General features: G+C 43.5%; 1 protein-coding gene across 3 annotated transcripts; it reads right to left on the minus strand.

Moving 5' to 3' along the window:
* Positions 1-17,845: 17,845 nt before the first annotated feature.
* LOC147903843 (uncharacterized) lies at positions 17,846-60,188 on the minus strand. 3 transcript variants are annotated; one of them, XR_015543943.1, is made up of 9 exons: positions 59,234-60,188; positions 57,285-59,046; positions 56,854-56,989; positions 56,407-56,507; positions 19,846-19,911; positions 19,576-19,665; positions 19,010-19,186; positions 18,212-18,916; positions 17,846-18,119 (listed from the first exon to the last, which is right to left on the minus strand). XR_015543943.1 is itself a non-coding variant. In XM_087401561.1 (9 exons), exons 1-8 carry the CDS (start codon positions 59,983-59,985, stop codon positions 18,878-18,880), a joined length of 3,123 nt encoding a protein of 1,040 aa, XP_087257687.1. In that variant the 5' UTR covers positions 59,986-60,188; the 3' UTR covers positions 17,846-18,720; positions 18,842-18,877. The 3 variants fall into 3 exon arrangements, 2 of the variants coding, with proteins under 2 accessions (XP_087257687.1, XP_087257677.1); XM_087401561.1 differs by having other exon boundaries at positions 17,846-18,720; positions 18,842-18,916; XM_087401551.1 differs by having other exon boundaries at positions 17,846-18,916.
* Between the last annotated feature and the right edge of the window lie 11,901 nt (positions 60,189-72,089).

A 72,089-nucleotide genomic window follows, 5' to 3' on the forward strand; every position in this document is an offset into this window, starting at 1 on the left:
CCAATCATGAATACTTGTAACATTGTTATTTTTGTATATCATCCAAGTCTGGATCCACTCCATCATTCAAGTTTGTATATTTACAATGAGATGATAAATGATGTGATAAGTAATGTTTAAATATTATTTGTATAAGTGAATGATGCGATAAAAATGATGACCCAATTTTTAAATATGATAAATGATGCAATAATTAATGTTTAAATATTATTTGTATAAGTGAATGATGCGATAAAAATGATGGTCCAATTTTAAAATATGATAAATTATGCGACAATAAATGTTTAAATATTGTTTGTATAAGTGAATGATGCAATAAGTATCCATTTGAATTTAATTGTTTAATATTGTTTATGGTTATAAATTTAGTCTATCTTGTTGTCATTTTTTAGGTTAAGTATGAGCATGGAGGAAGAGAACTTAGAGAACGTTCTTCCAGAGGATCTTCCCCAACCAAAGCAATCTCCACTTCAAGAGGGTCCACAAGCCTCTTTTGTGCCTCAAGAGGCTGATTTAGTAGACCAACTAAATCACGCCGAGGCTCAAGCTATCTTACAAGTGTAAAGAGAGATGCTGGGCAGAGAGGGGCTAGGTATTTTTGTTGCTGGTCTAGTGGATGACGACACCATGCAAGGCGACCCTGAGTGCATAATTATGTACATTGTGAACTTCATATAGAACTTTGTAATACTCTTTTTCGAATATAATGATCTGGGTTAAGTGCATTTGTTTCATTGTACAATTTTTATCAATCTCCAACTTCTTGTGCAATGATGGTTCAAATTTGTTTTTTAGTATCTCCTCCAATGGCATCAATGGTGTGATATTAGACTAAATATTAATAAGTTTTCATTTGACAATCCAATACTCAATGACTACCAAATCTAAGATAAACTTATCCCTCCATCCATATTGAGTAGTACCTTGCAATCCTATAAGGTCTTCAGAATCAATGCATTTGTATTCTTTTGCAAAGCTATACTCAATGAAAGAGAGGGGTTGATAGAAATGGTCATTTCCATGAACCCATGGAAACCACCATTTTTACCTACCTCTATGTTTTTATACAGTAGATTTTTGCAAAAAACTACAAAAGCATTAATTTTGAAAAGCTCCATTGGTTAGGAGACACTACTAAAAAAGAATGAAAGATGAAGCTTAGAATGGATCTGATAGTTATTAGAGGAGATACTATGAATGAAAAGTTATTAATATTTGGTCAAAATATCCCACCATTAATGTTCCTAGAGGAGATACTAGAAAACAATTTTGAACTTTAATATTAATGCCGACACTGTCAACACACCTTGAGTTAATGTGAATGAAGTGGAATAAGTGGTATAAGTAATTTAAGTGGACTATGTGGTAAGTAATTTAAGTGGTTTCAGTGGATTAGGTGGACTTGGAAAGTTAATACATAAATATTGAAATATATTAACGTGAATTAGTGCACATGATAGCTAGGTCAACCCTTGCGATTTGAAAATATAAACTTCGACTGCGTATATTTGATTATTCTTTCCAACTTTCCAATGTTGCCTTGAAAGTATTTGCAAGTCACAAGGTTGGCTCTAGCTATTACATATAACAAATCATCCACAATCTCAATAATTACAACACAACATCGCTTGTAGCCCACAAGGTTCTAGCTTTCAAGTACAAAACGAGATGAGATGGATACGAGAATATGCGCTCTTTCATCACTTTACATATTCTCCCATCCATCCCCTTGCATACGACATACCATCCCATATAATTAGAGCTTCATCCACCACTTCCATCACCTGTCATATTCTCCTATACATCCCCTCATGTGTAACATACAACACTCTATATTACATTCAACACAGGTACAATATCATCTATCTCTTTGACTTCATTGTTGTCACTAAGTAGCTCAAGCTTGTCTTCCTATTCGCTGAATGCACACCTAGCAAACTAATTTTGTAGTTATCCAACTTTGCTTGCTGCCTTAGCCGCCACAACATTAAATCCTTTCAATAATCGTAGATTTCCAAAGCAAAATACTAAATCTGTAGCTCCTGATGGCTTTAAGCAATTGCATCTCTTAGAATGAATAAAATTGTATGGCGCACTCCAATTTCTCTCACATGCACCCGATGATGCAGCAACAAAGAGCACACGAGTTGCAACATGTTGCAACTCCAATGTCTCTTCACCATATTCCTTCCACCAAGTAGGTGCAATAGTCATCTGAATAGCATCAAGATTCCAAGGATTTCCAAAAGAGCCTTTGCTATTTGTATACCTCACTCGTTGTTGGTAGGACAATTTGCTTTGATCTTCAGGAAGCAAGTTTTTACAAACCTCTCGAAAGTTACTTATGACTTCAATATTATGTGACTGAGCATGCATTTGATATTATCGATGTATTACAAACACAGCTCCATGCAAAGGAGTGTGCATTTGCTTCCATCTCTTATCGACCAAATATACCACCTGTTACTTTTCCCTAGGTGCAAAGCGCACAAATTCTTCAACCTATCATATTGCTTGTGACATCTTCCAATACACTTTATCCATAACAAAGGCATCAGTGTCGACCATCCTCAATACTATCACAAATGGCTCCACACCTTCTTTTATTCTTTCTACACTACTTTAGAATAGAGATTGTTGTAAAGATGCACACACTTATTGCATGATATTGTGTACTACGTCTTTTTCTCAAGCCAATTCGCCCATCGTCTATCAGCAATAGTCTCAGCTAAATCTTGTCACACTTCCAACAATCTAGCAAGAACTGGAAAAGAAGTGGCAAATCTAGTTTGATAAAATTGCCTTAGTTTCTTCCTCGAGGGAGTCACTCATCATATGTAACCCTATCACATGAGTTCAACAGAAGGATATTTTTTATTTCTAAAATTTACAAAAAAAAGGTATCGTGGCAAGCCACCTATACCTCGATCGAGGTATCATGGCAAGTCCACATACCTCAATCGAGGTATCGTGGATAGATGGCATCGGTCGTGTCAAATACCACAATCGAGGTATGTGGCATCCGAAATGGCAGATGACATACCTCGATCGAGGTATTGTGGCAAGTCCACATACCTCGATCTTGGTATACTAGACCGATGACTTGGCCGCATGTCAAATACCACGATCGAGGTATGTGGCATCTGACATGTACTGTGCTGGCAGCTGACAAACCTCAATCGAGGTATCGTGGTAGGTCTATACCTCGATCGAGGTATGTTGAACAGATGTGTATGTGGCATGTCAAATACCACGATCGAGGTATGTGGCATCCGACATCTACTATGCTGGCAGCTGAGATACCTCGATCGAGGTATCATGGCATGTCTATACCTCGATCGAGGTATGATGGAGCGATGTGTATGTGGCATGTGAAATACCATTCTTCAAACCTCGATCGAGCTCCTGCTCATTGAAATCGATGGAATTGCGAGAGCAACGGACAAGGGCTGATGGACGACGACGGAGCGACGGAGATGGACAGAGCGGGAGATTCCGTGTAAGGTTTTTTTTATATAGAATTTTTTTTTGCAAAAATTTATTTAAATTTTAGTTTATAGGAATATCTAATTTAATTATAAATTATTTCAAATTTTTAAATGCATTTTAAAGTTTTTCAAATAATTTTTTTAATTACGTAAGTTTTTATTTAAAATGTGAAAATGTATATATTTTGTTTTTTAAAATCATCTATTAAAAAAAAAGAGATTAAAGTAGTTTTTATGTTATTTTTCAAATTAGTGCTCTTTTTATTTAAATAAAAAAGCGTTTAAATTTTATTTTTAAAAATCATCTTTAAGAAAAAAAGAAAATAAGAGTTTAAGGAAGCTTTTATATAATTTAATTTAGTGAAGTTTTTATTTAAATGTAAAAAACGTATATATTTTGTTTTTTAAAATCATCTATTTAAAAAAAAGAGATTAAAGTAGTTTTTATGTTATTTTTTAAATTAGTAAAGTTTTGAATTAAATATAGAAACGTTTAAATTTTGTTTTTAGAGATCATCTATAAAAGAAAAGAAAATAAGAGTTAAAAGTAGCTTTTATATTATTTTTCAAGTTAGTGAAGTTTTTATTTAAATATCAAAACGTATATATTTTGTTTTTTAAAATCATCTATTTCGTTTATTTTAAAAAAGAGATTAAAGTAGTTTTTATATTATTTTTCAAATTAGGAAAGTGTAGCATCTTTAACACAAAGTTTGAAATTTTTTTGAAAATGAAATAAGACCAAGGATGTATATCTAAATCCCTTTTTCAATAACACTGTTAAATAACTATTGTGTGTGCATCTTCCATTGAAGAGTGGAGCAACTTAGAGCATGTAGGGAGTGCATGTGTTGCATTTGCAACATCGCACTGTTGTAGGCATAGCCACACATTTGGCCCATCTACCATTAGGTGCATAGGATGATCCCAACGACATCCTACCTCATCAAGGAGTACGTGACTAAGTGTAATCAATCAAACAAATAGGATGATTTGAACAACACATTCACCTACACATCATTTTCAAATCATATGGTGCGAGAGATTGATGCAAGGATAGGGTAGATCATGTGGCTAGCAATCCCTTTAGGTAGCACGTGCAACTATAGAAATAGGGAACTAGGGAAGGTTGTAGATCTATGTATGGATATAGTTACATAGACAAATACAAAGACTTATGTGATTCCATGAAACCTTGTCATAAGCTTTTGCAAAAATTCAATCAAAATTGGCTAGCTAAAAGTTTTCATTACACAAATAGATTATTAAGTTCCATTGAATAGAATATTAATTTTCATTACCCAAATAGAATATTAATTTCCATGTGTTTTTTTGCGCATGTGCCAACCAGCGCGCAAGTTTTGGCACCACTATTCATATACAGATAGCGATTTTGAGAGCTGAGATGAGGACATTGCAGGATGCTAGGGCACCCCCTCACTTGGTTGGGAGTCTAGATTCAGTCATTGATGCTCTATGTCGATTAGACATAGTTGAGGATGTCTTGGATACCTTTCAGGCACAGGCTGAGGCAGAGATCGGTGGTCATGGCTTGGATTGGAGAGCCATTCGAGAGTTGTTTGAGCATGAGTCACCTCACAGGTAGGCCTTAGAGGATATGTTTTGGGATAATCACATTGAGGCAATGCGACCACGGTCAGGGCAGCCCTTTTATATTTTACGTTGTAGGCACCCCGTCATAGCAGCACACATTTATCTGAGATATCTCGCTGCAAATGGTGGTCGATTGCCTCACAACCGTCAAATAGCCAGGTCATTTCCCATGCAGCTATATGCCAAGTTTGTGCTTGGTCATCAGGTAGACTACCTTTTTACCCGTCCAAGATCAGGAGCAGGACATGGTAGGATGGGGCGTCAGGAGCGTCAAACTGTAGGTGTTCAGCATCGACGCAAGGCACTAGAGCTGCACACTATCCTTACACCGGCATTGCGAGCTATTGGAGGATGGATAAGGGGGGATGTTCATTCAGTGGCCTCATCCTTGCATGACATGGTCTCTGCCCTATCGAGATCACTTTCGATTCCACCTCCCACATCTATGGAGCCTGTTCATTTGCAAAATGACTGTGACTAGAATATCCACCATGATGCTTTCCTCTGCCTCAGGAATTCCTTCGATTATTGTTGGATTGACTGCCTTAGTCGTAGTGCTTCTTGTGGCAATCTCTTTCATAGTGTCCAAACTTGTGATAGTAGTTGCACTGAATGTTTGACACATTGGTGGATGCATTCCCTCGTCCTTGGAATCTTCCTCGATTGGAATGATTTCCTCTTTGCTGATTTTGATGTTGCTGAGGATGATGCTGATGCTGATGTTGATGTTGACTTTGATTTTGTTGCTGATGATGATGACCACTTTTCTGATATGATTTACCTCTGCCATTGCCTTGGCCTCTGCTTCTGTCTAAAGCTCTAAATGCTTGATCATTAGAATGACCTTTTTGAGCTTGAATAGCTTGAGTTCTGAGTTCTTCACCAAGTAGAACTGACTGAAGTTCTTCCAGTGTTGGAATTTGCCGTTGGATGGCAATACTCTGGACTAGATTCTCGTATCCCTCTCCTAGTCTATTCAGAATGACTTGAATGCGGGGTTTATAGTCTCTCCTGCTGCTGCAAGTTGATTGTTGTAGTCTTTTATGCGAAGTACATAAGCATGACCGGTTTCACTGCTGTTGTGGAAACTCTGGTTGATCTGGTTTCTCAAGGTGAGAATCTTGGATGTGTTCTTGGACTCGTAGAGAGCTATGAACATATCCCATGCTTCTTTTGATGCCTTGACTGTTTGAGCTATCCTAGCATGACATCTTGTAGATTCTTCTTGATCAGATGATAGGCGTACTTATCTTTCTTATCCCATTCTGCTTGAGCTCGGGCAATGGTAGGATCTGCTACTAGTGCAGAAACTATTTGTGTAGCTGTAGATCTCGATGTAGATCCTGTTGCTGATGTTGTGACAGCATGTGGAGTAGAGCTACTAGTGGCTGGATTGTCCAATGGTCTAGGTGTAGACCCATTGACACACTCCCATTTGTCCTGAAGTACAAGAATGGTCTCCATTTGGTATTTTCATGTATAGTAATTGGAGTTGTCTAACTTAGCAAATGCCTCTAGATTGAGGTTGCTAGTTGACATGGTGCAAGAAATATACTCAAAAGTGTCGTGAAAGTCTCTATATGAATCAATTACAAATACATTGACTATGCCAAGTCAAATCTCTGTACTGTCAGTGAAGATAGAACTGTAGTATATAAAATCTGATCTGTATTACAAGGCTTGTGGCAATGATGCCAGGAATAGGCAAGAGGCTTTACAAGGCTGAAATGATGTGCACGATGCCGTGAGATAGCCAAATAGGCTTTACAATGGCAGCATGTGTGTGTGAAATCAAATGCTATCTACCCACTGAAACAATCTGCAATGCATCTGAACTCTAAAGTCTGCTCACTGAACTGATGAACGTAAGGTTTTAGGTAATGTAATGATATGAAACCATATGTGAGCGTATGGGCTACTGACTCTGAGTAGGTACTAGTCGAGAATTTCGAGCATGGCTTAGATTGGCAACTTGGGGAAATTCAAAGCGTCCCCTCTATGGTGATCTAGTCTACTCTGCTCTAGATCTATACCAACCGTCGATCAATGAAAGAACAACAAATAATTCCTTTTCTTTTGTTCTTTTTAAGTGTTGGGTCAGATGCGTCGATGTAGAGGCAAATGTGCATGAAGGAAGTGGTTTTGTCGACGAGGCTCAAATGTGAGTGTAACTTGCATCTAAATGTGTGCGTGATGTGATGAGTGCATAGAGCACAAAAAAACGAGCGACTTTCCTTTTTGGAGCGCCCTCAAATTCTTCCTAAATCAAGAGATATGACTTGATCTAGGTGGAGGGGCAAAAGGATTGCAAATGTGCGAGAAATGTGCTCAATGATGATGTGTCACTCTAGGTCACATGCAGTGATGATGTGGCACTGTGCCTAGTAAGAGGTGTGCTAGTGAAGCCTGTGCTGAGTGGCAGAAGTGGCCACATGAAGTGACCACTTCTACCACCTCTATGGTGATCTAGTCTACTCTGATCTAGATCTATACCAACCGTTAATCGATGAAAGAACATTAAATAATTCCTTTTCTTATGTTCTTTTTAAGTGCTGGGTTAGATGCATCAATGTAGAGGCAAATGTGCATGAAGGAAGTGGTTTTGTCAGCGAGGCTCAAATGTGAGTGTAACTTGTACCTAAATGTGTGCATGATGTGACGAGTGCATAGAGCACAAAAAAATGAGCGACTTTCCTTTTTGGAGCGCCCTCAAATTCTTATTGTATCAAGAGATATGACTTGATCTAGGTGGAGGGGCAAAAGGAGTGCAAATGTGCTCAATGATGATGTGTCACTGTGGGTCACATGCACTGATGATGTGGCACTATGCCTAGCAAGAGGTGTGCTAGTGAAGCTTGTGCTGAGGTGGCAAAAGTGGTCACATGAAGCGATGTGAAGCACTGTGTGTGCTTGCAGAGGTCATTGCTGACTAGACAGTTGAGGTGGCACAAATGATGATGTTAGCAGATGAGGTGGCAATGATGACATGGCTGATGATGTGGTAGGATGATGTGGCCTACCTATGTAGCACTGATGATGTGGCAACTGAGCTGGCAGGGTGATGTGGCAACTGAGTTGGCAGGGGTGACATAGCAGATGATGTGGTCAGGCGAATCCTTATAGCCTTCGACACCCTTCAATGATGGACTAACACAAAGGCAACACAAGCTATAGCAGCACAAGCTACAATAAGGCCTTAAGCATTTGGCACTTAGCAGATAGCAAAGGCTATGCTACAGCAAAGCAAGCATGACATGCTTGACAACATCTTCTTTAAGAAAAAACAAAATGTCAACAAAGACACGAGGAAACAACAGCATACCACCCCAAAGTGATTGACAGTTGACCCACGATTGGCAACACAACAATGCAGATGCTACATGCAAGCAGTGTTCATGCAACAACAATGCAACGTCAAATGACCGCAACAACATGATGGATTGAAAATATCCAACCAAGTAGAGGAACAAATTAGCATAGCAAGAGCCCAACTCAAATGGCCACACTCAAGGCAAGGCAAGTCAAGAACAATGTTGACACATTCTTGTTTGTAGTCACCAACTCCTGAATTGCTTTGCCTTCACAATTGGTAGATGAAGGATTAGAGGAGCGTGGAGGATGCATATCAAGAGGGAAGTTAGTCCTAGCACTCATGAAGACACCGACGATAATAGATGCCTCAAACAAACTCGGCCAATGGACAGATTGATAGCATGACCTGAGCAACCCACCAAACACTATGCTTCTAAGTAAGATCATCTTCTACAAGTGGCTTCTACAAAGAGCACAAAAGTTGCTGATAGTAGTGAATGTACAACAAGTAGCACATGGGCAATCAAAACACTAACGACTTGCAACAAGCAAGAGGCTGCTCCAACATCTATTCCAAATCTTCAACACAAGCAGTAGTGGCTCCTCAAAGGCTTGACTTCAATTGTGGCACATAGAATGCTAACAAGACAACTAGCAATAGCAGCACAGATAGCCATGAGAAATAAGGATGACTAGACCCAGAGAGACACACACTACAAAGGAAAAATAACACAAATTGTAGAATGCCATTAAAGGCTAGAAACAGGAGCACTAGACTCTTTAGCTAGCCACAACAAATTCAAAGCAAAGGTGCCCTCAAGTGCATAGGTAGACACAAATAACAGGAGCACTCCATCACCCACCAATCAAAGGCGTCAAGTAGCAACAACCAACAAAGCCCAACAAGCTCATCCTAAGCTCATATAGAAGACACAACATTCCACAATCAACAAGCAAAAGCAACTATTTCATGAGATTCGTCTTCGTAACCAAATAAGAAGTCACAGAGCATGAGCCATGCATATAATTTGAGTCACACCATAGAGAAGCCGTTGCATGATCCCCATGAGTGACCTCAACAAGTAGCAACATCAACACAAAAGCTCAACAACAAGCTTAGTGGTAGATGACACCTACTAGAATTGATAGTAGTAGCTTCAACTAGGGACTCCAAGAACTCCAAGGACTCTAGACCTAGCAAACAATATGCATTGAATCGGCAATGGTCATCACTTGAAGCAGTGACAAAAATGGAGAGACACATTCCATCGTCATCATGCCTTTGCTAGCCACAGCATCACCATCGCCAATTCCTCACCATGGATGCGTCCCACAGAGAAGAGTCTTTCTCCACCTTTCTCTCTCTTGCTCCTTCTCTACCACATGGCAGGGAAGACCACACCTTGGTTAAGTCAAGCTGACCTTGCCTATGGATAAGGTTAGGGTAGGTGAAGCACAGAACCATAGATGGGACGTAAGCCAAGTCAGCCAAAATGAATACCTAGACCCAACCATTGAAAATCAACACCTGGCCGAGGCACGATGGCTAGTCCAACATTGTCAAGAGAGATTTGAGCAACAACTCAAGACTCTTAATAATATGGACACCATCCATCCCAATCATGAACTACCAAGGGGAGCTGCAAAGCCCCTTCCCACCCTGGATAAAGTGGATGAGATCATTGCAAACAACACTTCATCGGTGAAGTCCCTACTATGACACAAGATGTTTGAAGAAGACCCGACTTTGTCTCAAGCTGTGGATGAGAACCTCGTGTCCTTTCATGGTTTTGAAGAACCGCAGTTTGAGGGCCAATAACTAATTGGTTAACCACAAGATGTGGCTGGGCTCACTGCATTGGCCATGGCATGGTGGGGTTTACGGCTGACTGTGCAGGACCCAATGAGGTTGAGGTGGAAACCGTTGTGGTCTCTTCGTCCAAACCACTTGGGATAATGACTTGATCTAAACCTTCTCCTGCCTTAACTACCCTAGCTCCACCTTTGCCCTTAGACTAACATGCAGCTATCCTTTCCCTATCAAGAGATTGACTAAGTCGCTACGCTAATTTTGTAGCAACAACTCCTGGTCTAGCATAGTCATCAACTGGTTTTTGGTGCTCTATCGAGACTTTAAGGTTTTTGTTCAGCACAAATGGAAGCTACACTACCTATTCTACCTAATCAAGTCAAAAAAGCACAAAGAACAATGACTTAAAAGCATCAAAATGAGAATTTTTTAAGGTGGTGGCTGAGAACACACTCCACTATCAATTAGAGCTGATTCAAACTCATTTTTGTGTGTTTACAAGTGAAATTTGATACCATATACACCTTAGCAATCCTCTCTACTAGCTATTCCTACAAGGTGGCAACAAAAAGCATCAAAAACAAGAAAGGAAATGGGAGCTTCTACTTTTCCTACTTGAAAATCACACCTTTCTCCTCCCAAACCAACCTATACTCCCCTAACAACACAAAGCTAGAAGCATTGTGTAATGGGTGGATAATGATAGAAGGCTTGAGCATTATGAAAGCATACCTCAAACTCCCCGGCAATGGCACCAAAAATGTAAAGTCTCCGGCGATGGCTCACATGTCGTGGGGATCTTTGGGGAATTCCGTCGAAGCCTCTACTCTCTCAAAAACTCCTTGTGGGAGCCTTGTATACTCAAACCATTTGCTTGTGTCACCCAAGCATCTACCAAATCATGTGCAGGTGATTCCACAGGCAAAGGGGAAGAGAGGGGAAAGAGCAAGAGGAAGGGAATGAGAGCATGAAGGAAAGAAGATGGAACTAAGGGAGGAGTGGCAATCACAAGACAACTCACAAGGAAGATCAAGAGAACTCAATGCAAGAGAATAAGAGAAAAGAGAGCTTCTATTCCATTCCTTGAAAGTACACAATCAAGACTAAAGTCAAACTTTTGGCCTTTTATATATATCCACCTTTTGAAGGGAGGGCTAACCCTTGCACTCTTTTGTACCTCTTTTCTCTCATTTCACAACCGCTTGGGCCCATTCAGCTCTAAGGGAATTATCACCCACTGTTCCTCACTCTCTCTCTTACATTTCTACTCACTTCTTATAATACAAGAACTATTAGCCATGTGGCAATTAACAAGTGCATGCATGCTTGTGTGTGTGCGCGCTTAGATTTCTATATCCCAACCATACAATCAATTGTAAAATGGAATTGCAAAGCTAAAACTAGAATTAGTTCAATTGAAAGAATTTAAGAATGGCTCACATTAAGAAATCAATATTCAAAATAAATCACTAGTAATACAACTAGAAAAAAAATAATTACTAACTAGATTAGCCACACTTTTGACCACCATTATCCCAAGAATGAGGAATTATACATATCATCCAACCAGACAACAAGCATAGTTAGAACTTTGAAATTGTTGTGTGGGTGACACGTATCCAAATGCCCCCCATTGACTTGTTATTTCTATCATCACAAATAATTGTAATTAATGAGATAGCAACCCTAGGCTAGAAAGAAATAATATCTATGCAAATTGATTAAGATGTTAAAAGCTAGTGTTGCACATTTATGGGACAACCAAAATGTCAGAGGATGAATTCAACATCAAGAACCAAACTAAACCAACATGTAGCTAAAAAGATCTACACAAGTAAGGAAAATAAGAGCGCCAAGCAAACACTAGAAACAGTCTATATGAAGAGAAAATGTTTCACTTACACTCAGCAAAATTCAAAGCTTCCTCATCTGTACTTGTAAAAGATATGCACAGGCAAGACAAATAAAAGCTAAGAGATTCAAGGATACTTGAGCCTTCACCATCTTGTGTGACCATTGCATATTGAAAGGGAGTAGAGTAGTTGCAATATAGATCCCTCCAATGTTCAAAGCAATTTCGAATGAAAGAATACACCAATAGGAATACAATGCTCAAGGAAAATAGTTTGCAAGGCTCATCATAGGTAGCATAACTAAGAGCTTGCCATTGTGTGGCTATACTAATGCTAGGAAGACTTAGCAAAAAGGCAATTGAGAGGTTGTGTCCCCTTCACGTCCCATATTTCAATGATTAGAGCTCTTTAAAGTTTGTTGAGGCCGCATGTAGTCTAACTTAAATGAGCCTTATCCCTTCCAGTGGATAGAGGTTTGTAGGATGCTTCTAAGGTAATAATTAATTATTTGACCATTCTTTTTATTACAATACAATAACTTTTTCCAATTTCCATCATTAACATGGGCTTAAGGAATGAGAGGCATATAATGATACTACCCAATTAATCGTGGCTTAACACATATAGAAATAAGCCCATATTACATAACTAACCCATAGTTGGCAATACCAATTAAATACCATATAGCCACGGTACCTAAATACTTTTAGCTTAAGACGCACTCATCAGAATGTCATCTCACACCAATTGTGTGTTCCAAGAAGCATAAGGTATTGTCATTATATATAGCTCATCGTCGCATTTCTTTTTAATATCCTCCGAATGTACCACCAACTGGCTTCTGGCTAGTTGGAATTGCATGAGGTACTAAGTAAAACACCAACTACTTGCATAGTACCATCCTTACCTTAAGGAGTGAGTATACTCCCTTTTTCTACCACATTCACATATAGGACATGGGCATAACTCTTTTGCACCATTGCTATTTCATAATTCTAATTTTCTTTGCTAAACAAATTTTTCTAAATCATAAACTCAAGGTTATCATTAAATTAAAATAAAAGAGATGCCTTTAGTGTTGCATGTATAACTATTTGTGCGTGCAAATCTATAGGTTAGAGCAAATTGTATACGTATGTGTGTGAGTTTGTGTGTGCACCATCCATACATAAAAGAGTATGTGTAAGTGTGTGTAAGTGTGTGTATATGTGTGTGTGTGTGTGTGTGTGTGTGTGTGTGTGTGTGTGTGTGTGAGACAGAGAGAGAGAGAGAGAGAGAGAGAGAGAGAGAGAGAGAGAGAAGACATGACAAAACCCCGTTTCATAGTGCGATGAAAACAATTTTGGTAATAGAAACAAAAGAGAAAACTGCTATGAGACATTACAAAAACCAAGAGCGTCACAATTTGTAAAAGACTTATAGAATGCATGACTGTACAGACAAGTTCTGCTTTGATAAGTCGTCACAAGCATCACTTTTATTAAAGAAGAGAGTCTGCATACCTACCACCATCCAACAAGAAAAATGATAAGAACCATATTTTAACTTAGTTAGGAAGACAGGTGTCATGAACACCCTTCCCTTGTTATCGAGGTCACAATAAAAATAGTTGCTCACGCTATAGACTTACAATTTGAAAGAATTAGAAAAAATATGAAGCAATATGGAGAAATAAGGAACAATTAGGTGGAAATAGGAAATTAGGATAAGAACTAAATTTTAAAAAGGAGGAAAATTGGAAGAATAGTAAAAAATTTAGGAAAAATCTAGAAGAAATTAGAGAAAAAAAGAAAAAAATAGGAAGAAATCGGAAGAAATAGAGAACAATTAGGAAAATTTATAAAATTAGGATAAAATAAAAGAAATTAGGAAAAGGGGGGGAGGGGAGAGGAAAAGCAAACTTAGGAAAAAAAAGAGAGAGAGAGAAAAAATAGGGAGAGGGGAAGTTTGACAGAGTTGAACTTACGGAATTTGGGAACAAGAGAGAGGATGATTAGTGAGAGGAGAAATTAGGAAAATTGAAAGAACTAAGGGAAGTTTAGAAAGAGAGAGAGATAGAGAGAGAGAGAGAGAGAGAGAGAGAGAGGAAACATAGAACTATCAAAAATAAAAAATTAGACAAAATAGGGAGAATAAATAATAGGAAAACTTCAAAAAAAAGAGAGATTTTTAAAAATTTTAGAAATATAAAAAAATATTAAGAGAAAAATATTTGTATTTAAAAACAGGCTTTAGATTAGGAAAACAAATGGGGGAAAAAGTTGAGAAAGGGTGTGAGAGAAATTAGAAGAAAGAGAGGGAAAGGGTAGAAAGTGTGGGAGGAAGTTTCATTTGAAGAGAGAGAGTGAGAGTTAGAGAGAGGGAAGAGATAGTTAAAAAAGTTTTACCAAAGAGGTAACAAGGGAAAGATTGTAAGTTGCATGGAAAAAAGGAAGAAAAGGATTGTGCACATGTGTGTGTGTGTGTGTGTGTACACATCTTTTCCCCAGTAGGGTACACCACGTGAGGCGAGACAGTAGGTCAACTCCTAGTGTGATGACCTCTTATCTACCCGAAAGAGAGAAGTATCTGTAAGTCAAATTTAAGGATTGAGAGAGAGAGAGATAGAGAAGTGAAGGGGAAGGGAGAGGTTTGCGTGAGGGTTTCAAGAGTAAAAGCAAAGGACACTGAGGGTTTTAAATGACAGTAATGCCAGAGAAGGAAAAGGAAAGAAGTAAGGGATGGAAAAAGAGGGGAAGTGGTCTATTTTGAGAAGTTTTTGGGATACAAGTGTAATTCAAGATGTGAAACTCAAATGGTTACTAAGGAACTGTTGCTCGAGTGAGCAATGAAGTGAGTCAAGAGACAAAGAGCCATAATGACTTAAATGTACTATGTGCAATCGTCCATAACTGCTAGGGAAACATGACTATGTGTATAAAGACTTAACAAAACCCCGTTTCACAGTGAAATAAAAATAATTTTGATAATAGAAACAAAAGAGAAAATTGCTACGTTACAAAAAGTCGAGCGAAGCACAATCTGTAAAAGACTTATAGAATGCATGATTGTACATACAAGTTCTGCTTTCGTCACAAGCATCACTTTTATTAAAGAGGGGAGTCTGTATACGTGCCACTATCCAACAAGAGAAATGATAAGAACCATATTTTCACTGAGTTGGAAAAACAATTGTCATAAACACCCCTTCCTTGTTATCGAGATCTCAATAAAAATAGTTGATCACACTATAGACTTATAAAGCTTATTTTTGGTATTATGCTTTAAGTGTAAAAATAATTAGAGTGAGTTTAAGAAAAAGTAAATAAGTGAATATGTAAGGCAAAAAAACTAGGTGTATTTAGGTGTGATGAACATAAAGGACAGAGAGGAGGGACAAAAATAAAGATTAGAGCAATAAATGAGAAAGAGAAGCTTAAAGAAATTTCAAAGATATTTAAAGAAAGATTTTTAAGAATTTTAAAAAATAAATTAAAGATAAAAATTTAAAAAATAAATTTCAACGAATGAAAAATGAGAATTTAGAAAGAATTAAGAAAAATAGAAAGGATTTACAAGAATTAAGAAAAATACAAAGCAATATGGAGAAATAGAGAACAATTAGGTGGAAATAAGAGATTAAGATAAGAATTAAATCAAAAATGAGAATTTGAGAGAATAGCAAAAAAGTAAGAAAAATCTAAAAGAAATTAGAGAAAAAAAGCAAAATAGAGAATTAAGAAAAAATAAAAAATAAGATGAAGTAAAAGAATTTAAGAAAAAATTTTGAGAGAACAACAAAAAGTTAGAAAAATCTAAAAGAAAGTAATGAAAAAAATTTATAAAAAAAAGATAAAGTAAAAGAAATTAGAAAAAAAAAAAGAAAAAAGGAAAAGAAAAACTTCAAGTAAAAATAAGGAGAGGGAAAGTTTGAGAGAGTTGAGCTTAGGAAATTTAGGAAAAAGAGAGACGAGTGATTAGTAAGAGGAGAAAATAGAAAAATGGAAATTACTAAGGGGATGTTTAGAGAGAGAGATATATATATTAATAAAAGAAAATTAAACAAAAATAGGAATAAAAAGTTATAGAAATTTTTTTTTTAAGATTTTAAAAAAAAAACTAAAAAATATTACGATGAATATTTTAAATATAAAAACAAGATTTAGATTTTTTAAAAAAATGGGGGAGGGAGGAGTTGAGAAAGGGGGTGAGGGAAATTAGAAGAGAGGGAAAGGGTAGAGAGTATGGGAGGAAGTTTCATTTGAAGAGAGAGAGGAGAGGAGTTTTAAAAAATTTACCAAAGGAATAACAAAGAAAAGAATGTAAGTTGGATGGAAAAAAGGAAGAAAAGGATTGTGTGTGTGTGTGTGTGTGTGTGTGTGTGTGTGAGAGAGAGAGAGAGAGAGAAAGAGAGAGAGAGAGAGAGAGCACGTGCGCATGAACGCGTAAGGTTTTGCATTTGGTATCCCAAGTAGACAAGAAGTAGATTATTTAGGACTAGGAATCTACTCTTGCAAACTGATAGTAGTTTTGCAATTGGCATCCCAAGTAGACAAAGAAGGAATCATTTACTTTACTTTTCAATATTAAATCGGAACTTTTCAATATTGAATTGGAACGGAAGAGGAAATAAACAATTGTTACAGTTCTTTAATGGATTTAAAAAAAAGTTTGAAATGACAAAACATCCATCTCTTTTGTGGGACGCATACCTACATCCATCCAAGTAGAAGGTAATCTTAGAAATAACAGATGCAAAAGATGTACCAAGCCTGCTTACCCAAGTAGAAGCCGCACATGCTCATGAGATGCCTGGGTAACAAAATCGGCCTGTTTTTGAAGCTAGCAGTTTCAATTGGAAATAGAAGGGTAGAAACACTCACACCTCCCGACCCTTTGGCATTCTTTAGCATAGACCCCACTTGCTTGTTATCACAATGGGCAATATGCATTAGCAGCATGCCAAGAGACCTAGGACAACACGTGCTTGAAAAGAGAAGGAAAGAAGAAAGATAAATGTGAAGACCTACAAACCAACAAGAGACATGTTACACTTCGTACATCACGGCCTCGTGATCGCTCACGAGAAGAAGCCACTGCTTATCCCAGTCTTAAGCGTCCAGAAAGTAATATCCCACCCCAGCCTGAGACTTATCTGCTCCCGACGACTGGAGACCCCACAAAAAATACTGCCTATTGGGTAAGTCTATAAAAAGAGCATATGTAATCAAACACAAGAGGAGGCTTAAGCAAATTACATGCAGATTGCGATGTTAACCATTGAGAAAATAGCAGCCAAGGGGCTTTTAAAGGAGAAAGGGGAGTTTGGGAGCCACTTGTTTCAAAACCTTCAAGAGAACACAAATAAAATGCAAACCAAATCATTCGAGGGGCCAATGAATCTCTGGTTTACATTAATGTAATTAACCAAATCCAAATCAGAGCAAAAAGCTGAGATATTAAAGCTTGAGCGTTCACATGATACCATGTCACACACACACACACACACACATGCATGCATGCATGCACGCACACACGCACATGTAAATCTAACCTGCATAATGGTGTGGTTCTTTTAAGACGCTTGACACACACGTGCACACACACACACACACACACACACATCAGATAAATGCAGTCGATGGGACCCAAGACAGCATTACAGCAGGTCTATCGACTGCTACACCGGTGGTGTGTGCTTCATGCGTGCGCTTGAGAGAGAGAGAGAGAGAGAGAGAGAGAGAGAGAGAGAGATTCTGCATCTCTTGTAAACGGACCATCGCACAATCTAATCAAACTGCTGTGTAAATAGGCACATTGGCAGTTCAACAAACTGCCCATTAAAGTTCTTATCAACTACTGCCATAACAGGATCGGGATGCCTTAGTTCTGGCAGTTTTACATGAGATTCAATTGATCAGTCCCTCTAACCGACATCTTACATTTGCAAACAAGCCATCAAACTGATTGCTGCTAGACTCAGCAACTTATCTAAACAAATAAACAGGTATGGTGGGACAGAGATGGTGGGGCTTTTCCATGCTCCAGTAAGTCCAGTGTTTCCTGGGCAACAATGCCAATTCCTCCCGTCAGGCGTGCATATAGACATAAGCATTGCCACAAGTACACCAATTGTACAAAACCAGTGTACTCACAACTTCATATAGACACCCAAAGACGTATCTTGACACTAATTTCGGGCACTGCTCGTCAGAACACCTCCAAAGTAATTTGCATTCTTTGTGAGAAAATACAACTTTATGGCAAGACCTGTAGAGATGCTCCACCAAAAGATAACTGTAGCAACCCAAAGCATTGAAGGCCAATTCTGGAATTTTCACCACTAACATGTGGCATGCAAAAGCCACTGTACCTGACGAGTGATGCCAAATGTGATCCTTGGTTACCCACCCAATACTAGCGTTGTAAGAATTTAATCCAACCTTTCCTGTAGTTGAACCCTGAATACTGTGGCTTTCAAAATTAATTAGCTTGAATATATTGAAATGAAACTTTCTCATATTTGCACGAAATCAATAAACACTGTGACACCAGGATATCACCAAAATAAACTCTTTTGGCAGCATCACAGGTCTGTTGATAGGTGCTGGTGTATTTATCACAGATCCTTGATGTGAATAGATGCACCATAGCAGCTCTGGACCTGATGACAACCTGAAATCCTCAGGCATAATCGGCATACTGTACTACATCCTTTGCAGCATGTAGTAGACACCGGTTGTGTAGTGCTGCACTAACTGAGATATGAGAGTAATTAAGTTCACCTTCAAGCACCACATCCTCACATTTACATCTTGACGTCAGAAGAGTTCTTCTGAATTGAACTTGTTCCACGCCTCCTGTAGATTCTCAATCATTCAGAATTCCGCATTCATAGCTTTGTCACCTTAGATGTCTAAAACCTGGACCTCATCAGTTCCAACTTAACATACCTTTAGAAGATCAAAGACCTTTTCAGCGATATACTTCTGCTGGATTGTAGCACCCTTCTGCTGCACCTTATCTGGATGGACACATAAGGTGGCCTTCCTGTATACCTTTTTCACAGCCGCAGCAGTAATGAGATCCGTCAATGATACTGCTTGCCAACCACTCTCTGGCCAAAGTACCTACAAAATACAAGGGGAAATCCTGTGGTCTCAGAAAACTTCATCCAACTGCCAAATGTACTTGTTTAGCAATTTCACTTCGGCATACAGTAAGTTTCCAACAACAATGTTTTATTAATATAAGCAGTGCAAGCCCAGCTATATCACGTCGTATTTACATCAATGTATGAAACCATCCATGCACAGCATGCACAACTACAGCACACATCCATATATGCGGTCTCACAACATCTAATTTCTTCTATTGTTATATGTGAATATCCAAGCGCACATTCCCAGCACAGAAAAAATAGATAAAAATCAGCATTAAACTGAATAATCGAAACCATAAGTTCTGCTCCTCGAGTGTGCCTACCATGACCTAGATATTCTGATTGCCAGATACATACATATTGAAGTGTCGAGAGCAAGGCACGCAAATTCCCTTCCTTGCCAGACGCCCAACGCTTTATTTCAGCATCCAGAATTTCACCTACCCTCTGTAAGGTTCATTGCCACGAATTCTAATATCAGGTCCCTGTATTAATCAAATAGGGATGTAGCAATATATTCTTTTAAAAAGCCTAGACAGTTTTTGAAATGTTTCACAAAAGGGGAGCCATGCTGCCCCGCAACTGCTGAGAAAAGGGGGGGTGTAGGGTATAAATTTGCTTCATTACGTGTTTCTCTGCTTGCTCCCTTTGGCTTTGAAGATCACGCTGGTTCTTCTCATCCAAAGCCTTGGCCTGCAATTTCATATTGGGACCCCCAAAACAATCAGCAATATTATAAAAGACTGCAACATCCAGATCAATTCTGTACGCAGTGCATTGCCTTTTTATGAACTGGAAACCCTTTAAAAAAACATGCCCCCACCACCCCGAAATTGCACAAGAACATTATGAAAAACTTAGAATCAATTCCAATTGAATTATTAAACTACATTCCACAGTAAGCCATCCCTTCTGACAGAGACAATTCGTTTCCCTAGTGATTGCGAGATGGCCTCATATTAGTTAATAATGATGGTCAAGAATGCAATTTCTAGGATTTCTAAACATATGATCTTAGCTGATATCAATTGCCCATTGAAACCAAGAGTTTCATGCCCTCAAATTGCAAGGTCTACCACCATGGAGGAAGTAACTACTTGCAGTTTGGATAATTGACGAAATAAAAGTTGTCTTGCACATATCAAAGCTAAATGGCGTCAAACAAGCTGCACTACATGAGCGAAAATTGAGATGAGGGCTGCAAGGAACAAGTCATCAACACAATCAAGCCAAGCAGGTGACTTTTGATTCAGGTTGCAGAAAATGAATCACGGTATCTGGTATCAGAGCAAGCAACATGAGGTTGCAAGGTTGAGCTACAAATGACGATTTTGAAATAGTCAAGCAATTGAGCGACACACTGTGTATAGCATCTACACTTTACATCATCTATCACTCACGTAGCAGTCAACCAAGGTTTGGCGCAACAATAGTTGTCATCAAATGCAAAATTAAAGCAAATTTTGCTATTGTTGGACATTGGAGGTCCTCGTGTAAGTATGTTGATCATATGATCATGATACTAGTGGATCGCCACCAAGGCTACCTTTGTAAGTTACAGTGGCGACTTGTGGAGTGATCCAATTTTGATGTACCCTCTTTTCATGTGTTGTTTAGTTAGATTATGAGTAGTGTAACGTGAACAAACCCTTGGATCACTTTTCCCTCCTCCTCTAGGGTTACTTTCCTTTGTAGAGGATATACTCCTCATTTTGGCTATTCATGTAAAACAACTCTTGTATTCTCGATACGACTCCAAACCAATCAGAGTCTTAATCTTCCTTTCAAGGTAAACGATGAGAGCCAGTCCCATGAGCGATGGAGTAACAATAGGAGTGGCTTCTGGTTATTGAAGCAACCATTCGTCCAAGTTCGAGAGAAAATACATGAACGAAGTGTCCTCGCTACCCACTTGCCTTGATTCAGTGCAAATTACTATGCTCGTCTGTCGAGAGACACCCATCGTCGCTCTCTTGAGTCTTTGTCCCTGCGAGCAGTATGCCACTTGAAAAGCGGCTTGCCGCCTTTAGCTCACAATCAACACCTGCTACCCATGTGTCATCTGATGTCGTATGATCTTGCAGCCAGAGCCGCCACCTAGTAACTGTGTGCAACCTGTCCCGAAACCATCACTCCATTATGATTTTGGAATTAAAATTCCCTAGTGGACCCTTGGGAATTGTAAATGTGTGCCTAGTTACTAGGCAATTAATTCCTAGGGCCAAAGTATGCAACAAGGGGCCAAAACAGAGGTGCAATTCTGAGACTCCTACACGGTTGAGGTGGCACTTTCAGCCTCGGCCTTGGGTGTTTTCCACCTCACATTGAGGGGGTTTATTTAACCTCATGATTTCATGATGTATTCCGCTTTGAGCTTGCTCTCGCGGGTTTTTTCTCTTAATAGAAGTCTCTTTCTTGGGGGGGGGGGGGGGAGGAGTTGTGCAATCAAAAATTGCTAATTTTAGCACTGGACTCCAAAAAGGGCAAAGGACCTTTCTTTTGGGCACAGGAGGCCAAATTCAAAGCTGAAGGAGAGAGAATAGAACCACCTGCTAGGAGCTACCAGAGCCAATTTGCCACATGCCAAGAGCTGCCAGAGGAAATCGATATCTACCAGGAGTTGACGGGAGCTGCCAAGGACCTGCAGGAGGAATTACGATTTGTCTAGGAGCCTGCTGGGGAGTCTCGCACAGGTCCAGGAGCTGTCCGGGCTGATGCAATTTGCTTTCAGGCTGACCAGGAGCTACTACGGGTGTTGCAGGCTGTTTTGGAGCTGAGCAGGAGCTGCAACAGGGATTTCAACCTGTTTTTTGCTTGGTTTTTGGGCTGTTGTTGCTGGTTTTTCTGTTCTCCAAGCTTGGAATACTTCTCCTAAGCTGTTTATAGGCCAAGCCAGAACTGGATCTACTGCTTCTCGCTGGATTTAGGGTTATCCAGCCCCGGTGACCTGTTTTCGAAGGATTCTTGGCGAGGAAGACTCTTCTTTGCCCGCTTTTGCTGTTCCTAGACTCATTGCTGGCTGGTTATTGCGTTTGGAATTGATTCCTCGCGGGGAAGTTAGATTTATGCGGTGGTTTGTGGCCAGGAAGGCTCCAGGTTGATTTCAACCTGTTTTGGGATAGCGATTTGGTTTGATTGCACCAGAATCTAGCTGTGTGGGAGCTATCTTGCAGTTGTGCAGCCGTGTCTAGCTGGTTGGGCACTTGGTTGTGCAATTGCAAGTGTGGCACAGACAGTGGATGCTTTTGGGGTCTCTGTTACATGCTTTGGTTGGCTGAGGACACCGGGTTGTCTGGTAATTGGATGCCATTTCACCATTTGGAGTTGAGCAGGGAATTACAGGGTGGGCTGGACAAGGAGTTTGCGAGCGTTGGTTTGCCTGTGGTGCAGCTTCCCAGAGACCTTTGTAATCAGCCGCTTGGCTTCAAATGAATGTTATATGAATACCACAAGGGTTGGGACCAATCGGTGTCCTTGTGTCTGAGTAGGAGTGCTCTAGCCCCCTTGTGATTTAATCTGTGGTGCATAATTTACTGTGTATGCTGTAATTACCACCCTTTACATTGTTAAGGCTGGTTTCATCTTCTATCATCTATAAGACATGTCGCGCGAATTTGTCCGTACAAATTCAACATACACTCTTTGTCTCATCAGTTGTACTCTGTTGGTTGTACTATTTGCTATCTGTGTCACCACAATGTAAATATCCTAAGTCAAAGTATAGTTGACCATTTATTTGATCATTATTAAAGAGTTTTCCATCTAGGTTAATTATGGTCAAAAGAGTTCTTCTATTGGTCAAAGAATTGACTATGGTCAAAGATACTTGACTTTGGTTAAGTAAACATGATTTCGGTCAAGAAGACTTGGTTTATACCAAGAAGGTTAACTCTGGTTAACCAAGATGTGCCAACTTCGGTTGAAGAGACTTGATTTATATATTTGTTATGTGTGTACATGTGTTCAGTGGGGACGCCCACCGTAACTAGGATTAGTCCACAATTTATTATTTGCATGCAAAGCGATAACAATTAATGGGTGCCATGGTGGTGCGCTTTAATTAATTGTTGCAGGTACTAAGAAGGGTTATTTTCCCAAGCGCTATGGAGCCTAACAAGCATCTAGGAGGCAATTCGTGTGACCAAGTGCTTCGAAGACTCCAAAGTTGCCCTTAGTGGCATGTAATTAGGAAAGTAATGTAGAATTTAACAAGTGGCTTGTCGCCAACAAAGAGAGCCTGAGAGCTCATGTAATTATTCATTCACGTTTTGGATTTGTAGAAGCAGCTCTACGCTGAGCTGTGTACTTGAATTCTCTCTTGAATAAAAACATTCGGGAGGTCCAACCCGACATTTTGTCCTAGGCCCTAGTGCATCTGTAGAGAGAGGGAATGAGGGAGAGCTTTTCAAAGTGTAATTGCTGTCTTTTATGAGCGAGAGGTTTTACATTGGTATCAGAGCTATTGGTTCATCTCTTTCCTTGGAGATGACGGTCTGAGAGAATTGGACGCGACAAATGGAAAAGAGTAGCACTCGACAGCAACGTGATCAAGCGGCTCATTACGCATAAGATCACAAGCGTGAGTGGTTAGGCGCACGGATAGCTGAAGCAATGAAGGCCTCGGGAGCATATTGATGATCCGGCTGAGTCATGCTGATTAAATGCATAAGGCAATTGCTCTCCGTGAGGCAACACAAGGCTAGGCGTCGACGAAGACCCGGGAGATGAGATGAGTAGCAGGTGCTGCTCCTTGGCTATAGACGATTGACGAAGGACCCTACATATGGCGAAGGCAACCGGCCAAACAAAAGTGCACAGGTAACGTCTCCACGCAGGCACATGGTCGACGGAAGGATGATGGTGATCATCCTTAGCAAGACACCTCCACGCAGAGCGATACCATCACGCTGAGAGACGTCTTCATGTGAAGACAATTCCTTCGAGAGGGCACACGTTGTCTTGCTTTTGTCCAAAAGCAAGCGATGCTTCGTGATGCAGATTTGTCATATGCTGGAGGTGCCACGACGCGTGAAGCTGATAGTTTCTGGAAGACGCGACGAGTGATGCCGTGACAAAATCTGTCGCCCGTCTTCAGCCCAAGGGTTAGCCTTAGGGTGGCATGGCTTTTGTGACGTGGCAGAAATGTGTACAGAGCAGACGTGGCAAAGACATTCTTGGCATGTCAGAGACACGTGGCACACAGGTGACGTGGCAGCCACACGTGTGAGCTGACGTGGCAGCCAAGTGGCATGCATGTGCAGGTGCTGACGTTGCAGTACATGTGGAAGCCAGATCAGATGCTGATGTGGCACTGACACGTGGCATACAGGTGGCTGATGTGGCAAACCATGGGTTTATCTAACCTAACCTTGGTTAGTGGACTCGTTAGAGGTCCAATTAGTTGACCCAACCAGACTATTCTGGTCACTGTAACCAGACTGACCAGTCCAGTTGCAGACTAACCAATCAGTCTGGTTAGTGTAACCAGCCGGTTACTTCATCTAGTTACTGTCCCAACAAAAAAAAAAAAGAGACAGTTAGACTGTTTCTGCCAACCTGTCAGATTTTTTCCTGTCAGGAAAACAGCAGAAAAGCAGAGAAATCTGATTTTTCCTGTCAGGAAACAGCAGAAAAGCAGAGAAATCAGAGATTTGCAGAAAAAGAGTATGCATGCCTTTGAGCAGTGAAAAGAGGGAAAAACAAATGCATTCTGAGTGCTTTTTGCATCAACCAGGAAAGGGGCAACACAGTCGTTGATGCTTTGGCCACTTTGTGGGTATATGCTTTGAATTGACAGCCCATTACTGGCACTAGTTCTGAATGCAAGACACCTCTTGTTGAGGTATTTTTTCTCTTTGAAAAGCAAAGGCTACGTGCATCAATTGCATGCACAGTGTGTGAGAAACTTGCAGATCTCAGACAAGTTGTAGGAGAATGGCTCAATCACCTATCCAGTGGGATTCACAAGATAGGGATGTACATCCAAGATAGAGAAGCGTGCAGCAAACTCAGCAAGAATTTGAGCAGATGGTACGCATTCGTATGCAGGAGATGGAAAATCTCAAAAGGGATCCAAGAGCTCAGCATTTGTTTCAAGCAAAAACTATGCCTAATGCAGCTTATGATGTGCCAATGCCAGAGGCACACTCTCATGTACAGCCCGAGAGAGATATCTCATATGGGACCATCTCATAGCAGGAAGAGATCGAGGCATCATCACCGATCTCCAAGCCCTTCACCATCTACCTCGAGCTCGACTTCTGTATCTTCTTCTTTATCAGATAAACCATCCAGGAAAAGAAGGAAACACAAGAAGTCTATGAAGAGCAAGTGTCACCACAATGTAAATATCCTAAGTCAAAGTACAATTGACCATTTATCTGATCATAATTATAGAGTTTTCATATGTGTTAATTATGGTCAAAGAATTGACTACGGTCAAAGATACTTGACTCTGGTCAAGTAAGCCTGACTTTGGTCGGAGAGACTTGGCTTATTACCAAGAGGGTTAACTGCGGTTAACCAAAGAACCACAAAGCTAACTACGGTCAAAGAGTGTTGATTTCGGTCAATGAGACTTGGCATGCGCTCAGAGGGTTAACTACAGTTAACCAAGATGTGCCAACTTCGGTTGGAGAGTTGTGCCAACTTCGGTTGGAGAGACTTGACTATAATTAAGGTGCCTCGACCCTTGGTCAAAGTCCCTTAATTATGATCAAGAGCGTTGACTTCCGTCATTGACTTCGGTCAACCAGAGAATAAATATATATTTTTATATTTGTTATGTGTGCACATGTATTCAGTGGGGACGCCCACCGTGACTAGAACTAGTTCACAGTGTGTTGTTTGCATGCAAAGCGCTAACAATTAATGGGTGCCATGGTCGTGCGCTTTAATTAATTGTTACAGGTACTACGAAGAGTTATTTTCCTAAGCGCTACGGGAGCCTAATCACAGTCTAGGAGGCGGTTCGCGTGACCAAGTGCTTCGAAGACTCCAGAGTTGCCCTTAGAGGCATGTAATTAGGAAAGTAATGTAGAAATTGACAAGTGGCTTGTTGCCAAGAAAGGGAGCCTGAGAGCTCATGCAATGATTCATTCATTCACGTTTTGGATTTTCATGTATCAGGCAGCTCTACGCTGAACTCTTGTAACAAATTCTCTCTTCAAGAAATAAAATACCTTCAGGGGGGCCAGCCCGACATGTTGTCCAGGGCCCTAGCTATGTGGAGAGAGAGAGAGAGAGAGAGAGAGAGAGAGAGAGAGAGAGAGAGCTCTTATGAGTGTTTCTGCAGTAAATTATGATTGTGAGGTTCCACGAGAGAGCTAGCCATTGCATTGGTATCAGAGCCTAAGGCTCAACCCTTTTTCAAGGGATGATGGTCCAAGGAGAATTGAGGCACGCAATTGGCGTACAAGATGGACGCTGAGGAATGTCCACCCTTGCTAAGTTGAACGGGTTTGTTTGAAAGCCACCCGGGACTTCAGCAAGGTGGCGTCGCGTTCCTCCGAGAGTATGAAACGCTTCATGGGATATTTGCGTAGAAGAGAAGTTCCACCGAAGACATAGAGATTTACTCGCTAATAGGCGCCTTCTTGTGCGTTGAAGCTCACGCTGGCGCTTGCTTGTGAATGGGGAAGGTAGTGAGAAAACGAGGCGCTGCACGGAAGAAGATGCGTCAAAATGTTTTGTGAACAAGGGACGTAACGCGCGACGTGCGATGGTCTACAGAATTCCGTCGCTTGCACCCAACCTCTCTGACCTTAGGCTGATATGGCAGCCCACCTGACGTGGCACATCTGACACGTGGTGCTGATGTGGCAGGCAAGGCAGCCAGAGTTGACATGGCACGTACGACACGTGGCAGTGCACAGAACAGTGCTGACGTGTCATTCTGACATGTGTCAGCTGATGTGGCAGACCCACATGCAGGGATGGCGTGGCATGCACGTGTGAGATAACCTGGCATTCCGACAGATGACGTGGATGCTGACATGGCTGACTAGGGGTTAATCTAACTCAACCTTGGTTAGTGGACTGATCAGAGGTCCAGTTAGTTGACCCAACCAGTCTAGTCTGGTCACTGTAACTGTAAACTACTCGCTGCTTTCTATCAATTCAGACAACGGATTTTGCAGAGGCATTTGAATGAGATGATTGCGAGTTGCCAAACACATATACTTGAACTTAAGAGTTTGCAATTAAGCTGGAATTAAGACTTATACAGCTTAAACACAAAGTGACATCATTGGAAAATGCAATATGATTGAGGGGCCAAGACGGCCCCCCCCCTTATCCAGGCTCACTTTATTCTTGAAAATGGAGATACAAGACCAAGGTGCAATGCACCTTCCAAACTGATGAACTCAGTGAAAACCTAGGACCTAGATACAAGACTCAAGAGCATATGTGTAAGGTAGACAACAAAAAGGAGGAGTCTAAGCTCAGGTTTCAACTCTTGGCTTGCCCAATCCACAAGGAAGAAGCCTGCAACAATCACCACTTACATCCAACATTAGAGGCAAGCACTACTTTCTAGAAAGATAGTAGAAACAACATGAAATAGTGCTGTAAATGAGAGAAACTTGACAATACAGGCTCCCTTCGTGACTTGACCCTTTTGTAGATGAAGTCCTTGATGCCTCTGAAGCTACCTTGGGTGAGGAGAGTGTGGAAATGGGGCTGGAATGAGAACAGCTTAGAAAAACAGCCTGTAGGCTAGAGAGAGAAAGCTTTTATGGAGTGATAGCTGTAGAGAGAGAGTGCCAATGCTGATCCCAAGGGAGGAGATGTAAGAGAGGAGCTGCTGCTGTTCCAGAGGTGCACAGAAAGGCAGATTTCTGCAAGGGAAATGGGCTGGAACAGTAGAGGGAGAAATTCTGCAGTAGAGAGAGAAAGACTGCAGCAGGAGAGAGAAAGGGGCTGTGGCTGCTCCAAGCTAGGAGAAGGAGAGAGGATGCTGCTGCTGTTCCAGAAGAGCTGAGAGGGGGCAGATTTCTGGAGAGGAGGGGCTGGAACTGTAGAGAGATAATGTGCTGTTGTAGAGAGAGAAAGTGCTGCTGAGGTGAGAGAATGGCCTGGGGAGAAGCTGGCTGCACCCAAGGAGCTGGAGAGGTTCTGCAGCATCATCCAAAAGGAGGGAGAAGAAAAGTGACGAATTTTTCATGTGAGGAATGAAGGGGAGAGGCCTTCTTTTATAGGCTCAGCCCCCTCCCTAGGCCTAGAGTGGAAGGTGGACACTTGTCCCAGATTTTTGGTGGGCTGCAGTCCCAAAGAGGACAGCCCACAACCTGCCCCAAATCTACCAGATTTGGGGCCAAACACTTGGCCTGCATGCCCTGCCACTTGCCATGCATGCTGCCACATGTGTGGGACAGGTGGACTGACATGCCAGCTCAGATTCCATGTGGCAGTCTGCCACGTGTAAGCTGCCACGTCACTCCCAAAAACCCTAAAATTTCAAAGTTGTCAGAATTCAATTTTGATCGCACCCACGGGTTCCTAACAGCTTAGACTATCTATTGACGTACTCTAAGGTCATAATTGAGCCATACTGAGCTCATTTGTTTGTCGTCTTATCTTGTATCTCCATTACTCTTGGCATGCTGCCAGGCCCACACCCAAAGCTCAGGGAACATTCTCTTGAATGGTTCCTAGGTCGGTATGCAATCTGTGCATTTGATTGGTCCCATGTTTGGGTACTCAGGTGGGGTGTGGTTTCCAGATGTCCCTCTCAAAGAGAGGCCATCACTCTTGTGGGTCACTAATGCCCATAACCCCAAGCAAGGGGGTCCACCCTCAAATGCTGGACCTAGTCCCCATTGGTCCCTAACTGAACAGTAGGAAAACATTTCATTTCTTAATAAGCATACTATTGAAAAACAAAAAGACATAGTACCAAGCAAGTGGATACATGTTGAAGCAGGATGACAGTAACCATACTGTGACCAGTCCAGTTAGTCCAGTTGCAGACTAACCAGACCAGAACCAGTTAGCCTGGTTAGAGTAACCAGCCAGTTACTCCATCTGGTTACTGTCCCCCAAAAAAAAAAAAGACAGTTGCAGAGACTGTTTCTGCCAGCAGTCTTCACCTATCTGAGAGAGTATTTACTGTCAGGAAAGCAGCAGAAACACAGTAAAATCAGAGATTTGCAGAAAAAGAATATGCATGCCTTTGTGCTCAGGAAAAGATGAGTCAAATGCATTCTGAATGCTTTTTCCAACAGCCAAAAAAGGGGCAATATAGCTATTGATGCCTTGGCTACTTTGTGGGTATACGCCTTGAGTTGACAGCCCGGTACTGGCATAGATTGTGAATGCAAGACACCTCTTGTTGAGGTAATTTTTCCCTTTGAAAAGAAAAGACAGCGTGCATCAGTTGCATACACAGTGTGTGTGAGAAACTTGCAGATCTCAGACGAGTTGTAAGAAAATGGCTCAATCACCTATCCAGTGGGATTCACAAGATAGGGATGTACATCCAAGACAAACGAGTGTGCAGCAAACTCAGCAAGAATTTGAGCAAATGGTACGCACTCGTATACAAGAGATGGAAAATCTCAAAAAGGATCCAAGGGCTCAGCATTTGTTTCAAGCAGAAGCTATGCCTAATGCAATATATGATGTGCCAATGCCAGAGGCACACTCTCGTGTACAGCCAGAGAAAGAGAGATCTCATAGGGGACGGTCTCATAGCAGGAAGAGATCGAGGCATCATCACCAATCTCCCAATCCTTCACTGTCTACCTCGAGCTCGACTTCTATATCTTCTTCTTTATCAGATAAACCATCCAGGAAAAGAAGGAAACACAAGAGGTCTAGGAAGAGTAAGTCTTCTAGAGAGACCAAGGAATCAAAGAGGGAGGTAAATCTGTCAAGTTTATGACCTACAATGGACAGGATGGTCATACAGACAAAGCATTGTAGTTCAATAAGCAGTTTGATGCTGCATTCGGTACAGAAAAGTTTTCAGAATCCTCCAAGTTAAGAATGGTCAGTTTGCACTTGACAGCGACAACTAGTGCATGGTGGAGTGCACAGACCACAGATGGGTCAGCCCCAAAGAAGTGGAAGGACTTCAAGAACGCCTTCTACCAGCAATTTATGCCTAAACAGTTTAGAGATCATGTTCTTCAAGATTGGGACAGTTTGCATATGGATGCAGGAGATACAGTGGATGTGTACAACCAAAAGTTTTGGGATGCTTATTTGCAGGTTGCACCTTTCAAAAAGATCTCCAAAGAAACCCAAATGAGAAAGTATAGAGCAGGTCTCAATCCAAGAATCTAGGCAATAGTGAATGCTTTGGGGACAAAGAACATTCAAGACCTTACACATTCAGCTTCAGTAGCTAGTCTTGTGCCGTTACAAGATCCATCTACAGTACTACCCTTGCATGCAGGACGTGCTAAAAGAAAGAAAACTGATTTTTCAAAATCAGAAAAGAAAGAGTACCCCAAGGTTGAAAAGAAAGGATTTCAGCCTCAGAAGGCAAGGGGCACTCAGTTTTCAAAGACTTATAAAGGCAAATCCCCATTCACTCCTGAACAGATAGCTGAGTTTCGCAGAGATGGGAAATGCTTTAAGTGTGGGAAAGAGGGGCATGTGACTGCCCAGTGCCCAAAAAAGCCTTCAACTTCGAAGGGAAAAGAGGCAAAGAAGCCACGGGGACCGCAAAAGCCAATGGCAGGAGGAATTCCTGACACACTGGGTCATGTTTCAAACCCAGAAAAACGACAATTGCTGCTATCATGGGGCAAAGTCAGAGACCAGCAAGCGCTAATTTTATTTGATCCAGGGGCTACTGATAATTTCATATCACAGGACCTAGCCCTGACGCTGGGAATAAAGACGGAGGAGTTGGGCAGGTCTTTGGATGCCGATCAGATGTTCTGTGGAAACCCTGTGGCAGTCACTCCCTTGATAGGGAAGCTCCGTCTTCATATACAGAGTTATGTGGATCAGGAAGACTTCTTCATTTCTCCATTGAAACATCATGATGTAGTCTTGGGTATGCCTTGGTTTCATCGCAAGGCAGTGAAGTTGACTCTTCCTGAAAGAGTGCTGGAGTTTGTACATAGGGGCAAAGTACATCGTGTGGTTGCTAGGAATAGAGGGGAAACTATTCCCATTATATCAAATAGTTCTGTTGGAAAAGAAATAAAGTCTACAGTTTCAGCTTACATGATTTTTGTAAAAGAGAGAGATGTGGAAATGCATGCTGAAATAAGAGAGGCAAATCAGAATAAATTTCAGTTTCTTGAAAATTTTAAAGATTGATTTTCTGATGCTTTGCCAGGGGAGCTACCCCCTGAGAGACCTGAGGATCATGGCATAGAACTCATTCCTAGCAGCGAGCCACCCAATAGGCCCCCATACAGAGTTAGTGCAACTCAGCGAGAAGAGATTATGACTCAGGTGCAGGACTTGTTGTCCAAGGGGCTGATTCAGCCCAGTTTTTCTCCTTTTTGTTCCTCTGTACTGCTAGTACAGAAGAAAGATGGCTCATTCTGCATGTGCATCGATTACCACGCATTGAACAAAATGACCATTAAGAATAGATTCCCTATTCCGCGCATTGATGATGTGTTGGATCAATTAATTTTCAGCAGGATAGACTAAAAGAGTGGCTATCACCAAGTGAGGATACAGCCTTGGGATGTGCACAAGACAACGTTCCGCACTACTTTTGGGTTGTATGAATATCTAGTGATGCCTTTTGGATTGACAAATGCCCCAGCGACCTTCAATAGGATGATGGATCGTATCTTCCGACCTTACAAACAGTTCACTGGTACCTTCTTCAATGACATAATTGTCTTTTCTAAGTCCGAAGAAGAGCACAAGGAACATCTTGCTATAGTGTTTCAAGAGCTCAGAAATCATCAGCTCTATGCAACCAGCAAGAAAGTGAATTCTTCCCGAAAGAAATCCATTACTTGGGGCATATAATATCCAAAGATGGGATATGGATGGATCCAACAAAGATCCGTGCCATTCACGAATGGCCAAAGCTTAAAACTGTACATGAAGTTCGAAGTTTCCTAGGCCTGTGTTCTTACTACAAAAGATTTATCAAGCATTTTGCAGATATAGCCACTCCACTCCACGATCTTACTAAGAAAAATGCAGCTTTCAGATGGGGAATTCCTCAAAAGACAGCCTTCACCACACTCAAAGAGAGGCTGACCACCGAGCCAATCTTAATAGTTCCAGATTTGTATCAGCCATTTGATGTGGATTGTGATGCTTGTGGGGAATGTGTTGGGGCTCCATTGCATCAGAATGGTCATGTAGTGGCCTATGAGAGCAGGAGACACCGGGATGCAGAGGGATATCTGGGAACCTATGACAAAGAGTTATTGGCTGTAATCCATGCCATCCATACATGGAAGCATTATCTTTTGGGTGCAGATTTTACAGTTAAAACAGATCACCAAAGTCTGGGATACTTTTTGACTCAGACAAAGCTTTCCGAGAAGCATATGAAATGGGCAAACATGCTGTCAATGTACCATTTTCAGATTGTCCATATTCCACCAATTCAGAACGGAGTGATAGATGCCTTCTCCCAAAGACCCCAGTCAACAATGTAACTATTGCTTATCATCAGAACCTGGAAGATATGAGGGAGCAATATGCTAATGATGCAGATTTTGGTGAGATTTTACAGCAAATGCAATAGGGGCAGTCCACCAGTCACTATTCCCTGAAAGATGGGTATCTTATGGAAGATAACTGCCTATGCATCACTCAAGAGATGAGGAAAAAGATTTTGGAGGAATGCCATGCACCTGGATATAAAGGAATTACACCAACAACTCAAGCACTAGAGAGGTATTTCTTTTGGCCAGGGATGCGGAAAGATATACATCATTGAAATATTTGCAGCTGATCAGTTTGTGAGAGACATCCAAACAACTTACAGCCAAGTCCGGACAGCAATTGAAAGGTCTCAAGAGAAGCATAAAAGAGCTGCAGATAAGCATAGGAGACAATTAAATCTCAAGGAAGGGGATTGGGTACTATTAAAGTTCGAGAAAGCTAGGCTCCGTAAGTTTAAAGGCAAACAGAAAGTGTATGCAAAGTTATCTCCCAGGTACTATGGCCCTTTTAGGGTTACAGAAAGAATAAATAAGATTGCATACATTAGCATTGCCAGAGCATTGGAGAATTCACAATGCATTCCACGTGAGTCTTCTAAAGAAATTTTAGGAGCCAAAGCCTGCAGAGGCAATATCAGAGGATCCACCAAAAGTGGATGAGCTAGAGGAGGTCCTTCAGGCAAAGCAGAGTGTGTACCATACTGTACGCAAAGGCCCTCAGGGCAAAGAATTTTACAGGTATCTTGTAAAATTCAAGAATTATATGGCATTAGATGCCAAGTGGATGGACCAAGACATGTTGTCCCATCATCCACAGCTTTTGGATGTTTACAAGAAAGCTTTTCAGTTGAGGTCAACTGAATAGAAGTCGAGGGGATGTCACCACAATGTAAATATGTCAAAGTATAGTTGACCATTTATTTGATCATAATTAAAGATTTTTCCATCTAAGTTAATTATGGTCAAAAGAGTTCTTCTATTAATCAAAGAATTGACTACGGTCAAAGATACTTGACTTCGATCAAGTAAGCATGATTTCGGTCAAGAAGACTTGGTTTATACCACGAAGGTTAACTACGGTTAACCAAGATGTGCCAACTTCGGTTGGAGAGACTTGACTATAATTAAGGCGCCTCGACCCTTGGTCAAAGCCCCTTAATTATAATCAAGAGTGTTGACTCCAGTCAACCAGAGAAAAAATATATTTATATATTTGTTATGTGTGCACATTTGTTCAATGGGGACGCCCACCGTGACTAGGATTAGTTCACAATTTATTATTTGCATGCAAAGCGCTAACAATTAATGGGTGCCATGGTGATGCACTTTAATTAATTGTTGCAAGTACTAAGAAGGGTCATTTTCCCAAGCGCTATGAGGCCTAACAAGCATCTAGGAGGCGGTTCGTGTGACAAGTGCTTCGAAGACTCCAGAGTTGCCCTTAGTGGCATGTAATTAGAAAAGTAATGTAGAACTTGACAAGTGGCTTGTTGCCAAGAAAGAGAGCCTGAGCTCATGTTATTATTCATTCTTTTGGATTTGTAGAAGTAGCTCTACGCTGAATTGTGTACTTGAATTCTCTCTCTTGAATAAAAACCTTCGGGGGAGTCCAGCCCAATGTTTTGTCCTAGGCCCTGGTGCATTTGTAGAGAGAGGGAGTGAGGGAGAGCTTTTCAAAGTGTAATTGCTGTCTTTTATGAGCAAGAGGTTTTACAATCTGCTTACATATTTGCAAGCATACTCAAACAACACAATTGGGCATTTGCAATATTGTACCTTATTGGCAACACGGTTTTGGGGTTCTACAAATTTCAAGCATGTTTGTAGATCTAGCCCTTTTTGCAACTCAAATCACTCAAATTGAGTGTGATTTTGAGGCTTTTGTCATTTTCATGTATATTTGTCTATAAAATTAAGGACTTTTGCCTCAATTCTTCTTTTGGCATATAAATACGTCGCCATTTGCAAGAAAATGTAGAAATTCAAATGTTACATATTCTTTTGCAAATATTTTTTGGCCTTAAGCTACTGTTGCAATTTGTTGAGTCACGTATAAACACAAGGTTTTTACAGATATCTCAACTCAGTGTGAGTCAGACTTTTGAAAAATTACAAACAATTCTTATTTGCACGATAATGGGTCAGCAAAGTGGAGATGCGATTGGAGTTTTGGCACACAAGGACAAGTTGGATGGAAAGAACTACGGCTTGTGGAGTTTTGTAATCAAAATTTATAGGAATATGTTGCAAAAATTTACAGGGATATGTTAATGAGAATGCGCTTCGTCATGCAAGGGGATTCACATGATGCTCAAGCCTTAGCTATGATCTCTATGTTAGTAACGAGATCCGTCATTTTTCACATCGATTAATGCAAGACTTCCCGAAGAGCATGGGGATTCTTGAGACCATGTATCAGGCCAAGAAAAATAGAGTTACGATTGGAACTAGCAGAAGTAAAGGCTCGACTTCACACTCTCGAAGTGCCTGGTAAGCAAGCAGTAATTGATGAGGCTGTACAATCTTGTAAGGATTCCCCCCTACCCCGTAGCTAGTCTCTACAGTCAAAGATCTTGTTCACATTGAAGTACAAACTGCTAAGAAGGAAGTGATTGTGGAAGTGGACACCAAAGCAAGTAAGACTGATATTCAAGCAGAGATCAAAGAACACGAAGCTAGAAGTGATAATGCGCTGAAGATTAGAATAAGGGAACTCCCAAAAGATTGGTACAAAGAGGAGGACACATATAGTGAAATATTGACAAAGATCAAAGCAAGCTTGCCCAACATTGAATGGGTGGATGATGACGACTCCATGCCAACTTCTATTATACAATATAAAGGTCATGCAATCCTTACACTAAAGTCAAAAGATATGCGGATCAAGCTTCTTCGACAATCTTACAAGCTGAAGAGTACCAAAGTATGGATACCAGAGGAGCTTACACAAGCTCAACTCAAGAATAAGGCAACTAAATTAGCTAAAGCCAAGGCTGCTAGAAAGGATGGAAAATGGGCAGTTTGCCGTGAAGGCGTAGCCCTAATCAAAGAGTTTGAATCCAAACCAAAAGACTCTCAGTGTTAAACTGATGTATGGCTGTTTACTCTTTCAGACTATTATGTAGGCACTCTAAAATAATGAAGGTTGCCTTTTGCACTCCTTGGGAGCTGCCATGTGCCCTCCCTAAAGCAGATGTACTAGAGGGTTTCTTGCTGTCCCATAGACCTTTTGGTCTCTAGTGGACATTAATAGACTTTCTTTCCTTTGTGCTTAGCAACAAATACCTGCCCTCCACCATGCACATTTTTCTTGCGTTTGCTCCACTTGCAATAGCAGTCCCACAAGCTCTTGAAACGTGAGTGGGTTTGGATTATCCCTTAGGGATAGATAGAGCGACATGTGAACAGACAAACACCACTCCAATAAGGAGTTCAAAGTAGTGGAACAAGCTCAACATTTGGAATCACTTCGTCAATATTCAAGAGTTGCTGCAAAGAGCCTAGATTTTGGTCATATGGTCTACATTGAATCTCCTTCATGCATCCTTACCGAATCAAGTTCCTATTTCAAAAATGAGAGCCTTGCCTCATTGCAGGCTTAATACATTGCTTACAAAGTATCTCATACATTATTAGAAGTCCTGCATGACTGATATGAGATATAATGAACCTCTTCATTGGTGCAAACAAAGACAAGACCTAAGCGTCTCAAGCATCCCATCTTCTTTGATTTGGTGTTGGTTGAGAAAGTGCCCACTACGCCTAGTGATCCCACCAGATGAGATTAACCATATCATATGGGTAGATCTCCTCCAGCTCCATACATCTCGAACTTAGGGGAACCAAGAGTTCCCTACCAAGATCCAATTCTATCACGACACTTCTTGAGAGTATCGGAGGACGAACTCATCATCAGACCCCAATACCTAGAGAACAGAGGAGTCTCACATGCACTGAGGATTGCCGTTGGATGTGAGACTCGTCCCATCAGGTGACGATTGAGGCAAGGAGAGCTACAGGGACACCCAAAGAGCAACGGATCTATAGGTTGTGTACGCTGATGGAGGTCAAGACAAAGGAGCAGTTCTCGTGTATCCGCCAAGCCTACTATGAGGTCCGGGGACAATACCACTACCTCTTTTAGGAGGCACATGGCTCTTGTCCACTCTCACTGTTGATACACTCTCATTGGGCTCTATCTGATTGAGATGTAGCAACACAAGAAGACACTATTGAGACAATATAGACAGCAACAGGAGGTGACCTCTGCAAGAGACTACGGTAGACCGAGCACATTGACATGTCATAGACTTATATGCATTTGAGTCAACTCCAGGATATAGTGGGACCGGGACGAGGAGCTAGCTGACATGAGGGCAGTGTGGATCAACAGACACGATGCTGCCGAGCCAAAGACACAAAGAGCACACACAACACAAAGAGTGACCAAAGCATGCATGATCACGATCTGGTCTATCTCAGGTCTCCTCAAAGGACACCACCAGAGTCGAAGCATCACTCCTGACATGGCCCATCAGATACAGAGGTCGAGAAGACCATATCATCTGCACAATGAGAACCTGCTCAACAGATGCATATTCGAGACATATTTGCAGCCCACCGGAGAGCCACCACAGGGCTTCGAATTTCGAGTTTCGAGTTTGAGCTCCTTAGCTTAGCATGACACTAGCAAGGGCCCTAGCACACCCTTTGCTTCAGCCCACAAAGGCTTGTATGAGTTTCTTGTCTTGACGCACTTTGTCCCATAGGCCCGTGAGGCCTTGCGAGATGTTAATCGTAATCTCTCTCTCTCTCTCTCTCTCTCTCTCTCTCTCTCTCTCTCTCTCTCTCTCTCTCATGAGTTTCCTGTCTTGACCATAGTTACTAGGGAACATGCACATGAACAGAACGCGAATCCCATAGGGAACAAAAACGCCAAAATCCTAGGGGACAGGAACGAGAAGGGAACACCACGTCACCATACTCATTAAAAAACGCACTATCTACACAATTGCCTTTGGACGAAATTTGGAGTTAGGACATAAACAAAATCCTGATAATAGACGAATTGGGACTCCAAATTTGGAGTGAGGAACTTACGACATAAACAAAATCCTAACGATAGATACAAGACTTAGGTTGGGGAACCGCATAGGCAACATTCCCTAGACATTCCATAGGTGTTCTCCAACGTTCCGTAGCCGTTCCAAAGTCTGACATTCCATAGGCGTTCCATAACCATTTCTGAAGGGAACCCCATTCCAGCGTTCCACAGCTACAGAACGGGGTTCCCTGGCAACTATGGTCTTGACGCACTTTGTCCCATAGGCCCGAGAAGGCCTTGCGTCAAAGTCTTCGTACTGAGTTTCTGTCAGCACTTCGGAGGTGAAGGGAAGACTCAGCCATGACGAAGGCTAGCACTAAAGGATAGTGCTCCCAAAATCTACTCACAAATGGATAGTGAATGAGCCCACAAGGGCTCCCTTTCATAGTCCCCCAAGGGGCCCCAAAAATAGCCAACTAGCCTGCCAAAATAGCATACCCAACCAGCTCCAAACTTGCGTCTATAAAATCCGACCTGGATCTGTAGATTCCCCCTGCAGCCCAGCCTGGCCATGTGGCAGCCAGCCGCTGGTCAGGCTGTTCTTCCCTGTCCTGGGGCCTTTTCCAAGCCTATTTTTGACCAACCTAGTCTTCTTAGTTAAGTCTGCCCATTTGGCCCTTGCAAACCGGTTTAGGATTTAGGTCTGCCCATTTAGCTCTCCTCATATAAAGACTCACAGATGGCAAGTGAAGCATATTGTCATCCTGCTTCAACATGTATCCACTTGTTTGGTAATATTTCTTTTTGTTTTTCAATAGTATGCTTATTAAGAAATGAAATGTTTTCCTACTGTTCAGTTACGGTCAATGGGGACTAGGTCTAGCATTTAAGGGTGGACCCCCTTGCTTGGGGTTATGGGCATTAGTGACCCACAAGAGTGATGGCCTCTCTTTGAGAGGAACATCTGGAAACCACGCCCCACCTGAGTACCCAAACATGGAACCAATCAAATGCACAGATTGCATACTGACCTAGGAACGATTCAAGAGAATGTTCCTTAAGCTTTGGGTGTGGGCCTGGTAGCATGCCAAGTGTAATGGAGATACGATATACGACGACAAACAAATGAGCTCAATATGGCTCAATTATGACCTTAGAGTACGTCAATAGATAGTCCAAGCTATTAGGAACCCGTGAGTGCGATCAGAACGACTTTGAAATTTTAGGGTTTTTGGGAGTGGGGGTGACATGTGGCAAACTGCCCACATGGAATCTGAGCTGGCAGGTCAGTCCACCATTAGGAACCCGTGGGTGCGATCAGAATTGAATTCTAAAGACTTTGATATTTTAGGGTTTTTGGGAGTGGGAGTGACACGTGGCAGACTGCCACATGGAATCTGAGATGGCAGGTCAGTCCACATGTCCCACACATGTGGCAGCATGCATGGCAGGTGGCAAGGCATGCTGGCCAAGTGTCTAGCCCCAAATCTGGTAGATTTGGGGCAGGTTGTGGGCTGTCCTCTTTGGGACTGTAGCCCACCAAAAATTTGGGACAAAGTGTCCACCTTCCACTCTAGGCCGGGGGGGGGGGGGGGGCAGGGGGGGGGGGGCTGAGCCTATAAAAGAAGGCCTCTCCCCTTCATTCCCTACATGAAAATTCGTCACTTTTCTTCTCCCTCCTTTTGGTTCATGCAGTAGAACCTCTCCAGCTCCTTGGGTGCAGCGAGCTTCTCCCCGAGCCATTCTCACACCTCAGCAGCCAGCCCCTCCTCTCCAAAAATCTGCCCCCTCTCAGCTCTTCTGGAACAGCAGCAGCATCCTCTCTCCTTCTCCTAGCTTGGAGCAGCCACAGCCCCTTTCTCCCTCCTGCTGCAGTATTTCCCTCTCTACTGCAAAATTTCTCTCTCTACTGTTCCAGCTCCTTCCCCTTGCAGAAATCTGCCTTTCTCTGCACCTCTGGAACAGCAGCAGCTCCTCTCTTACATCCCCTCCCTTGGGATCAGCATTAGCACTCTCTCTCTACAACTATCACTCCATAAAAGCTTTCTCTCTCTAGCCTACAGGCTGTTTTTCTAAGCAGTTCTCATTCCAGCGCCATTTCCACACTCTCCTCACCCAAGGGTGCTTCAGAGGCATCAAAGACTTCATCTACAAAAGGGTCAAGTCACGAAGGGAGTCTGTATTGTCAAGTTTATCTCATTTACAGCACTATTTCATGTTGTTTCTACTATCTTTCTAGAAACTAGTGCTTGCCTCTAATGTTGGATGTAAATGGTGATTGTTGCAGGCTTCTTCCTTGTGGATTGGGCAAGCCAAGAGTTGAAACCTGAGCTTGGAGTCCTCCTTTCTGTTGTCTACCTTGTACATATGCTCTTGAGTCTGTATCTAGGTCCTAGGCTTTCACTGAGTTCATCAATTTGGAAGGTGCATTGCACCTTGGTCTTGTATCTCCATTTTCAAGAATAAAGTGAGCTTGGATAAAGGGGGGGGCGTCTTGGCCCCTCAATCATATTGCAATTTCCAATGATGTCACTTTGTGTTTAAGCTGTATAAGTCTTAATTCCAGCTTAATTGCAATCTCTTACGTTCAAGTATATGTGTTTGACAACTCGCAATCATTTCATTCAAATGCCTCTGCAAAATCCATTGTCTAAATTGATAGAAAGCACCAAGTAGTTTACACATATTAAGAATACATACCCTGAAAACTCAGTTTGATCATTGATGTTGCTTTCCATTGGAGCAAGCCAAGTACCTCCCAAAGGTACCCTCTTCTTCCGTGCCTTTGTGTAAAGTCTGTAATCATGCTCCCCTCGGTGACTTGAAGCTCCATTTCTAAGAGAGTTCCTCCCAAATGATGTCTCGGTCCGATTGAGACTTCCAGAGCATTGGAAGATCCACAATGTCTTCCACGTAAGCTTGGTGAAACCCTTCATTGGAGAACCACCTCAAGAGCCCACACTGGACGATGCACCTGAAGTAGAGGACACTGAGATCTTGTTGATCCCAGATTATTTTACATAACTTCACTACGGGATGTCGAGGCACGACTCGCAAAATGTACCTTTTGAAGTTCAGAGGGCTCCCATCCACCGATGCCCAATGGGTGGACAGAGCTACATTTCAGGAGTGTCCTGAAATCCTGGATGCTTATGAGGAAGCATTTCAGTTGCGGACAACCAAATGAAAGACGGAGGGAATGTCATCCTGCTTCAACATGTATCCACTTGCTTGGTACTATTTCTTTTTGTTTTTCAATAGTATGCTTATTAAGAAATGAAATGTTTTCCTTCTGTTCAGTTACGGACAATGGGGACTAGGTCTAGCATTTGAGGGTGGACCCCCTTGCTCGGGGTTATGGGCATTAGTGACCCACAAGAGTGATGGCCTCTCTTTGAGAGGGACATCTAGAAACCACACCCCACCTGAGTACCCAAACATGGGACCAATCAAATGCACAGATTGCATACCGACCTAGGAACCATTCAAGAGAATGTTCCCTGAGCTTTGGGTGTGGGCCTCGCAGCATGCCAAGAGTAATGGAGATACAAGATAAGACGACAAACATATGAGCTCAGTATGGCTCAATTATGACCTTAGAGTACGTCAATAGATAGTCTAAGCTGTTAGGAACCCGTGTGTGCGATCAGAATTAAATTCTGACAACTTTGAAATTTTAGGGTTTTTGGGAGTGACGTGGCAGCTGACACGTGGCAGACTGCCACTTGGAATCTGAGCTGGCAGGTCAGTCCACCTGTCCCACATATGTAGCAGCATGCATGGCAAGTGGCAGGGCATGCAGGCCAAGTGTTTGGCCCCAAATCTGGTAGATTTGGGGCAGGTTGTGGGCTGTCCTCTTTGGGACTGCAGCCCACCAAAAATCTGGGACAAGTGTCCACCTTCCACTCTAGGCCTAGGAGGGGGGGCTGAGCCTATAAAAGAAGGCCTCTCCCCTTCATTCCAGACATGAAAATTTCGTCACTTTTCTTCTCCCTCCTTTTAGATGATGCAGCACAACCTCTCCAGCTCCTTGGGTGCAGCCAGCTTCTCCCCAGGCCATTCTCACCTCAGCAGCACTTTCTCTCTCTACAACAGCACATTCTCTCTCTACAGTTCCAGCCCCTCCTCTCCAGAAATCTGCCCCCTCTCAGCTCTTCTGGAACAGCAGCAGCATCCTCTCTCCTTCACCTAGCCTGGAGCAGCCACAGCCCCTTTCTCTCTCCTGCTGCAGTCTTTCTCTCTCTACTGCAGAATTTCTCTCTCTACTGTTCCAGCCCATTTCCCTTGCAAAAATCTGCCTTTCTGTGCACCTCTGGAATAGCAGCAGCTCCTCTCTTACATCTCCTCCCTTGGGATCAGCATAGGCACTCTCTCTCTACAGCTATCACTCCATAAAATCTTTCTCTCTCTAGCCTACAGGCTGTTTTTCTAAGCTGTTCTCATTCCAGCCCCATTTCCACACTCTCCTCACCCAAGGTAGCTTCAGAGGCATCAAGGACTTCATCTACAAAAGGGCCAAGTCACGAAGGGAGCCTGTATTGTCAAGTTTATCTCATTTACAGCACTATTTCATGTTGTTTCTACTATCTTTCTAGAAACTAGTGTTTATCTCTAATGTTGGATGTAAGTGGTGATTGTTGCAGGCTTCTTCCTTGTGGATTGGGCAAGCCAAGAGCTGAAACCTGAGCTTGGAGTCCTCCTTTTTGTTGTCTACCTTGTACATATGCTCCTGAGTCTTGTATCTAGGTCCTAGGTTTTCACTGAGTTCATCAGTTTGGAAGGTGCATTGCACCTTGGTCTTGTATCTCCATTTTCAAGAATAAAGTGAGCCTGGATAAGGGGGGGCCCTGTCTTGGCCCCTCAATCATATTGCATTCTCCAATGATGTCACTTTGTGTTTAAGCTGTATAAGTCTTAATTCCAGCTTAATTGCAAACTCTTAAGTTCAAGTATATGTGTTTGGCAACTCGCAATCATCTCATTCAAATGCCTCTGCAAAATCCGTTGTTTGAATTGATAGAAAGCACCGAGTAGTTTACATTGGTATCAGAGCTTAGGCAGTGGTCCTGTACTCTGTGCTTTCTCTTGTTGAGTCTCTCCTTCATTGAGTTATCTTGTCATCATGGCAGCCAATGGACCTGACCCTCCTCCTAACCTGCATGAGTTGAGTGCTGTCTTGGCAAACATTGCTCAACAGGTTCAAGTGCTGGAAAGCAGCCAAGCAGGAACTCATGACATAGGGCCCCAATCCCAAGGAAGAGGCCGTGCGGACAACACCAACTCCAACAAGGAGGGAAGATCATCCTCTTCTTCCCCTCCTCGAGGTAGACGGCGTCATCGGAGTCCATCTCCTTCGAGACGTCCACGGAGACGAAGGTATGCAAAGCATAAGGTACCTCTTGGAGATAAGCTCTTCAAGTTTACCAAGTACAAGGGAGAGGACAAGCCCGAGGTCTTGCTGGCCTGGATCCAAGACCTCGAGTATTTCTTTGAGGGGCACGAGTACGAAGACAAGGCGAAGATCCGGTTTGCCATCCTGCACATGCAAGACCGTGCTTCACTCTGGTGGGCAGCTATGGTCAACACTGGACAGCAAGCCCACACCTGGAAGCACTTCAAGAAGAACTTGATGAGGCACTTCCTGCCTAAGGAGTTTAAGAGAGATACAATGGTGCAGTGGGACATCCTCCGCCAACGCCAAGAAGAGAAAGTCAGTGAGTATGTTGATCGTTTTTGGGATACTTTGTTAAAAGTTCGAGCATTCAGTAGGAAGGATAAAAAAGAGCAGCAAAGGAAGTTCTTTGCTGGCCTACGGTATATCGTTCAGCATGAGGTGGACATTGCCACTCCTACTTCTCTCGAAGACACCATCAACATCGCCTTGAAGGTGGAGAAGAAACAATCTTTCTCCAACAAGCGGAATGGCAGCAACAACAAGCGGAAGTCCCAGGGAACCTCTTCCAAGGAACAAAAGGGTAAGGAGACAGCAAAGGACGCACCAAAAGAGCAAAAGTCAGCCAGCCAGCCTCCTTCGAAGAAAGCAGCCCGCACTTTCAGCTCATTGTCTCCACAACAGAAGCAAAAGTATTACTCCGAAGGGCGGTGTTTCAAGTGTGGCGATCGAGGCCACAACTTCTACAAATGCCCTCAAGCTGCCAAAAACAACAGCAACAAAGAAGCAGCCCTCAAAAAGCCAGTTTTGGTAGTCAACAAGGTGGAAGCACCTCCGGAAAAGGGAGCTGTAAAAGACACCCATAGTTTGTTGAAAACATGGGGTCAGGTAAAGGATCAATCCGCTTTGTTTTTGTTCGATAGTGGAGCTACTCACAACTTTATTTCTCATGAGATGGCACAGAACTTGGGGATAGCCCCAGAGGATAAAGGAGAAGCCTTGGAGGCAACTGCAGCCTTCAAGAACCAAGAAGAGAAGGTGTACCCCATCATCGGCAAGCTTCGGGTACACATCCAGGGGTACTTGGATCATCTACCCTTCATGGTGGCACCACTTCAAGGATCAGATGTAATTCTCGGCATGCCCTGGCATAAGCAAGTCAACCCCCGAATCGATTATGTGAAGAATATTCTAACCCTCCAACATAAGGGTAGAGATGTCAGCATTACAGCGGGAGTTTCAAGAAACACCATTCCTATGGTAAGTCATGCACGATCTCCCAATTTGCTTAAGAAAGGAGTATGTTCTTTTCTAGTGTTTGCACGCGATAAGCAACCAAGTGAAGAAAAGTCAGATCCTCTCACAAAAGAAAGATTAGATTTCCTTCAGGAATTCTCTAGTTGCTTCTCTCAGGAACTTCCTAGTCACCTCCCTCCTGAGAGACCAGAGGATCACAAAATTGACATAGTTCCAGGGTCTTCACCTCCAAATAGACCCCCATATAGAGTTAGTCAATCTCAACAAGATGAAATCTTCAAGCAAGTCCAAGAACTCTTGGACAAGGGATTGATCCAACCCAGTAGTTCTTCTTTTTGCTCTCTTGTCTTACTAGTCCAAAAGAAGGATAAAACCTTCAGGATGTGCATAGACTATAGAGCCTTAAACAAACAGACGGTTAAGAATCGTTTCCCAATTCCTCGTATAGACGATATCTTTGATCGTTTAGGGGGATTTGAAATTTTCAGCCGCATAGATCTTAAGAGTGGCTACCATCAGGTACGAGTTGTACCTGAGGACATTCATAAAACAGCCTTCCGAACCACATTTGGGCTGTATGAATATATGGTAATGCCATTTGGCCTTACTAATGCCCCAGCCACGTTCAATCGACTGATGGAACGGTTGTTCAGGAACTATAGACAGTTCACTGCCGTCTTCTTTGATGACATCCTCATTTTCAGCAAGAATGAGGAAGAGCATAAGGAACATCTAAAGATTGTATTTCAAATCTTAGCTGAAAATGCTCTTTACATCAATGAGAAGAAAAGTGAGTTCTTTCTTCCTGAGATTCACTATCTTGGTCACATTATCTCACGAGAAGGTGTCCGTATGGACCCAGCCAAGATACAGATAATTGTAGAGTGGCCTGACTTGAAGAATGCCCATGAGGTAAGGTCTTTTCTAGGCCTATGCTCATATTACCGAAGGTTTATTTGGCATTTTGCTGAACTTGCAGCCCCTCTACATGATCTCACTAAGAAAAATCTAAAGTTCAAATGGACCCAAAAAAAAAAGGACTCTTTTAATGCTCTAAAGCATGCCCTGACTACAGCTCCTGTACTTATCATTCCTGACATAAGGAAACCATTCCTAGTAGCAGCTGATGCCAGTGGCGATTGCCTTGGGGCTTCTCTTACCCAGGATGGTCATGCTGTGGCCTTTGAAAGCCGACGACTAAGAGATGCTGAACTTCATTATGATATCTATGAAAAAGAACTCTTAGCTGTAATTCATGCTCTCAAACTTTGGAAACATTATCTTTTAGGGATAGATTTTCTTGTAAAAACTGATCATGAAAGTCTTAAATATTTTCTAACTCAACCTCTGATCAGAGAGAGACATATGAAATGGTCTACCTTTCTGCAATCATTTCATTTTCAGATACAATATACTCCTGGAAAAGAGAATGTAGTGGCTGATGCCCTTTCTCGTAGACCACGGCTTCACCATATTTCAGTTCCCTATCATGATGAGCTAACAGCCCTCAAAGAATTCTATGAGGGAGATGCTGATTTTGCTCAGCCATGGGCACATTTGAAAGATGGAGGCTCCCATCACGCCTACAACATCAGGGATGGGTATTTATTCATGGAGAACAAACTATGTATCACAAAGCAGCTTAGATCTAAAGTGATGGAGGAAAGCCATAACCCACCCTATGCTGGTCAAAGGGGTATTGTGGCCACCTTTTCAGCCATGGATAAATTTTTCTACTGGCCTAACATGAAAAAGGACACTGCTGCCTACATTTTAGCTTGTCTCGCATGTCAAAAAGCTAAGTATGAGAGAGGAAAACCCAAGGGTTTACTTCAGCCCCTACCCATTCCTGAGAGACCATGGGAACACATCACCATGGACTTCATTACAGGAATTCCCAGGACCAATCAAAATCATGACATGATTTGGGTGATAGTAGATCGATTCAGCAAGCAAGCCCACTTCATTCCTTGCAGAAAGAATCTCAAGGCACCTGAAGCTGCCCATTTATTTATTAGACACATCTTTAGACACCACGGCATGCCCAAGTCTATAGTATCAGATAGAGACTCAAAGTTCACTAGTAACTTCTGGCAGGCTTTGTTTGAGAACCTTGGAACTCTTCTAAGTTTCTCCTCAGCTTTTCATCCTCAAACGGATGGCCAAACTGAAGTTACGAATAGTACACTCTTGGATTTGCTGAAATTTTATGTGCATGACCAGCAAACCTTTTGGGAGAAATTCCTTCCTCTTGTGGAGTTTGCTTATAACAACACAATTCATTCTTCCACTGGAAAAGCTCCTTTCGAAATTGTATATGGTAGATCTTTACCAACTCCACTCATGCAAACAAAAGAGAAAATCTTTGCCGCTGATCAATTCGTGGAGGATTATGACTCTGCTTATGCCACGGTTCGAGCAGCCATTCAAAAGGCACAGGAGAAACAAAGAGCAGCTGCAAATAAAAGACGGAGGGCGTTTGCAGTGAAAGAAGGCCAATGGGTCGTATTGAAATTTGAGAAAGCCCGGTTAAAAACCAAAGTGGGCAAAAAGCGCATCTACTTCAAGCTATCCTTTCGATATTATGGTCCTTTTCAGGTGTTGCAGGTAATAAATGATGTCTCGGTCCGATTGAGACTTCCAGAGCATTGGAAGATCCACAATGTCTTCCACGTAAGCTTGGTGAAACCCTTCATTGGAGAACCACCTCAAGAGCCCACACTGGACGATGCACCTGAAGTAGAGGACACTGAGATCTTGTTGATCCCAGATTATTTTACATAACTTCACTACGGGATGTCGAGGCACGACTCGCAAAATGTACCTTTTGAAGTTCAGAGGGCTCCCATCCACCGATGCCCAATGGGTGGACAGAGCTACATTTCAGGAGTGTCCTGAAATCCTGGATGCTTATGAGGAAGCATTTCAGTTGCGGACAACCGAATGAAAGACGGAGGGAATGTCATCCTGCTTCAACATGTATCCACTTGCTTGGTACTATTTCTTTTTGTTTTTCAATAGTATTTTTATTAAGAAATGAAATGTTTTCCTTCTGTTCAGTTACGGACAATGGGGACTAGGTCTAGCATTTGAGGGTGGACCCCCTTGCTGGGGGTTATGGGCATTAGTGACCCACAAGAGTGATGGCCTCTCTTTGAGAGGGACATCTAGAAACCACACCCCACCTGAGTACCCAAACATGGGACCAATCAAATGCACAGATTGCATACCGACCTAGGAACCATTCAAGAGAATGTTCCCTGAGCTTTGGGTGTGGGCCTGGCAGCATGCCAAGAGTAATGGAGATACAAGATAAGACGACAAACATATGAGCTCAGTATGGCTCAATTATGACCTTAGAGTACGTCAATAGATAGTCTAAGCTGTTAGGAACCCGTGTGTGCGATCAGAATTAAATTCTGACAACTTTGAAATTTTAGGGTTTTTGGGAGTGACGTGGCAGCTGACACGTGGCAGACTGCCACTTGGAATCTGAGCTGGCAGGTCAGTCCCACTGTCCCACACATGTGGCAGCATGCATGGCAAGTCGCAAGGCATGCAGGCCAAGTGTTTGGCCCCAAATCTGGTAGATTTGGGGCAGGTTGTGGGCTGTCCTCTTTGGGACTGCAGCCCACCAAAAATCTGGGACAAGTGTCCACCTTCCACTCTAGGCCTAGGAGGGGGGGCTGAGCCTATAAAAGAAGGCCTCTCCCCTTCATTCCAGACATGAAAATTTCGTCACTTTTCTTCTCCCTCCTTTTAGATGATGCAGCACAACCTCTCCAGCTCCTTGGGTGCAGCCAGCTTCTCCCCAGGCCATTCTCTCACCTCAGCAGCACTTTCTCTCTCTACAACAGCACATTCTCTCTCTACAGTTCCAGCCCCTCCTCTCCAGAAATCTGCCCCCTCTCAGCTCTTCTGGAACAGCAGCAGCATCCTCTCTCCTTCACCTAGCCTGGAGCAGCCACAGCCCCTTTCTCTCTCCTGCTGCAGTCTTTCTCTCTCTACTGCAGAATTTCTCTCTCTACTGTTCCAGCCCATTTCCTTTGCAGAAATCTGCCTTTCTGTGCACCTCTGGAACAGCAGCAGCTCCTCTCTTACATCTCCTCCCTTGGGATCAGCATAGGAACTCTCTCTCTACAGCTATCACTCCATAAAATCTTTCTCTCTCTAGCCTACAGGCTGTTTTTCTAAGCTGTTCTCATTCCAGCCCCATTTCCACTCTCCTCACCCAAGGTAGCTTCAGAGGCATCAAGGACTTCATCTACAAAAGGGCCAAGTCACGAAGGGAGCCTGTATTGTCAAGTTTATCTCATTTACAGCACTATTTCATGTTGTTTCTACTATCTTTCTAGAAACTAGTGTTTATCTCTAATGTTGGATGTAAGTGGTGATTGTTGCAGGCTTCTTCCTTGTGGATTGGGCAAGCCAAGAGCTGAAACCTGAGCTTGGAGTCCTCCTTTTTGTTGTCTACCTTGTACATATGCTCCTGAGTCTTGTATCTAGGTCCTAGGTTTTCACTGAGTTCATCAGTTTGGAAGGTGCATTGCACCTTGGTCTTGTATCTCCATTTTCAAGAATAAAGTGAGCCTGGATAAGGGGGGGGCCCTGTCTTGGCCCCTCAATCATATTGCATTCTCCAATGATGTCACTTTGTGTTTAAGCTGTATAAGTCTTAATTCCAGCTTAATTGCAAACTCTTAAGTTCAAGTATATGTGTTTGGCAACTCGCAATCATCTCATTCAAATGCCTCTGAAAAATCCGTTGTTTGAATTGATAGAAAGCACCGAGTAGTTTACACCCCCACACTCAAGGGCTGCTCCTAGAGCTCTACCTTTGGAGTTTTACCGAGCAGGACCTTGGGATTATCCAACGGGTATTGGCTCCTTCCCTGCATGCCTAGACATCAGCATCTTCTTCCTCCGCAAGGGGACGGAGGGTAAGGTGTCAGTCCTTGCCCCACACGATGGTCCTAGCTATTCCTTCACTATCACCAGTGACGGGAATGAGCAAGGACGAATGAAAATGTTTGGGAGACGATACGAGATCAGTCCCAGGAGCAAGTGCAGGACTGGATCGGTAGCAGAGCAGCGGAGCTTCTTCAGTAGCAGTGGAAGGAGGGTGACGTTCGTCTGAGATGGCGCCACAGCACCAAACGATTCCGCCTCTTGGTCATTATTCGGCCGCCTCTGGAGTGGGTCTACGCAGAAGGGCTCCGCCCGTGGAGGACCTCAGAGGTAGCGGGCTTCTACAGCATTTCCCTGGCAGAGGCATCGAACTGGTTAGAGAGAGCCTACCACCATGGGACGAAGGGCCTCTCCCCTTTGTTGAAGGTTTTAGAGGATGGGTCCGATGATCCAGCCTCTCCTTCGCAACCCTCACAGAAGCGCCTTCATCTGCACACTGGACATCCTCCGACCACCTCGACATCGACCGCAAGCAGACAGCTGTTTGTGGCCCACCTCCCCTCCTCATGAGTATACGCATTATCTCTTGGAACGTCAATGGGTTCCACTCATCAGGAACCCGCGGCCCCAGGAAGATGGTGCTCAGACAGGAGCTCTAGCCAACCTTGGTGGGAAGGGTAGATGTGCTCCTATTGCAAGAACACAAGCTTTCAGCTTCTCAGACCAGTATTTGTGGGAAGGTCCTCACAGAACGCTCCCACACCTACTGGGAACCTTCGATTGGCGAGCACGGGAGAAGCGGGGGTGTCTGTACCTCCATCGACGCTTCTCTAGTTCAGCATGTGTGTGGTTTTGGCACTCTGATCCCAGGACGTGGCTTTGGGTGGGCTTGAATATTGAGGGATCCCGTATCGGCATCCTCAATATCTATGCCCCGACCGATCTCAGACGGAGAGCCGCTTTTTGGAGATCCTTGACAGACTTGTTGCCAGAGATGGATTCTTGGATTGTAGGAGGGGACGGGGACTTCAACAACCTTGAGACCCTAGAGGATCAACAGGGACGGGGCCCAGAGTTCCTCGGTATAGCTCAGGCAAAGCAGGCAGATTGGGACTCCTTCCTGTTCGCAATGGGAGGTCGGGACAGCTGGAGGGAGCCTTCCTTTCGCAGATGGACAGGGACTCTGGACTTCTCTTGGGGTTACAGGAGGCAGGGAGGCAGACTTCTGGAGCGGCTAGACCGTTTCTATGTCAACGATTGGGCACTTGGCAAAGGTGGAGAGTCAGGAGTGGTTCCAGGGACGACACTCTCAGACCATGCCCCAATCATCCTAGTCCTGGACTCAACCTCTCACTCCTCACCTTCACGCTCATGCCAGATCCCAGACTCCATCTACTCCAGAGCAGCGGTTCGCAGCAAGATAGTGGACCTGTGGGAGCACGATTGGGACCCCACGGGGGATATGGCAGCACAGGTAGCTCAGGCGCTTGCTGAGTCTAGCCTCATCTGTCAACAGGAGGTGATTCAGGTCAGGCAACAGTGTTGGGCGAAGGAGAGGGGTCTCAGACGAGATCTCGCCTTGATTCAGCGGATGCAGCAGTCTTCGCCAGGCTCTGAGGAGCTCAGACAGCAGGAGGTTCGGGCCTGAGCCATGCAAGAGGAGATCACCCAGCGACGCTCAGAGTTCTCGTTTCATGCTTCCAAGTCCTTCTGGGCTAGGAAAGGCGACAGGATGTGCAGAGAGTTCTTCAGGACTCATGGTCAGAGGTCAACAGGGGAACAACTCCGATCTCTTAGAGCGTAGGATGGTAGTGTCAGGGCAGATCCAAACAAGGTCTAGGACTTGGCGACAGATTTCTACAAATCATTGTTCTAGCAGGAGCCCCCAAACCCTCGTGGCCGCCTATGCAAAGAGGAGGTGTGGAGGTCTACACCGCTGCTCGTGTAGCCTAGCATGAGTGATTCCCTTCTCGCCCCTTTCACCGTGGTAGAGATGCAAGATGCGGTGAGCGCTATTGATGGGCAGAAATGCCCAGGTGAGGATGGCCTCTCCAGAGCTTTCTTCACCACCTTCTAGGAGCAGATCCACCGGCCCTTGCTCGCACCTTCCAGCATATCTTCTCCAGCGGACAAATGCCAGAGAGCCTTGCGACAGGCTTGATATGCCTCATTCCCAAAGGGGGGGACCGTCAGGAGATCAGACAGTGGCGCCCTATCACCCTCCTCCCGACCGCCTACAAAATCCTCGCCTAGATGATCAGTAGCCGCATCCGCCCCCTGCTACACGACTTGATCCATGACACCCAAACTGGTTTCGTCCAAGATCATAGCATTTTGGACAACATCTTCACTTTCTCAGAGGCAACGGAGTGGGCCCAGCACAGTGGCCAACACCTTGGCATACTCCTTCTTGACTTTGAGAAGGCGTACGACAAGGTAGACTGGTCCTTCTTGGAAGGTACACTATCTCGGTTCGGTTTCCCGGACGAGTGGATCAAAGGTATTGCTAGCCTCTACAGGTCGGCCTCCAACCGGGTTATCATCAGTGACAGGATGGGGAGAGAGATTCACCGTCGAGCGCTCAGTGCATCAGGGCTGTCCGCTTGCGCCCTACCTCTTCCTATTTTTTGCGGAGGCCATAACCCACTTCCTACGAGCCCATACCACTGGTCTTCGTGGGATGCGTCTCCCTATTCGAGACGATGCAGAACTTCTGGACTCCGAGTATGCGGACGACACAGCCCTATATGTGCAAGCTGATATCGAGTCACTGGAGCGAGTGAGACTGTCCCTAGAGGTTTTTTGCCTAGCCGCTAGGGCGAAAACCAATTAGCATAAGTCAATTGGTTTTCTTACGGACTCGGGAGCCAGCTCACAGTGGGGTATTTTCCTGGGGTTTCGATGGATCCCTAGAGAACAGACGACACGTTACCTGGGATTCCAAGTAGGCCTGGACATCACGCCGGCTCAGCAGTTCTTGCCGGTCCTAGCCTCCATACGACGGAAGCTAGCTTTCTGGAGCACGGCTCGGCTATCCTTGGCAGGCACGGCCCTTGTGGTCAACCAGGTTCTTCTTGCCATTGCTTGGTATGTGGCCTCTTGCTAGTGTTTCTCAAGATCATGTGTAGCCCAGCTGAGGAGACTGGTGCGGACCTTCCCTTAGTCTGGTTCAGATGGTTCCGGCACCACCAGAGCACGGGTCGCCTGGCAGACGGTCATCCTCCCCCAGACAGAGGGCGGCCTTGGCATCATAGATCCAGAACTACAGAGTCAGGCACTACTTGGCAAGCTAGTCATCCGCAGTCTGACCCCAAGAGGGCAGACGTGGAAGCTCTTGCTTCAGCATGGTCTCAGCGCGTGTACCCCCCAGAGAGGGGGTGTTTGGCAGCCATCTATCCGGTGGATCTTCACTTCTACCCCATTGACTCAGCCCCGTTCCCCCTTCCTCCGTAGCCTTGTCTCGGTCTGGAGGAAGTTGCGACACAGCCTCTCCCAGGTTCCTCCTAGCTGCCGAGAGGAGATAGACAGACAACCCCTGATCTGGAGCAGCCAGGTGACAGATGATACAGGTCGCCAGCTTAAAGAGAGATCCCATATCCCTTGGGCGCTCTGGGCGCTCTGGGCCGCGCGCTCGCTCCGGGTTTGGAGGGACGTCTACAGCCAGCTGAGCCCAGGCGAGCTAGCAACAGCAGTAGGTACGGCACGTGGAATCCAGGCTCGGCGAGCGGAGATCGATGCTGCCATTCCTGCAGGTTGGAGGATTCCCATGGTCACCAGACAGCTCTTCCAGGGAGATGAGAGGTGGCTAGGACAGTTCACTCCACGGGGCATTCCTTTGGTGGTTGCAGGCCTTTTCTCGGACTCCTCGATCCACTTCTTCTCCGTCGCCGATGATAGCCGCCTACAGAGCAGAGAGGTCGTGATCGACCCCCAGCTTCCCTGGCAGCGCCTTCGCATCGTAGGGCTGCAAGGGAAAACGTGGCATATAGACCCCCTGATTATGCAGGACTAGGACTGGAGACTCTGGATATGGGAGGGCCGTTCCTTGACAGAGGTGGAGTGGGACCCAGGGGAGTGGCGCTGGCCACCATTGGAGACCTCAGAGAACCCTACCCCCTTCTTCTCTTACAGTGCGCGTACTGGTAGGCGTGCTCTTGGGGCTCTCCAGCGCGGGCTACCCACACAGGCACATAGTTGGTATGCCCAAGGGATATCTCTGGTCTTTCTTCGCACTTTCTGGAAGACTCTTTGGGTAAGCTGGCCGCCGAGGAACACCTCTTACTTTCTTTGGATGGTGGCACACAAGAAACTACCAGTTGGCAGCTGGCTGAGGCAGATGGGGCAGGAGGGGCACTGCCATATGTGTTTTCAGGAGGAGTCGTCCCTGAAGCATTGCCTTTGGAGCTGCTCGCATGCGCAGACAGTTTGGAAGGGAGTCATGGGGATCTTAGCGAGGGCTGCACTCGAGCTAGGACCGATCACTTGGGGAGCCGTTTGCTGGTGCAGCACCGAGATGGGACATCATTTGGCTTATGAGTTCTCTAGGCAGGATCCAGTCTTCTTCATCACGCAGGCCACCTGGGCATACATGGACAGCTTCCCTTGGCATCTGACAGAGACAGATGCAGGAGCGATGACTCGGCACCCAGTTTGGGAGATCATAGGGAGCATTACAGGCTGGCATATCTGGACTTCCAGATGCGCGCAGACCGTAGGAGATCAGGCTTCTTCAGCTACCCAGACCCTAGCAGACATTTGGAGCACGATCATTCACACGCTCAAGGGTCAGTGGGATCAGATTCAGGGGGAGTCCCGGGCAGGGAAGGAAAAGAGACGGCGCTTCCTTCGCGACTGGGACCACCGGGAGCTGTTCTTCCAGCACTCTGCTCGGAGTCTTCAGTGGCATTACACCCCCCCACCGTGGCTGTTTGTCCACTCTCCGATGATTATGCCCTGAGAGGCTTGTAATTAGCATTTTGGCTCCTCGGGCTGTATCCATTTTGTTATTACAGCCCCCTGGCCTTTAGGCCCTCTTGTACTCTCGCTTTCAAGTAATATAACTAGCACTACTTTTTGCGCAAAAAAAAATAAATCCAAGTATAAAATCACAACAAATCCATATCAACATCTTCAGCAAACATTCGCTGAGGTACAGCACCAAACTAGCTCTAGATGAGGTCCTTTGCTGTCCTTCCTGTGCAATACAATCAGGCTCCTCTACAGGATGTAGATCTGCCCCTTTGTGTGCTCCTCTGGATGACCAAGACACCTGCAGACTACTGCTGTGAGAACCTCTTCTGCTGAGACAAGCACTATACTCTGCTCTCCAAGAGTCTGCTGGTCTGTACCAGAGAATGCCCAAAGACTGAACTGAAGAATGGGCCAGCATTGAGGCCCTTTTAAAGGGCTGGAACTACCAGCTGAGCCCAGTCAACCAGTCAGTTTACCTGATCAGCCAGACTGCCGACAAGACTTAACCCAACTGGGCAGTCAGCCAACTGCTGTTGGCACCTATAAAGCCAGGCCCTAGCAGTCCTTAGGGCTGCTTCAGGTGATGGCCCTGCTGCCGACCTGGCAGCCCTTACACCTCCTGCAGTATGGACCTCCTGTACCTGCTGTACCAGACGAGGTGGGTAACTGCTGCTGCTGAGCACGTCTGCAACTGCTGTACAGTCCTTGTATTCGATCTGCTGAGCAGAAGTCTTCTTCTGCAAGGATTCTGCTGGCCCAATGACTGCCCTTGGCACCAGCATATGTGCCCTCACCAAGGGTCTATTGTGAGCCTTTGCTACACATCCATCAAGAATTTAGGGGATGGCTGCCACATGGCATCAATCCACTGGTCTATCCTTGCCGCGTGTCACACAGGCATGCACTCACCATCTCCCTCACTCTAGGCCAGGCAATCAGCTGCAGGTCTTGCATCTATGGCATGAGTTTGATGCATTTTGATTGTGTGCACTGTGTCAGTGTGCCACATCAGATGGGGCTAAAGCCCTGGCTTCAGGAAGCTTCTCCCTCTCATCTCCTCAGCTAGGGTTTTCCATATATGAGGTTCGTTTTGAGTTTGCACTTTAGTTGCTGCACACTATTTGTACGCTCTCATTCCAGCCAATGCTGGCATTTCTATCAAAGCCACGCGAGCGTGCGCATCTATTCCTACATGTGTGTGGAGGGCACTAGACCTCCAGTGTTTTCTTTGAATGTTCAGGAGTCACAGACAAACGAGGTATTCTGGCGTAGGGATTCTTGAAGAAGTGCAGATATAGATGTAGATATTTGCAAACTATCCTGACTGGCAGTTAAAAGGCCGTTCCCCTGGGATTACCTCATCCAAATACCTGGGAAGGAGGATCGGGCTGGACCTTGCGATGGGCTCTCTCTTTCTCTTCAACTCCCTGGAGCATGATGTGGCAGTCAATTATGACAAAGGCTAGCATTTAAAAAGAAGGCTAAATACATAATGATCTGTGTTCTCTTCATCCAAGGTACGACTCCTAAACACTTTCATTTAATTCTCTCCCAAAGAAATAGTTCTAAGCATGCAAGCTTAGAAAACGGAGCTAATAGGGCAGTGCATCTGTGAAGGTAGGAAAAATTTTATTTTGGTACAGAGAATATCATTTGGGCCAGTTAACCTGGTTGAGAGAGTCTTCCCTCCGGTGTCCCAGACAGCCCTTCCAACTTCACTGGAGTGTTTTTTATCCCTGGCTTTTTCTTCTGGTTTTGGATTTTTTCACAGTTTGGGAGGGAGTAAGGGAGGAAGAGAGAAGGGGGCTTTGGGGTAGGGTGGGGTGGGGGAGGAGGGTGGCGGAGGGGTGAGAGAGAGAGAGAGAGAGAGAGAGAGAGAGAGAGAGAGATTGCTACACAACTACCTCATAGAATAGAACATGGAGAAAAGATGAACCTACCAATCCAGCATTAAAAGACTGTTCAAAACAGAAGGACACCTGACAAAAGCACACGTCACTAAAAGTACATACAGCTCGTTCAAGAGTCCGATGGTGTCTTTCCCATCTGGCCTTTCGCCGCTCAGCAGTCTCTCCCTCCACTTCTTGAAATTCACCAGGAGCCGATGGACCACCTTTGCAGAAAAAGGCAAGAATGCAAATTTGATAAATCCATGTTATAGATACACCCTTTGCAGTTTAAGACTGCAGTTATCAAGAATTTCACAACTAGAAATTCCATCCATTATCAATTGCATGTGGTTTCTTGTGTACATTATGCATCATGACCTCTTTGTAACACAAAGCAAGCAGAGTCTTAGCAAACTAACAAGAAAGAGACTCCTTGCTCATGGAAATAAAAGACGCATGCAAGCATGAGGTAAGCATATAGCAAAATGTTAAGAAAAAAGCTGGCATGATAGATCCTCAAAAGTCTTCCTCTGTGCATTAAAATACAAAAGATAGATGTCTGTTACTTACCAAAGAGAGATGTCAAATCATCAGCTATACTTGAAGCTGAAGGAACTTTCCTGACACTAGGCGCTACATTGGAGCTCCTCCGCTGCCCTTCATTTGAAAATGCTTTGCTCGACTGGCGGGCATCTGTCGAAACATCCTGGCAATTCACAGTCTACCATGAATAAAATGGCGTTGCAATTTCCATTTTTCTTAACACATACATTCACCTGTCCTTGCTTCTATCCATAACCAAGGCCTAGCACAAATCATCTGCAACGACTTTTAAAAAATGTAAACCATCTAGTCATGTGCACTCACAACAATCTACTCATGTGCACTCACAGCAATCTACTCATGTGCACTCAGCATTAAAAGAGAACGGAAACATGATGTCACGACTCACGACATATTGAAAGCATTCAGACACTAGAACAATGAGATCAGAACCCTACTGTTGTTGAAGACCTCTGCCTTGGCGCACTGGTTGGCCGGGAGCTTGACATAAAAAAGGACTCAAGATCATTCTCATTCTTTCGCTGCTGCTGCTGATCCTTTGCAGCCCCAACCTTTTCCGCAGCAGCTCTCTCTGCCTTTTCCCTTGCTTCAGCAGCTGCCCTTCCAGCAGCCCTTTCACGTGCCTCTGCAGTAGCTCTCTCAACAGCTGCACGCTCAGCCCTAGCCCTGGCCTCACTTGCAGCTCTCTCAACAGCAGCCCTCTCTCTAGCTTCGGTTGCTGCCCTTTCACGTGCCTCAGCTGTGGCTCTTCCAACAGCAGACCTCTCAGCTCTTTCACGATTTTCTGCAGCAATTCTCTCAACTCTCTCCCGAGCCTCTGCAGCTGCTCTTTCACGAGCTTCTTGAGTAGCCCTTTCAACCGCTACTCTATCTTTCTCTCTCTCTCTCTCCCTCTCTCTCTCCTTCTCTCTTTCCCTTTCTTTACGCCGTCTCTCTCTTGCCTCTCTTTCTTTCTCTTCCCTGTCTCTTTCTTCTCTTTCACCGATGGATTTAGCCTCCCTCTCATTTTCTTCCACTTCACGAGCTCTCTCTTTTCCCTCTCTTTCACTAGCCCTCTCCTCCTCTCTTTCGCGTGCTTCACGAGCTTTCTCTCTTCCTTCTCTGATTCTGGCAGCTCTAGCTTCTCTTTCTCTGTCTTTGGCTTCCTTTGCTAGCCTTAACTTGGCTTCTGCCCGCTCCATGGCCTCTTTCATAGCCACAGCAGATGCTGTAGCAGCCGCACTTACCTCTATCTCTTCTTCTTCGAGAGTTGAACCTGCCCCATCTCCTTTCACATCCTTACCTGCTCTAGAACCACCTGATGCAAATTCCTCAAGTTCTTCAAAAACACCGACTGAATTGTTGGCACTGGCTTTAGTCCTAGACCCAGAAGCTACTCCTGATGGTAGCCGAGAAGATCCTGCATTTTCATGTCGGTCATTTAGGTTTGTCGCTGAGTGTTGGTTTGAATCTGATTTATGGCCGGCATGTTTTCTTGAAGTGTAACCCTCTTTCGAACGAGGCAGTGGGGGTGGCCTTGATGGGGGTGGAGCTGCACTAGGCTGTGTTACTAATTTTACATCTTCGACGGAGATCCAAACCTCGTCAGCATGTCTACTTTTTGCAGCCTTGGTCAAGGGCATATTCTCTTCCACTTTGCGATAGTGAGGAGACACAGCTGCCTCGCGAGGAACTTGCCTATTTTTTCTAGATGGAGAATCAGATGATACAGCTTCAGCACTACTAACAGGCTCGTGATTATCGCGTTTTGGTGTGCTCGATGAGGTTTTCTTCTGGTCTTTTGAATGATTGTCATTTGGGCTGTTTACACTCATAGAATTGCCTTCTGTTGACTCCTTAGTCGAATTGATCCGTGTTGGGCTTAGAGTGGGGCTCGCTGTATCCTTCCTCCTGCCAGAATCCCTCACCCTGTTGAAGGACTTATCTGGTGCAACTGAGGCTGCAGCACCTGGTGGTGAAGTTTTCTCGACTCCGGTGTCGCCATCAGCAAGGCCATTGCTAAAACTGTTCCTGCCATTGCCACCAGAAGAACGAGCCGATACTTTGAAAGGACCTAAATCTGAAACAGAGGAAGCAGGACCGCTAGAAGCCGGCCGATCTGACTCTGAGACTGTGAAGGGATCACCTGTAGCCGTTACAGAGGAGACATTGCCTAGCCCAGAGGATTTGCGTTGAGAAGCCTTTACATCTCCACTGGACCTGAGACATAAGAATCGAAACAAAATCGAGAAGGCCAAGTTCAGATTTTCAACAAGAGTTCCCTTGTTGCTTGTTTTGGGGTTGGCAGGAGTGACGTTTGGACATCCCATTATCCCTTCAAGTTCTCAGAACGAGATTATTGTAAGTCTGAGCAAACAACAATTCCAAAGGCTGTGGCAATACGTACCGAGGTTTGGCCGGCTCAGTGCCACCGAATCCAGGAAGCAACTCATCGAATGTGGAATCCCCTGCTGATGTTGTCCCGGAATCGAATGCAGACCGTTGCGTGTTTGCTGCCCGTGCTCTGGACTCAGCGGGACCCAAACCTCCGAGCAAATCTTCAAGAACTGCGGGACTAGGACCAGCTGCAGAGCCCCCGCTGAATACGTCGTCATAAGCAACATCAGCGCTCCTAATCCCGGGCACTCCTCCAAAGATATCGTCGTCATAGAGGGGAGCATCGAAAACCGGCAAAGACGATCCCTTGCTCGAAGCCGACGAAGACTTCAGCGGCATTCTGAAAATATCATCGAAGTTCTGCGAAGCGGATGTCTGCGACGATGCATACGACGGAGGAGGAGTATACTTGGGAGGACCTCCAAAGACATCATCGTAGGCGACAGAACCCGAAACTCCGCCCCCGAGCAGATCGCCTCCGGCAGCAGATCCGAAAGCGTTCCTACCGGAGGCAGACTTCATTCCGTTGCCTCCGAAAAAGAGATCATCCTGCAGATTATCCCCGAGGATGGGAGTGGAGCTTCTGCTGGCCCGATTGGAGCCATTCTTGGGCTTGCCAGAGGAGGAGGAGGAGCGATTGATGGAAGAAGGGAAGGGGGAAGGGGAGGAGGGGGAGGGCTTGGAAGCAGCAGACATGGGGGCAGATTTGCCCTGGGGTTTGAGGCCATAATCACGGTGGAGGATGTTGGCGAATTCCTCCATGGCAGGGAGGGAAGGGGGAGAGGGGAATGGAGAGGCTAAGGGGAAGAGGGGAGATTCATGGCGAGGAAGGAAGGTTACTCCATGGATGGATCGAAGAAGGAGGAATGCAGGGGAAGATGAAGGGAAGGGAAAAGGCGAAGCTTGAATGGAGCTTCTTGGCTGGCTATGGCGATGCGAGCTTCAAGCTCCTGGCTATGGCGAAACTCTACCTCACTGCAAAATACATCAACACATATGTATTCTCATTAATTAGACACCATGAAGAAGAAAGGTCACCTTAACCTAGCCACTTAATTAACCTAACCACTTCCTCAACCCCAGTTCACCTCCCCTTTGTTGTTACCCCCTCCCCCCACCGGAGGAAGGAGGAGTGTCGCCACCACCGCCGCTGCGTGGTGTTCCCCCCGCATGCACACAGCAGCTCCTTGAGAGTGTGGACCAAGCCTTGTCATGCGGTCCTGTAGCCTGTCAAGGCCTCCGACTGGGGCTGCTGCTCTTGACCAACCCAGCGCTTGGAAAAGGGTGAGGGCGAGGGCGAGGTGGGGCGAGGGATTAGGGGGGACCGAGTGGGGTTGCAGGACACCCTTTCCTTCCAACGGACAGCTCAAAAACAAATGGGTTTGGACATCAAAGGATGCCCCTGTTTGCAAGTCGGGTGTCCAAGTGGTTTGATCCCAACAAAACAACTAAGACGCTCGATTTTGCCATTCAATGGCCATGTTGGTGTGAATTGGTTCACAACAACATGGCTCTCATCACTCTGTATAAACACTCTAGGATCGCCATCTTTCAACCCAAACACATTTGTGTGATGACACCAATCCTGGAAGATTATCCACTCAACTTCATGCTCATACATAGGCTCACACTAGCCTAGTGACCTCGCAATTCAACAACCATGTTGGTCTGGATTTGTTCACAACGCCACAATTATCATCGATTGAGGTGCCTTGCTCTCTCATTCACAACAAACCTTGCACCTCCACTGGAAACACTATGGGATCACCATCTTTCAGCTCAAACGCATTTGATGACTAGGTAGTTTGAGAATCCGCATTCAAGATTTGACATTAAGAAGAAAAAACGAGACAAATTTTTCATTGATTTGATCTCTTCAAGTTCTTGTGGGCTCTCTTTCAAAAGCAAGTTCTCAACACACTACACCAACAATAGATGCAAAACAATATAGCCAATTGCAATCCATCACTACCCACAATGGATCATAAATTTCTCCTCCTTCGATTTTTCCCTTTGCATGTGGCCATATAGTTGTGGCAACCACCTCCCTTTCAACTAGCAAACCAAAGGGAGCACATGAGAACCTCCAACTAATGCCCTTATTAGTGCTTAAACCCTAGAAGTGGTTGTTATTTTCCAAGCACATAGGAATGGTCACATTAACCCTATTGGTTGACAAGTTGATTCTCACATATATTTTCTTCATAAACTTATATGTATGGTTTCCCTCTTTTGTACAAAGTGAGTACAAATGTAGACTTTGTTTGTCAACTAGGAAGGGGCAAGATAGTTGAGGCAATTCCTTCGCAGCCATGAATTGAATCCCACTTAGGGTTGAGTTGCATGCATGACCATGTTTGCCTATTGGAATAGAGAGTTCAACTTTTTTTGGTCCTGCCAAGGGTCTATGAGGCGATGATGACATTCAATAATTAATTTTTTTATCTCCCACAAGTCAAAGCATTCATGAGAACTTCGTTATATGCCTTAGGATTAAGCCTGATGTTTAGAGCTATGTGCATATTAAGCTTTCCCAAACATATAATCTCTTTGTTTTTTGTTTAGCATTGTCTCTTTTTCCCCTAAATTTCAATGTCAAATGGGAACTTATATATATGGTTTCCCTATTTTGTACAAAGTGAGTAGAAATGTCGACTTTGTTTGCCAACTAGGAAGTGGCAAGATAGTTGAGACGATTCCTTCACAGCCATGAATTGAAACCCAATTAGGGTTGAGTTGCATGCATGAGTCATGTTTGCCTATTGGAACTAATAGTTCAACCTTTTTGGTCTTGCTAGGGGTCTATGAGGCGGTGATGACATTCAATAATTAGTTTTCTATCTCCCACAAGTCAAAGCATTCATGAGAACTTGGCTATATGACTTAGGATTAAGCAGAGTTATGTGCAATTTAAGCTTTCCCCAACATATTATGCCTAATCTCTCTCTTTTTTGTTTAGTCTTGTCTTTGTTTTCCCTAAATTTCAATGTCAAATGGAAAACCATGTGTCTTTGGCATTATGCATTATTCTAGGCAAATGCCTCCAATTTTTTGCACCAGCTCTCTCCATGAACAACTTCATTTGGCATTCTTCCAGTTTGGGCGCATTCTATTTGTAGAAGCAATTTACTGGCATGGGTTATGATGATCTAAGTCTTACATGATTTCATGTAGCATTGGGCTAGCTAAATTGTTACTTCGTGAGAGTTCGATACGTGTATTGAGGATAGAGTGAGATTCTAAATTATAGCTAGCTTTATCATTTATAATTGCCATTCTTGCTACAACTCTCTTTGTTCACATTTTCTTTAGGAAAGCTACCAAGCACATAGGGTAGTGAAGCCATACGTTGGCAAACTCCCGTCCCAACTGCACACCAAGGGGGTTGAAACACTATGGGGAAGGGGGGGCGGGTGAGTGGGGGTTCCAATGGTACCATTATACCTACTTGTAGGCCAAGGCCTTATTGTCTAATGTTTGTCTGGAGACTTAAATGGTAACAAAGATGATACACAACAACTTGTGAAAGAATCTCTGACCCATAAATCATATTTCCATTGAAGGATCATTGCCTTTTGTATGGCAACTACACTAAGCCCCCATTCAATTGGTCATTTTGGCGGAACAATGGATAATGTGTAATCGTGAATTATTCCTGCTAGCCATCCTATAGAACACCCTTGACCACCATCAAGATATCAAAAGAGATAGTGATTGATGCCACATCCCAAAATAGGCTTATGATTATTGTTCGTCAATTTTATCGATTCCCACCACACCTCATCTAATCTTGCATCAAAACCAAATTCTTTACACTAGCAAAATAGGATAGTTTGTGTGACTTCTCTCCAACAAAAGAAATGAAACTTGGTCTTGTGATTGTATTTTAATGTTGGAGTAAAGACAAAGACTCATTTATTTATTTGCCATCTAAAATTAATAAGCTTAGTAGCATCTTCTCAACAATGGGATTCTTATTTTCAAGATTATTTCTCAAAACTCTTAGTAATACTTTAGAAGATGGTAATTCTAATTTCCTTTGTGGATAGCATCTTGAAATTAAAATCATTTTCCATGTGAATTTTTAGGGCTTGCATTGTGCTAGAGTGCCATACCAAAACACACAAAAATAAAGTTCCAATACGCAGGTACTCATGCAAGAAATTTGTGTCCGATTTGTGTCCATGGTATGTTCTTCTTTTGGGATGAATAAGATGGTATTTAAATTATGCTTGATTTAATCAGCTCATCTAATTTCCCTACTAATACTTTTTCCATTTTTTGTGCTTGCAATATTCTTAGCTCACCTCATATTTGTCTTGTATACAAACCACAAATGCCCTCTCTTATGCATTTCTCAATCTTAATGGTGTATCTAATCAAACTTTGCATGTAGAATCTACTTTCTTAATGCACAAGCAAAGCCTTATGTAAGAGGATGTGTATGCGTTATGAGACAAATTGTAATCAGAATTCAATTTGAAATCGTACGAGTATATGTAATAACGCTTGTGGAAAAACTTTCCCACTAATCATCCATTAGCATTCAAATCCTAAAAAGGGTAGTCTCTCTTCCATACAAAAATAAACAAAACTTGTGATTCTACGAATGCATGAATGATAAATTCAAGGGAACTTAAACAGCTTCTTTCATCTCATGGTATCTTCCTAACTTTCTAATCCAATCTTGTCTATGCAGCCATAACTTTTTTCCCATCATTACACAATAGGTTCTCATCCTCACATCCATAGTTTTAATGCATTCTAAAACAACTTCTCTATATGGATGTACATTAATAAAGCATTAGGAGATTACCTCACATGACAAAGTTGAGTGAGTATGCCCTAAAGTTATTACAGATTGGTTCTTTCATCGACCTCTCCTTTGATTTGGTTGACAAGGATCCTGTGCACTTGAAAATGAAGCAACTTGGCCTATGTTGCTTAATTGAGCTATAAATAGCCTTTTTGCACATAAAACATAAATGATGAAGAGTATTCACCCAATTGGCATAATAAACTACTCATCGATGGTCTTAGTCATGAAATCCTATGCTATTTCCATTTCTTCAAATGCCATACTACCTAGCATCAATTCAACATTTTTTTCCTAATAAGGATTGTGTTTCAAATGCCTTCAACTGATCTAGTGAATTCATAGTCCTAATGCAATGATGATTTTCATGGATTGTTCACTCTTTATCTTAGCACTACAATTTTGCAATGTGATGGTCATATTATTGAAATCCTTCCTATATTATAAGTGATTTTTTAGTTAGAAATTTATAAAGGCATAAAGTAGTGTATGCAACATATAGTGCACTTAAATCATTTCATTATGAATATGTTATTTCCTCTCATGTTTTGATGTTCCACTTATCACATGCAACCCTTATTGCATTAAATTTCTCATTAATCCAAAAAGAGGCCAAATTAATATATGAAAAGAGCTTGCTGTAATACTCTTAAGATGCGAAGACACAATTTCTAGACATGACAACATCACTAGCAAAAGAAGGGTTACATCTTTATGAAAACAATATGGAAAAGGAGGTTGAGATGATAAAGATACTCAACAATTTCCACATACTTATAATTGTTTACCGTACATGATTTGTGAGAGTGCCAAATTTTGTATCATAAGTCCCTTGATATAAGAACGTCAAATCGCATTGATTATACTTTCACTCATTACAATTGTGATCACTAAAAAATGCTCTTGTATAAAATACACACACGCATCAAAAAATTTATTGAAGGGAAAACTTTGCTTATTAGTGTTAGCATCGAGCCCACAATGGATGATAAATTTCCATTGGGTGGACTATGTGCACCATCAATTCGTGAGACATATTGTTATCAAAAAGCATCATCAAGCAACACTTTTCAATATTTCAATTAGTGAGACATATTTGTTAAATTACATGATGCAGCGGAATAGAAACTGAACAAAGAATAGAGAGCACAACAAACTGGAGATGAACAAAATTTTCCTTCAATACTGATGTAGTACAGATGATGGCTCCGTCCACCCGTGCACTCCCATAGTGGAGCTTAGATGGTGATCTAGACAAATACTAGGTGAAGAGCTACTAGCTGAAAGATCTCTGCTGGAAGATCTGATCTGGTACAATGGACTGGGGAGGTCGCCTCTTTATAGCTATGAGGGCAGTAGTCAGATCAACGTAGTCGGTGGAACCGACCAGTCAACCTTGTCGGTGGAGCCGACTAGTCATCCATGGAATATTCAGGGAATATTTCCTATATCATCACCTTGGGAGCTCTCACCCCCAAACCCCCACCAGGGGGGACCAGCTGGCCCCCAGACCCACCCCCAGACCACAGCAAGAGCAAGGGGCTCCCACATGATCACCTTTCTACCATCAATGGTCTCATTGATAGACCTCCTCTGACATGCAAGTCAGGATCCATCGAGTGTCCTAGGCTCAGACTGGCTCCTCCTCATATGGGGGCCTTACAAATTAAGCACCTTAGACCCTGGTGGTTACCAAGAGGGTGGGGCATTGAGTATATCTAGCAATATTATTATAAAAAAGCATCATCAAGCAACACCTTTTAGTATTTCAATATGTGACATCAATTTTCTGGTGAAAATCCAGTGAGAAAATATAAATGCATGTATAAAGCTTGAAATTTGCACATGCAATCATTTCCATTATTCATTCTTTAATCGACATTGGCATTTAATGCCTAGCTTTTAGCTCTACAAAGAATGGGGAATTTATACTACTACTTTGTGTCTTTTAGGATGAATTTTTCACGATATAAAAAATTAAAATTTTAAGTTAATGAGAGTTAAAGAGGCTCTCAATGGCACTACCAAGGATGGCATCATGCATACCCAAAGGACTAGGATATTGTATAAAACTATGAAAACCTTATACTTAACACCCATGGCAAATGCTCTAATATCCAATAAATCACAACTCTAGCTAGTATATACAACTCAATTTTGAAAAATATTATGTAAGACCCCAATTTGCATAAGAGTATGCCCTCTAACCACCTACCACGTTGCCTTCACAAGTTCATGGAAATGAGAATTTTAACATATAGTGTGTATGTCCAATGCTACATGCTTGTAAATTCTAAACGTTCGAAGCACATCTCCACATAAATTTATTGTAACTTTATACGATGAGAAGATCAAAAGGATCTTTCTTCTACTTATACAAATGGGCACTTAATATCCACACTGAAACACCTTGGAAGCCCTATTATGTGTTTCCACAACATTTAAAGTGTGTTAAACTGTGGGTTCAATGATTCATTCCGGTTTGCCGATCAAAAATTGGGCTTTGAGGTGTTTTAGTAACTACCCCATCGAGGAAGGGGAGGCTCTCATAGTTGCCTTAGCATACCGAGATGGTTTTGAGTTAGCAATGGTCAATGTTTATGATGGAAACTCTCCCCAGGAGAGAGCTGCCTATTGTTGGAATTTTCTTAATCGTAACCTAGAAGGTTTGCATTGGCTTCTCAGTGTTAAATTATGCGGCGCAGAGGAACAAAAACTGAACAAAGAATAGAGAGTACACAGCAAACTGGAGATGAATAAAAATTTCCTTCAATACTGATGTAGTATAGATGATGGCTCCGTCCACTCGTGCGCTCCCACAGTGGAGCTTAGATGGCGATCTAGACAGATACTAGGTGAAGACCTACTAGCTAGAAGATCTTTGCTTGAAGATCTGATCTGGTACAATGGACTGGGGAGGTCGCCTCTTTATAGCTATGAGGGTGGTAGTCGGATCAACGTAGTCGATGGAACCAACTAGTCAACCTAGTCAGTGAAGCCAACCAATCAACCTAGTTGGTGGAACCGACTAGTTGTCCATGGAATATTCAAGGAATATTCCCTATATCATTAGCAAGAGTAAGGGGCTCCCACACAATCAAGACAATGTGCCTTGTTGTGCTACTAGCTTACCTACCCTGCCTAGCCCATAGGCTAGACTCACATAGATCCCCTTTCTACCATCAACGATCTGATTGATAGACCTCATCTGACATGCAAGTCATGATCCATCCAGTGTCTCGGACTCACACATGGCTTCTCCTCATATGGGGGCCTTACAACTTGAGCACCTTGGACCACTGGTGGTTACCAGGAGGGTGGGGCATTGAGCATATCTAACACCCCTCCTCAATGTCCACCCATAGGTGAACTACCTTCTCGGCCCAATGCTGGGTCTCTGAAGATGACCCTGAAGCTGATTCTTCCTAAGTGCCTTGGTGAAGATATCTACTCCATTTTGCTCTATTGGACAATAGACCAATTCCCACTATCTCACTGTCCTCAATCAAATCACGCACATAGTGATACTGAATCTCTATAGGTTTTGTGCGGGCATGAAACACTGGATTTTTAGCAATGGCCATGCAACTTTGATTGTCGCACCTCAACATAGTTGCCTCATCCTCTTGCACTCCCATGTGCCATAAGATCCTCCTCAGACACACTGCTTCATAAGTAGTAAAACATGTTGCCTTGTACTCAGCCTCGGTAGAAGATAATGCCATTGTTGGTTGTTTCTTACTGATCCAAGAGAAGACACCTGAACCTAAAGAGAAACAATATCCAGAAATTGATTTCTTGGAATCAACATCTCCAGCCCAATCTGAGTCACAATGACCAGCCAAGGAAGTGCCTGTACCATAAGTGATGCCATAATCAAGAGTGCCCTTCACATACCTCAGCACCCACATCCCTGCATTCCAATGATTCTCTCGAGGCTTATTGGAGAACCTGCTCAAAACGCCAACAACAAAACTGATGTTCAGTCTGGTGTTGCACAGATAGATGAGACTGCCGACCAACTTCTTGTACCTCCCGATGTCTGCTGGTGGTGAGGCATCCTCCATAGACAGCCTCGCATTTACCTCCATAGGTGTAGGTAGCTATCTCCTTGCACTCAGACATACCAAATACCTTCAATGTCTCCCTTGCATATTTTTGCTGAGAGATAGAGATCTTGCCTGGCTCTTGCCACAGACTTCAATCCCCAAACAGTAATGCATCAAGCCTAAGTGTGCCGTCTCACCATCCCCATTGCTGCCTCCATCTCAAGCTTTAAGCCTCAATTCCTCCTCCATAAGTAAAGCACAGAACTCCTCAAATGACAATGGTTGGGGTCTCACCTGAGTGTTAAGTGATGTTACTAGTCCATCAAACCTTGGCGGACATATCCGAAGACACTGTCGAGCTAGCTCTTCGCTAGTCTTTTGTATCCCAGCACCAGCCATCTGGTCACGTAGATTTTTGATTCAGGTTATGAATGCCTTTGTTGTCTCTCCTTCATTAAACTTCTCAGCTGTGAGCTGATTCTCCAGGTTTTGGATCCTTGTCTGATTCCGCGTCTCATACTGACTCTTCAATATGTTCTAGACCACAGTTGCCTTAGATGTATGTTGAATCAAGGTCAAAACATTATCAGTAGTACTTGTAACCAGGGCACACAGAGAATCTACGTTCCTACGTTTCCAAGCTCATAGAATGTCGGCATTAGGAGGTATCGTACTCCTCGAATTCGCTGGGTCGGGGGTCCCTTGTGGTTCTAGGTCAGTCCCCAGTACTGTCTCCAAAAGCTCATATGAATCCAAAATAGTAGTAACTTTAAACTTCCATAGAGTGTAGTTTGTATTATCTAGCTTGCCTTCAGTGAAGGCTGGTGGGCGAATCCTCAACGCTTGGATTGTTGGTGCAGCTGCAGCTATTGAACTCGAGCCGCTTCCTATTACCATCACTCCGTATGCTGTTGAAGCCCTTGCCTCTCTTCTACTCTTCGATCCTTAGAGCCACCTGGGCTCTAAGGCCATGTTAAATTACACAGCACAACGGAATAGAAACTGAACAAAGAATAGAGAGTACGCAACAAACTGGAGATGAACAAAATTTTCCTTCAATATTGATGTAGTACAAATGATGGCTCCATCCACCCGTGCGCTCCCACAGTGGAGCTTAGATGGTGATCTAGATAGATACTAGGTGAAGAGCTACTAGCTGGAAGATCTGAATTGGTACAATGGACTGGGGAGGTCGCCTCTTTATAGCTACGAGGGCGGTAGTCAGATCAAGTCAGTGGAACCGACCAGTCAACCTAGTTGGTGGAACCGACTAGTCATCCATGGAGTAAGGGGCTCCCACACAATAAAGACAATGTGCCTCGTTGTGCTACTAGCTTACCTACCCTGCCTAGCCCATAGGTGCCTAGCCCATAGGCTAGACTCACATAGATCACCTTTCTACCATCAATGATCTCATTGATAGACCTCATCTAACATGCAAGTCAGGATCCACCATCCAATGTCCTGAGCTCACACATGGCTTCTCCTCATATGGGGGCCTTACAACTTGAGCACCTTGGACCACTAGTGGTTATAGGAGGGTGGGGAATTGAGCATATCTAACACTCAGTGGTGATTGAAACTTGATAGAGAGGGATCAAGATCACTCGCATCCATCTCCTCCCTTGATTGGCCTTAAGCGAGATGCTTGGGATAATCTAACCCTTAATAAAGGCCTCATGGATTGTATGGATGTCCATAATGGCCTAGATGCTTCACTTGGAACAATCGCAAGAAAGCTGAAGAGTATCAAGCTGGAAGGTTGGACATAATTTACGTGTCTAATGAGGGTTGGTGGTTGAGAGGGCCCCTAAAGGGTGAATGCCTTGAAAATTCATGCTATCAGATCAAGTTCTTATTATTTGGAGTTTTTGTACTCCTATGATGGCTGGTAGGTCAAAGGACATTCCATAAAAAATTCAATAAGGCCCTTATGGCTTCTCAAGGGTTCTATGTTGAATTGAGGAGATTGTAGAAAGATCATACACTGGATTGTGCAGACCCATATTAGAAATGGGACGCTACAATAAGGCAATTTCACCTTAGAGCTTGTGAGTTTGATCACAAGTCATGACTAAGAGGAAGACCACACTCAACTCCTTGCACTTTGTAAAAAAATTTGTGTGGGTGGCGATGTCTACATCTCCATAGACCCTTGATGGCCTTACAACTGAGTTTTATAGAGAATTCTAAGATATGCTTGAACAAGATGTGATGAATATGGCCAATGCTGCAGGTTGCTTTCTCCCGATGTCAATGTGGGCCTAGTAAAGCTGTTTCTAAAAGGCAAAGAAGGTTAAAATCTGGCAATTGGTGCCATATCACAATGCTAAACACATCCTGCAAGTTAATTGCCAAAGTATTGGCCATCAGAATATGGGATTTGTGTATGACAGTGGTAGACTGTGAACAGGTAGGCTTCATTAAAGGTCACAATATTTTTGAAAACATATTAAATGTCTCCTTGGCAAGTTTTGATTATTCATGTAATACAGGTCAAAGTACATTGTTTTTTGGCTTTGACTTTGATAAAGCCTACAATAGAGTTAAGTAGGATTACATCTTAGCTATCCTTGATAATTTGGTTTCGGACTTGGCTTCTCATATGGCTGCTACACTCTTTGGAAATGCTCCTGTGACCTTGTGCATCAATGGCAGTGTTGTAGGCAATTATGATGTGAAATAATCCACTAAGGGTGCTCCCTGGCGCTTATGTTGTTTGCAAATGGGTTGGTTCCATTGATTCATATGATCAAGAAAGCCATTTTAGATTGGAAAATCCAGGGGGTTTCCCTTCCCTCTAGCAAGCAATTGAGTTATCAGCAACTGTTTGTGAATGACATGATGTCTTTTGTGATTGAGGATCTGACATGTTTCCCAAAATTGTTTGATATTTTAACTACGTTTTACAAGGCCTTGGGATCTCAAAATATCTAGAATAAGACTTTTTTCATCAAGACTGATTGTGGTTCTCCCTCGTCTAGGCTTAAGGATCTAAAGGTATAGGTAGTGTAGAGCCAGGAGGTGGTTTGTATCTTGGTGCCCCCTTAGGGATCAGGTTGATGAGCATCAATATTTCAACTGATTTAAGGAGCAGATCAAGGCCAAACTCCAAACTTGGCAATGACTTCAGCTGGGATGGAATGGGAGGCTACTTGTTATTTAGCATGTTTTAGCAGCCTGTATAACCTATGTCACCACAGTTTGGAACTTTGTCAAGTGTCACTGGATGTAGGGTAATAATCTTGAGAGTGCAAGGAGGGCTATGATGAAGGATGGTGATGAAGGCTATGATAGTGATGGGCCTTTCTTCTGTGTTTTTCTATTGTCATGGCATGGTAGGCAAATAATTCGGTCTCCGTATGCTTCTCTAATTGATAGAGTTTTTCTTTTAGGGATGCATGATCTCCATGCATTCCTGTACTACTATGTGTAGGCTTGGAATTACAAATTCTTGTGGGACCACAACTTCAATGCCGTACACCAATTGAAAAGGTGTATTCCCTGTACTAACCTTAGAAAAATGCATAATATTTTGTTGGTGGATTCGGCCTACTGTCCATTCCCTTTGGGTTAGTAGGGTGTGATTTTTCTATGGATCACCATAAAGCCAGACAATAGTTCTTGGATAACCTCATTGACAAAATGTGTGCCTTTCAATGGGACATCAAAATTGGGTGATCACATTCTCATATAGGACCTTGCCATGCTTCTAGCATTTGTCTTTCTAACTGCTTTACCTCCAGTCCATTTGGTAAAGTAATCAGTGGCCGCAATGATGTAACATGCTTGTGTTCCCTTTGTTGTTGGATGGATGGGACCCACAAAATCAATCCCCCATTTTTAAGATGGTTTTTGTGCAACAACTATTGTGAGGGGATTGAAGTCCTTGTGTTGTGGTTTAGTAGTCCATTGACATACATCATAGCTTTTGACATATTCATAGGCATCTGCCTAAAGTGTTGGCCACCAGTAGCCTATGAGGAGGACTTTTCTTGTTG

This window comes from Dipteris shenzhenensis, chromosome 3 (assembly GCF_047967505.1).
Source record: "Dipteris shenzhenensis isolate YYH24624 ecotype China chromosome 3, Dip_SZ_1.0, whole genome shotgun sequence".
Taxonomy (NCBI): Eukaryota; Viridiplantae; Streptophyta; class Polypodiopsida; order Gleicheniales; family Dipteridaceae; genus Dipteris; species Dipteris shenzhenensis.

Coding starts and splice junctions, on each gene's coding strand:
- LOC147903843 (XM_087401561.1), bottom strand. CDS start 59,985: ATGGAGGAATTCGCCAACATCCTCCACCGTGATTATGGCCTCAAACCC. Junction 19,666..19,845: donor GGGAGCAAGCAGAGAAACAC/GTAATGAAGCAA, acceptor TGAACCTTACAG/AGGGTAGGTGAAATTCTGGA. Junction 18,917..19,009: donor AGGTCTTTGATCTTCTAAAG/GTATGTTAAGTT, acceptor GAGAATCTACAG/GAGGCGTGGAACAAGTTCAA.